Here is a 69,533-nt window from a genome sequence, read left to right as displayed (position 1 = left end):
ATACCGACGTTATTATTACCCCAGTGCTTAGAACGATGCTTGGCACATAATAAGCGCTGAGCGAATATTATTATTCACGATTAGCTCTTGGGAGAATACGGTAGAACTGGAAGACAAGGTGACTGCCCTCAAGCAGTTTGCAATCGAATCAGGTAGGCTCTTTAAGCCCGTCGCGGGCAGGAAACGTGGTCTGCCGACTCCGTTGTACTCTCCCAAGTGCTTAGCACAGTGCTGTGCGTGTCGCGAGTGCTTAGTAAATACCACTGATTGATTGACTGATGGAGAAAGTTACAGGGAGGTAGAGAAGCAGACTACAGAAAATACCTACCTAAGTGCTGTGAGGAACTGTGAGAATTGTAAGCGTTTAGGGGATGTGGAAGTGCTCAAGGGGCAGGGGTTTTTTGATGTGAAGCCGCGTGGCTTAGTGGCAAGAGCCCGGCCTTGGGAGTCAGAGGTCGCGGGTTCTAATCCTGGCTCCGCCACGTGCCTGCTGTGTCACCTTGTCACTCATATAGCAAGTGCTTAACAAATGCCAACGTTCTTATTAAGTGTTGGGTCTGTGCCGGGCACTGTACCAAGCGCTAGAGTAGATACAAGCTAAGTAGGTCGGACGCGGTCCCTGCCCCACACGGGGCTTACAGTCAATCTCCGTTTTCCAGATGGGGTAACTGAGGCCCAGAGAAGTGAAGGGACTCACCCCAGGTCACAGAGCAGGCAAGCGGCGGAGCCGGGATTAGAACGCAGGTCCTTGTGACTCCCAGGCCTGGGCCCCCCCCCAGAGGGAGGGGCTCACACAGCTGCCCTGGGCGGGGACTGGGACTCGCCCTCCCAGAGCCTGCCCAGTCCTGCCTCACCCGCTGTGTGGGGTCCCTGGGCCCGGGTCTCTGACGCCCGGCGGGGAGGGGGGCTCGTCGGGGACCACCGGGGGCTCGATCCGGTTGGCCGTGGGCCTGTGGGGGCTTGCCGAGAGCCTTCGGGGCTATGGGGTCATCTCCCAGTAGGCTTGGGATAACCTCTCCATCCCTCACTTCCCCCCCCGCCCAGTGACCCAGCTCAGACCCTCCAACCCCCGTGACGCTCCCCTCTCCATCCCTCACTTTCCCCCCCAGTGATCCAGCCTGGACCCTCCACCCCCCCGACGTCCCCCACCCCCCTCCATCCTCGATTCTTCCCCCAGTGACCCAGCACCGACCCCCCCCACCCCCCTTAACCCTCTCCTCTCCGACCGCCGTGTGGGACCACCCCTCTCTGTCAGCCGGGCTCCACCCTTCCCACGCTCCGGGGGCGACCCCTTTCGCTCGCCGCGTCCTGGGGGTGGGTGGAAGGCCCGGGTTTGGCTCGGGTTGCGGATCGTGCCCCGCGGGGCCGTGAACGAGTCACCTGGGGAATCGGGCTTTGGGAAACCGATTCAGATGGGTGGCTTCCCTCCCGTTACAGTGCCCGCTGATTCGGTGTCGGTCACGCTTGTGTACGTAATAATGATAATGTCGGTATTTGTGAAGCGCTTACTATGTGCCGAGCACTGTTCAGAGCGCTGGGGGAGACACAAGGGAATCAGGTTGTCCCACGTGGGGCTTACGGTCTTAATCCCCATTTTACAGATGAGGTAACTGAGGCCCAGAGAAGTGAAGTGACTTGCCCACAGTCACACAGCTGCCAAGTGGCAGAGCCGGGATTCAAACCCATGACCTCTGACTCCCAAGCCTGTCGGTATTGCTTAAGTGCTTACTACGTGCCAAGCACTGTTCTGAGCTCTGGGGTAGATAGAGGGTCATCGGGTTGTCCCACCTGGGGCTCACAGTCTTAATCCCCATTTTACAGATGAGATCAGTGAGGCCCAGAGAAGTGAAGTGACTTGCCCACAGTCACCCAGCTGACAAGCGGCAGAGCCGGGATTCGAACCCATGATCTCCGACTCCCAAGCCCGGGCTCTAGCCGCCGAGCCACGCTGCTTCCCTCTAGGCTGGACGGTCGTCGTGGGCGGGGAGCGTGTCTACCACCTCTGTTGTATCGTGCTCTCCCAAGAGCTTAGGACAGTGCTCTGCGCACAGAAGGCGCTCACCACATCCCATCGATTGATCCGGGTTTCCGTCAACCCGACGGTGGGGCCTGGTGGTCCGCGCGGCCTCCATGAGTTGTCCGCGCGGTGTCCGCGTTCTCGCTGCGGTCTCCGCGCGACCTCTCTGTGGTCACCTCGTTCTCGGCGAGGTCCCCGTGTGGTCTCTGCGTCCTCCGTGCCCCCTCCGCGTTCTTGCTGCGGTCCCCGTGCGGGCTCCGTGAGGTCTCTGCGGTCTCCCTGCCGTCTCTGTGCGGTCTCCGTGCGCTTCCCGTGGCTCAGTGGAAAGAGCCCGGGCTTGGGAGTCGGAGGTCGTGGGTTCTAATCCCGGCTCCGCCACTCGTCAGCTGTGTGACTGTGGGCGAGTCACTTCACTTCTCTGGGCCTCAGTTCCCTCATCTGTCAAATGGGGATTAAGACGGTGAGCCTCACGTGATTACCTAACCTGATTCCCCTCTATCTACCCCAGCGCTTAGAACAGTGCTCTGCACATAGTAAGCGCTTAACAGATACCAACATTATTATTATTATTATTCGCAAGTGGTGCTTCCGTGCCACTGCAGAGAATCTGTGGATTAATGGAGCTTCCCCCGCTCCCCACCCCCCGGCCTGTCTCCCCGATTGGTAACTGACCAGCAGCCAGCTCGCTGCTTCCTCGTATGGGCCCAGCTCATAGAGTGAGCGCTTATCAAGTAGTACAGTTGCCAAGAGCCATACTGGACACCCACTGGTGATAAAAATCATAATAGTGATAATTGTGGAATCTGTGAAGTGTTTGCTAGGGACCAAGCACTGTACTAAGCACTGGGGTGGATACAAGTTAATCTGGTCCCGCACATGGAGCAGGGTTTGCCTCTATCTGTTGCCAAATTGTACATTCCAAGCGCTTAGTACAGTGCTCTGCACCTAGTAAGGGCTCAATAAATACTGTTGAATGAATGGGGCTGACGGGTCTAAGTAGGAGGGAGAACGGGTATTGAATCCCCATTTCGTAGATGAGGGAACTGAGTCGTAGAGAAGTGAAGTGACGTGCCCAGGGTTGACCCAGCAGGTAAGTGGCAGAGCTGGGATTAGAACCCAGGTCCTCTGACTCCCAGGCCACCGCTCTTTGCCACTAGGCCTCATTGGCTTTTCATGCTCTTGGTAAGAGTAGGGAAAAAATGCTTTCCACTAGGCCACGTGACCTGGGGGAAGAAGCATGGGATTGGGGTTGTCCACTCCAAGCGCTCAGTACAGTGCTCCGCACATAGCAAACACTCGATAAATACCATTGAACGAATGCATGAATTAGGGGATCCAAGGTCTAGTCCCAGCTCTGCTCCTGGCCAGCTGGGTGACTAAGGAAGAGTTACTTAATAATAATAATGATGATATTTGTTAAGCGCTTACTGTGTGCAAAGCACCGTTCTAAGCGCTGGGGTTGAGGCACGGTAATCGGGTTGTCTCGCCGCCTTCATCCCCGTTTTCCAGATGAGGGAACTGAGGCCCAGAGAAGCGAAGCGACCTGCCCGAAGTCACACCGCTGATGAGTGGCAGGGCCCGGATTAGAACCCATGACCTCCGACTCCCAAACCCGGGCTCTTTCCACTACTTAACCCTTCCGGGCTTCAGTTTGGGGATCATGAGATGGAGACGGGAGCCCCGAGTGGGACGGAGACCGTCTCCGAGCGGATTCTTGATTTCTGCCCCGGAGCCGAGCAAGGAAGAGTGTGACTCTTCTAAGCTTTGTCGTGATTATCGATAAGGGTAAACGGAATGTGCCTATTGATACCTCCGTCCCAGGGATGGCTGCGGGGGTGACGGAGCGAGAAGTCGCACGGCCCGGTGGCCCTGGAAGTCCGAGGACCCGAGTTCTCATCCCGGCTCCGCCACCCGCCCGCCGCGTGACCCCAGTTAAGTCCCTTCGCCTCTCCGGGCCTCAGTTACTTCATCCACAAAATGGGGATGGAGACCCCGAGCCCTCTGTGGGATAGAGACCGTGTCGAACCCGATTAGCTTCTGTCTACCCCGGTGCTCAATTCAGCGCTCTTCCACATCCATTCGTTCGATAGTATTTATTGAGCGCTTACTATGTGCGGAGCACTGTACTAAGCGCTCGGAATGGACAATTGGGCAACATTCAGTAGTATTTCAATAGTATTTATTGAAACAGAGAGACAATCCCTGCCCCCTGACGGGCCGAATGGATGGATGTAGTTCCTCTGTCCTAAGATCCACCTGCCTCGTACGGGCCAGGGTGGAATTTCTCCTCGCCCATCCTGACCCAGCCAGAGGCCTCTTCCTCTGCGCGCTTTCGGGTCGGCTTCCGACTGCCGGACAATTTTGAAATTAATGAAATCCTTTCGCTGCGGGTCGTGTGTCTTTCATCACCGGAGGAGGAGAGATGTGATTCTGTGCAGGTCACTGAACTCTGGGAACGTTTCCTGACGAAATGACGGTTTTGAAACAGTCGAGATGCAGGGTCTCAGAAAACCTGGCGGCGGAGTAGTAATAATAATAATGTTGGTATTTGTTAAGCGCTTACTATGTGCCGAGCACTGTTCTAAGCGCTGGGGGAGATACAGGGTCATCGGGTTGTCCCTCGTGAGGCTCCCAGTTAATCCCCATTTTACAGATGAGGTGACTGAGGCACAGAGAAGTGAAGTGAATATCAATCGGGCATATTTCTTGAGTGCTTACTGTGGGCAGAGTAATAATAATAATAATAATGTTGGTATTTGTTAAGCGCTTACTATGTGCCAAGCACTGTTCTAAGCGCTGGGGTAGACATAGGGGAATCAGGTTGTCCCACGTGGGGCTCACAGTCTTAATCCCCATTTTACAGATGAGGGAACTGAGGCACAGAGAAGTTAAGTGACTCGCCCACAGTCACACAGCCGACAAGTGGCAGAGCTGGGATTCGAACTCATGAGCCCTGACTCCAAAGCCCGTGCTCTTTCCACTGAGCCACGCTGCTTCTCAGTACAGTACTGTACTGCTTCTCAGTACTGTACTAAGCGCTTGGGAGACGACGGTATAGCAGAGTTGTGGACAGGTTCCCTGCCCACAACAAGTTTACAGTCTAGAGGGGAAGACGGACATCAATATAAATAAATTAAGGATATCAATCAATCGTATTTATTGAGACAGACTGAGCCCCCCCCTTTTCCTCTGCTCCCCTTCCGCTCCCCTCCCCTCTAGAGGGGAAGACGGACATTAATATAAATAAATGAAGGATTATCAATCAATCGTATTTATTGAGACTTAGAGCCCCCCCTTTTTCCTCTGCTCCCCTTCCACTCCCCTCAGCACTGTGCTCATTTGTCTATACTATTTATTACCCTATTTATTTTGTTAATAAGGTGTTTATCTCCTTGATTCTATTTATCTTAATGATGTTGTTTTTGTTTTGTTCTGTTTGGCCTTGCTCTTTGTCTCCCCCATTTAGACCGTGAGCCCGTCGCCCTGGGGCAGGGATGGTCTCTCTCTGTGGCCGAACTCTCCATTCCAAGCGCTTAGTCCAGTGCTCCGCACATAGTAAGCGCTCAATAAATACGATTGAATGAATGCATGAATTGAGCACCTACTGTACTAAGCAGCAGAGAAGCAGTGTACTGTTCTAGAGAAGCAGCGTGGCTCAGTGGAAAGAGCTCGGGCTTGCGAGTCCGAGGTCGTGGGTTCTAATCCCGGCTCCGCCACTTGTCAGCTGTGTGACTGTGGGCAAGTCACTTCACTTCTCTGGGCCTCGGTTCCCTCATCTGTAAAATGAGGATTAAAACTGTGAGCCCCACGTGGGACAACCGGATCACCTTGTATCTCCCAGCGCTTAGAACGGTGCTTTGCACATAGTAAGCGCTTAACAAATACCACCAGTTTATTTTTAAGCGCTTGGGAGAGTACAGTAAAACGGAGTTGGCAGACACGTTCCCTGCCCACAACGCGGATTAAAACCGGGAGCCCCCCGTGCAGTGGAAAGAGCCTGGGCTTCGGAGTCAGAGGTCATGAGTTCGACTCCCGGCTCTGCCCCTTGTCAGCTGTGTGACTGTGGGCATGTCACTTAACTTCTCTGTGCCTCAGTTCCCTCATCTGTGAAATGGAGATTCAAAGTGTGCGAGCCCCCCGTGGGACGACCTGATGACCCTGTTTCTCCCCCAGCGCTTAGAACAGTGCTCGGCACCTAGTGAGCGCTTAACAAATACCAACATTATTAACCTGATTCCCCTGTGTCTACCCCAGCGCTTAGAAGAGTGCTGTGCACATAGTAAGCGCTTAACAAATACCAACATTATTATTATTGTTATCGTAACAGCCCGGAGGGTAAGGCAGACGCGAATATGGGTAAATTATGGATAGGTACGTAAGTGCTGTGGGGCTTACGGTGAATAAAGGGAGCAAATCCAAGCGAAAGGGCGACCCAGAAAGGAGTGGGAGAGGAGGAAATGAGGGCTGGGGGAAGATCTCTGGGAGGAGATGCGCCTTCGATACGCTTTTGAAGGCGGAGAGTGTGACGGTCTGGAGCATCCGAAGAGGGAGGGCGTTCCGGGCCGGAGGTGGGATGTGGGCAAGTGGTTGTCCTCGGGATAGATGAGATGGAGGGACGGCGAGTAGGTGGCCGTGAGAAGAGCGGAGCGCGCGGGCTGGGTCGCGGTAGATCCGTGCGGTGAGGAAGGAGGGGCAGGGTGACCGAGTGAGCGCCTTAAAGCCGACGGTGAGGAGCCGCTGGGGGATGCGGAGCCGGAGGGGCAACCGCCGGAGGTTCTTGAGGAGCGGGGAAAGATTGACTGCCCAGTTCCGCCGAAAAATGATCCTGGCAGCGGAGTGAGATATGGCCGGCTCTGGAGAGAGAGGAGGCCCGGAGGCCAAAAAGGAGAGCGATGCAGTAATCGAGGGGGGGAAGGAGAAACGCTTGGAGTGACGTGAGCATATAAAGGCTACCTAGGTAATTACCGTGGGGTCGGGGAGACGGGTGAATGAAGGGTGCCGATCCGGTACGAGGGCGGTGCAGAAGGGAGAGGGAGAAGAGGAAATCGAGGGCTTAATAATAATACTATTATTATTATTATTAATAATAATAATAAGCAGCGTGGCTCAGTGGAAAGAGAACGGGCTTTGGAGTCAGAGGTCATGGGTTGGACTCCCGGCTCCGCCACTTGTCAGCTGTGTGACTGCGGGCAAGTCACTTCACTTCTCGGTGCCCCAGTGACCTCATCTGTAAAATGGGGATGAAGACTGTGAGCCCCACGTGGGACGACCTGATTCCCCTGTGTCTACCCCAGCGCTTAGAACAGTGCCCTGCACATAGTAAGCGCTTAACAAATAATATATAATTATTATTATAATAGCACGTGTTGAGCGCTTACTATGTGCCAAGCACTGTTCTAAGCGCGGGGCTGGGTACAAGGTAATGAGGTTGTCCCCCGTGGGGCTCCCAGACTTCATCCCCATTTTCCAGATGAGGTCACTGAGGCCCAGAGAAGTGAAATGACTGGCCCGAGGTCACCCAGCGGACGAGGGGCGGAGCCGGGATCAGAAGCCGGGACCTTGGACTCCCAAGCCCGGATTTGCTCGTATCCACTCCAGCGTTTAGAGCGGTGCCTGGCACATAGTAGGCGCTCAACAAATGCCATCGTCATCAATTGAGGGCGAGGCCGATTCGCTGGGTGGCATTGTGGAAGAATAATAACGATGGCATTTGTTAAGCGCTTTCTATGAGCAAAGCACTGTCCTAAGCACTGGGGAGGATACAAGGTGATCAGGTTGCCCCCCGTGGGGCTCACGGTCTTCATCCCCATTCGACAGGCCGGATAACTGAGGCCCAGAGAAGTGAAGTGACTTGCCCAAAGTCACAGAGCTGACAAGGGGATGAGCCGGGATTTGAACCCACGACCTCTGACCCCGGGCTCTGACCACTGAGCCACGCCGCTTCTCCGGAAGGGGCTCGGTTGTCGGTTGGCGCTGTGGGCAAGGTCTGTTTGCCAGGCATTAACGCGGGTGAAACGGTTGCACTGGGAAGCGCCCAGTACAGTGCCCAGTCCCGTAACTCGGGCCGATTGCTGGGAGAGGCACCCCCCGAGGAGAGGATGGGACTGAGCCTGGGGCAGCTTTTGTTCTAATAATGTTAATAATAATAATAATAATGGTATTTGTTAAGCTCTTACTATGGGCCAAGGACTGTTCTCAGCGCTGGGGCAGATAGAACGTCATCAGGTTGCCCCTCATGAGGCTCACAGTTTTAAAGCCCATTTTGCAGATGAGGTCACTGAGGCCCAGAGAAGTGACTTAATAATAATAATGTTGGTAGCTGTTAAGCGCTTCCTATGTGCCGAGCACCGTTCTAAGCGCTGGGGGAGATCCAGGGTCATCGGGTGGTGCCACGTGGGGCTCCCAGTCTTCATAATAATAATAATAATGTTGGTATCTGTTAAGCGCTTCCTATGTGCCGAGCACCGTTCTAAGCGCTGGGGGAGACACAGGGGAATCAGGTTGTCCCACGTGGGGCTCACAGTCTTCATGCCCATTTTACAGATGAGGGAACTGCGGCCCAGAGAAGTGAAGTGACTCGCCCACAGTCACCCAGCTGACCAGTGGCAGAGTGGGGATTCGAACTCACGATCTCCGACCCCAAAGCCCGTGCTCTTTCCACTGAGCCACGCTGCTTTTCATCCCCATTTGACACATGAGGTCACCGAGGCCCAGAGGAGTGAGGTGACTTGGCCAGGGTCACACAGCGGAGGAGTGGCGGGATTAGAACCCACGACCATCTGACTGCCAAACCCAGGCTGTCTGCACTGAGCCAGGCTGCCTCCCCGTGTTCTCTGCGGTGGATTAGCCGGGACCAGGGAGGAAATCCATCTGGCTTCATTATTGTTTTTTATTATCACTATTGTTATGATTTATTCCCGGCTCATTTGTGGGGCCGGGGCGTGCTGTGCAAAGCGTTGTGCAGAAGCCCGGTCGCGGCTCGGGACTGGGAGCCCCAAGCGGGCCGCGGGCCTTCGTTGCCGTGGCGACCGGGAGGCGGGGGGCGGGGCCCGGCGCCGGCCAATGGGAGGCCGAGGGGGGCGGGGCCTAGCGTCGACCAATGGGAGCGGGCGGGCCGCAGGGGGCGGGGCCGGGGCGCGCGCCCGCCAGTGGGCGTCGAGGGGGGCGGGGCTGCGGCGCGCGCTTGTCAATGGCCCCTTCTGTCTCCGCGCGGAGGATGCCGGGTAGGGCCCCGGGGGGTGCCGGGGCGGCGATGACGTCATGAAGCGCCTGCTCTGGAAATGGGAGGGGGCCCCTTTGGTAGTCATTCATTCAGTCGTATTTCATTCATTCAGTCGCCCAGCGCAATGATCGGCCCTGGAATGATCCTAATGGCATTTGTTAAACCCTTACTAGGGGCCAAGCACTGTTTTAAGCGCTGGGGAGGATGCAAGGTGATCAGGTGGTCCCACCTGGAGCCCCCAGGCTTCCTCCCCATTTGACAGACGAGGTCATTGAGGCCGGTTTGTAATGATGTTGGTATTTGTTAAGCGCTTACTATGCGCAGAGCGCTGTTCGAAGCGCTGGGGGAGACACAGGGGAATCAGGTCGTCCCCCGTGGGGCTCCCGGTCTTCATCCCCCTTTGACAGATGAGGGAACTGAGGCCCAGAGAAGCGAAGTGACTCGCCCACAGTCCCACAGCTGACAAGTGGCAGAGCCGGGAGTCGAACCCATGACCTCTGACTCCCAAGCCCGTGCTCTTTCCACTGAGCCACACTGCTTCTCTATACATAGTAAGTGCTCAATAAATACTATTTATTGAATGAATGAGGCCCAGAGAAGTCAAGTGACTTGCCCAAAGTCACCCAGCTGACACTGCACCAAGCGCTTGGAATGTACAGTTCATTCAGTAGTATTTATTGAGCGCTTACTATGTGCGGAGCACTGGACTGAGTGCTTCGGCAACAGAATTGGGTTGGAAAGCAGCATGGCCTAGTGAGTAGAGCCCGGGCCTGGGAGGCAGAAGGTCGTGGGTTCTAATTCTCAGTCCATCACTTGCCTGCTTTGTGACCTCGGGCAAGGCACTTTGCATCTCTGGGCCTCAGTTCCCTTATTCATTCAATAGTATTTGTCAGCTGTGTGACTGTGGGCAAGTCATTTCACTTCTCTGGGCCTCAGTGACCTCATCTGTAAAATGGGGATTAGCTGTGAGCCTCACATGGGACAGCCCGATTCCCCTGTGTCTACCCCAGCGCTTAGAACAGTGCTCGGCACATAGTAAGCGCTTAACAAATACCAACATTATTATTTATTGAGCGCTTACTACGTGCAGAGCACCCTACTAAGTGGTTGGAGTGTACAGATCGGTAACAGATAGAGACAGTCCCTGCCCTTTGACGGGCTTACAGGCTAATTTCCTTATTTGGAGAAGCAGCGTGGCTCACTGGAAAGAGCCCGGGCTTGGGAGTCAGAGGTCACGGGTTCGAATTCCGGCTCCGCCACTCGTCAGCCGTGTGACTGTGGGCAAGTCGCTTCACTTCTCTGTGCCTCAGTCACCTCATCTGTAAAATGGGGATTAACTGTGAGCCTCACCTGGGACAACCTGATGACCCTGTATCTCCCCCAGCGCGTAGAACGGTGCTCTGCACATAGTAAGTGCTTAACAAATACCAACATTATTATTATTATTATTATCTGGAAAATGGGGGCTGAGACCGTGAGCCCCGTGTAGGACAAGGACGGTGTCCGAGCTGATTTGCTTGTATCCACCCCGGCGCTTAGTACAGTGCCTGGCACATAGTAAACATTAGACGAATACTTTTTTTTATTTTAGGGGAGAGCATGGGGCAGCCAGGGGGGGAGTTTGTGGGGCATGGTGGCATCGAGGAGGGGACCTGGGCGGCCTTGGAGAGGAGGCTTGGGGGGTCTGGGGGACACCAGCGAAAGGCACCGTGTATCCCTTAGGGTTCTGAGGTCATGGGTTCGACTCCCGGCTCTGCCACTTGTCAGCTGTGTGACCGTGGGCCAGTCACTTAGCTTCTCTGTGCCTCATCTTAAAATGGGAATGAAGACCGTGAGCCTCACGTGGGACAACCCGATGACCCTGTATCTCCCCCCAGCGCTTAGAACAGTGCTCTGCACATAGTAAGCGCTTACCAAATACCAACATTATTATCCCTCCCCGGGCACCATCAGGATGCGGTCAGAGGCAGGGCGTTGGAGTGGGTGTCCGGAGGGGATGCAGGAGACACTCGCTTCTGCAGCCCGGGGTGGGGGTTTTCGGAAAAAAGCGGGGAGGGGGCCGCCTCATCGTCCAAGGGATTGACTCCGGTCGTCGAGAACGAGGGGGACCCGATCTCGGGGGAAGGGAGAGGGTGAGGGCTCGGCTTTCCGGCCTTCCCTCCCCGGATGTAAGGCTGGGGGGGCCGCTTGGTGGTCTGAGGTCAGAGGGAATGGTGGGGAGCCGGTGGGGACGGGGGTGCGAGGGAATCCAGCAGATGGGCTCAAAGACATCACGAAGGGAGACCGAAGGGCTTAATGGGAATTCATTCATTCGATAGTATTTATTGAGCGCTTCCTATGTGCAGAGCACTGTACTAAGCGCTCGGAATGGACAAATCGGTGACAGAGACAGTCCCTGCCCTTCGACGGGCTCGCGGTCTAATGGGGGGAGACGGACAGACGAGAACAATAATAATAAATAGAATGGAGGGGATGAACATCTCATTAAAACAATAGCAAATAAATAGAATCGAGGCGATGTGCATCTCATTAACAAAATAAATAGGGTCATGAAAATATATACAGTTGAGCGGAATTCCCCGGGACCGGGCGTCCGGAGACCCGGCGGCTATCACCGCTCCCCGGGCTGCTGGGTGACCCGGGGCAGGCCGCGCGGCTTCTCCGGGCCTCCGTTTGCCGTCTCTAAAATACGTATAATCACACCACCAGCCTCTCCCTCGCAGCGGGGAGGGTGAGATGAGATCACTGCCTTGCGAGCACTTTGGAGAAATATAAGCGTTGCACCCATTCAGGTATTGTTTTAGAGGCAGGAAGGAAAACGGCAGCAGGCGGCGAGGCTGACGGGCAGTAATAATCGGGGTGTTTGTTAAGCGCTTACTGTGTGCCGGGGACAGTACTGAGCGCTGGGGAGGATACAAGCGAATCGGGTTGGACGCGGTCCCGGTCCCTCGTGGGGTTCCCAGTCTCCATCCCCATTTTACAGATGAGGTAACTGAGGCCCAGAGGAGTGAAGTGAATTGCCCAAGGTCACACAGCAGACAAGCGGCTTTTCAATCCCATCCGCTCACAACGAGAAGCCGAGCCTTAGGAAGGATGAGGGATCGGGAAAAACGACGGCTAAGACCTCCCCTGAATTGCTAATAACGTTGGTATTTGTGAAGCGCTTACTATGTGCAGAGCACTGTCCTAAGCGCTGGGGGAGATGCAGGGTCATCAGGTCGCCCCCCGGGAGGCTCACAGTCTTCACCCCCGTTTTGCAGATGAGGTCACTGAGACCCAGAGAAGTGAAGTGACTTGCCCACAGTCACGCAGCTGACAAGCGGCGGAGCCGGGATTCGAACCCATGACCTCTGACTCCCAAGCCCGGGCTCTTTCTACTGAGCCACGCTAATTATTCGGTCATTCATTCAGCCGTATCTATTGACCGCTTACGGTGTGCAAAGCACCGTACTAAGCCCTTGGGGGAGTCCAGTGGAGTCCAGTAGAACGATATGACATACATTCCCCGCCCACAACGAGCCTATAGAGAAGCAGCGTGGCTCATTGGAAAGAGCACGGGCTGGGGAGTCAGAAGTCATGGGTTCAAATCCCGGCTCCGCCGCTTGTCAGCTGTGTGACTTTGGGCCAGTCACTTCACTTCTCTGGGCCTCAGTTCCCTCAACTGTAAAATGGGGATGAAGACTGTGAGCCCCACGTGGGACGACCCGATGACCTCGTACCCTCCCCGGCGCTTAGAACCGTGCTTTGCACATAGTAAGCGCTTAACAAATGCCATCATTATTATTACAAGTCTAGAGGGGGAGACGGACGTTAACAGATAAGAATCAATGACAGGTACGTCCCAGCTCTGTCACTTGTCAGCTGTGTGACTGTGGGCAAGTCACTTAACTGCTCTGTGCCTCGGTGACCTCCTCTGTAAAATGGGGATTAACTGGGAGCCTCCCGTGGGACGACCTGATGACCCAGTATCTCCCCCAGCGCTTAGAACAGTGCTCTGCACAGAGGGAGCGCTTAACAAATACCAACATCGGTGCCGCGGGATCAGCCTGTCCGCCCAAGGCCGGTGGATCTCCCGTAGCCAAAACCCGGCCCGGGCCCGGATCCGAACGATGCGGATCTGCTGGCAGCCCATCGGGGCTTGCCCGGTGCCAGCCACCTTCTGGGAAACGCTGGTCCCCAAGCCCGCCGCGAAGCCCTGACTCCAGCGTTTCTGCATCTCCCCCCCCACCCCCTTCCCCACTCAGCCTGCCCTTTCCCCCTCCCCTCCCTCCCGCCGCCCTCGGTGCTGGCGTCTCGGCACCGGCCCCGGCTCGTCGTGAGCGCGGGAACGTGTCGGTCCATCGTGGCGTCGTACCCTCCCGAGCGCTCAGTTGCAGTGCTCTGCAACGGTAAGCGTGCAGTAAACGCGATCGAATGAACGAATGAGGTCGGGGCGGACCCCGGGGGACCGAGGGGCCCGGAGCCTCGGGATTCTCCCTCCCCCCAACCTGGCAGCGGCTGTCGAGCGGTCGGAATTCCGGGCCAATCGGGAGGCGGCTCGATGATGTCACCTTTCAGGGGTGAGAAGACCCCCCCTCCTCCCCCCCAACCCCCCCGCACCCACCGTCTGCGTGCCCTCGGCCCTGCCACTCTCCGGGCCCGGAGCTCCGAGCCTCGGCCGAAGCAGCGGCCCGGAGGAGGCCGCTCCCGCCGGGGTCGTTGGGGAACCAGATTTGGGCCGTATTCTTCACGTCAGAGATGGGTTTCCCCGAGCACTGAGTCCGGGGTGAGACCCCGGGGGCGAAGGGGAGAGGAGGGGGAGACTGGTAAACCGGTCCTTCCCCCTCCCACGGGGCGTCTGCCTCGCGGACGGACCGGCGAAACGGCCAGGCGGCCTCCGGCTTGCACGTCCGGTGTCCCCGGGAGAGGGGGGGGCCGGGGCGGGGAGAGTCGGGGGCGGGGATGCGGCTCCCCGGGACCCCCGCCGAGCACCTACCGGGACGGCCGAGAGCGGAGAACCCGGGCCCAACTGTGTCGATCTGGTTTTTATTTCTCAGCGCAGGGTCCGGTCCTCACTTACTGTAGCTATCTGGGCATCTGCCGGGCACGTTATAATCATCCCGAGGGGGAGATAAAAAAAACACCCTCTCCCTCGGGGACCGATTTCTCGTTTTCCTTAATCTCGAGACAACATCCTAATTCTGGGGAGGGGAGGGGAGTGGAGAGCCGGTCTGCGGGAGGCGTTTTTCCGAAAGGCAGAGCGGGCCGGGATCGCCGCCCTCCTTCCTCCGTCTCCCTTCGGCGTTGGGCTCCGTCCGTCGGGCCCGGTTACTCGTCCCGCCGTTTCCGCCGGGGGGATGGAAAGAAAGCCGTCCAGAGTGGCCGTAGCGAGTCTCCTAGCTAGCCCTCGGCGCTGCGCTCTTTCCACCAGGCTCGCTGCCCGTCCGCAGCCTCCCTTCCGCACCGCTCGATCACCTTGCTCCCTCCTCTCTCACCTCCCGCACACTTCGCTCCTCTAACCCTAACCTTCTCCCCGTACCCCAGCGTCGTCTCACCTCTCGTCCACGTCCCGCCTCTGGCCCCGGACGCCCTCCCTCCTCGTGTCCCCCCGACAGTTAACCTCCCCCACTTCCGAGCCTTGTCGAAGGCCCATCTCCTCCGAGAGGCCTTCCCAGACTAAGCCCCGCTTTCCTCTTCTCCCTCTCCCTTCTGCGTCGCCCCGACTCGCTCCCTTCATTCATCCCTCCCTCCCGGCCCCACCGCACTTGTGTACGTCCGTGTCTTTTATTTATATTAACGTCCGTCTCCCCCTCTAGGCTTTCGGTTCATTGTGGGCAGGGAACGTGTCTGCTTAATGTGGTCTTCTGCCCTCCCAAGTGCTTAACACAGCGCTCTGCACACCGTGAGCACCCAATAAATGCGATCGAGTGAATGACTCGGGGGAGCGAGTGGGGGACGACCGTACGGGGTGTCCGCGGGGAAGACGTGTAGACGAAACGTGTTCAGGCTCAGCCCGCCGCCGCCGCTCCTCTGTCCCGCGGCCAAGCAGGTGAGAGCCGCCGAGGTTGGCAGGGGGTGGGCAGGGCTGCACCCTCGACAGCCTTGTGGTCCGACCCGGGGCCGGGCCAAAGAGCGGGGCGGCCCAGTGGATAGAGCCCGGGCCTGGGAGCCAGAAGGACCTCAGATTCATTCATTCATTCATTCACTCAATAGTGTTTATTGAGTGCTTACTATGTGCAGAGCACTGTACTAAGCGCTTGGAATGTCCAATTCGGCCACAGAGAGAGACCATCCCTGCCCACTGATGGGCTCACGGTCTAAAGGGGGGAGACAGACAGCAGAGCGAGACAGAACAAAACAAGTAGTCTGGTGATAAAGATGGTATTTGTTAAGCGCTTACTATGTGCCAAGCACTGTTCTAAGCACTGGGATAGATACAAGGTAATCAGGTTGTCCCACGTGGAGCTCACAGTCTTCATCCCCCTTTTTCAGATGAAGTAACTGAGGCACAGAGGAGTTAAGTGGCTCATCCAAAGTCACACGGCTGGCAAGTGGCGGAGCTGGGATTCGAACCCACGACCTGTGACTCCCCAGCCCGGGCTCTTTCCACTGAGCCACGTCTAATCCCGGCTCCCCCACCTGTCCGCCGTGTGACTTCGGGCAAGTCGCTTCACTTCTTTGTGCCTCGGTTCCCTCACCTGCAAAACGGGGTTGAAGACTGTGAGTCCCATGGGGGACGGGGACTGTGTCCAACCTGATGACCTCGTATCTACCCCAGTGCTTAGAACAGTGCCTGGCACAGATACCATTAAATTGAAAAAAAATAATAATAAATGAGCGCTGGTTGGGACTCCCAGGCTAGGGGGAAAGGATGAAGGACAGACTCCGGGTAAAATTCAGGAAATGAAACGAATTTGGGTATAAAACAGCACCGATACCGACAGTTCACCGTGGCCGGAGAAAATGACTGGCAGCTCCTTGAGGGCAGGGATTTTATCATCTACCGCTCATACTCATCCAAGTGTTTAGTACAGTGCTCTGCACACAGTAGGGGCTCAGTAAATACTACCGATCTGTCGATTGCTTGGGATTTTGAAACGGACACTGTAGGCATCTGCTCTTGGACTGTAAGCGTCTTGGAAGTCTGGATTTCCTTTCTTTTTTTTTTAAGGTATTTGTTAAGCACTTATTATGTGCCAGGCACTGTACTAAGCATCCTGATGATAATCAGGTCGCTACATGGGGCCCACAGTCTTAATCTGCATCAAACAGAAACTCCTTACCGGCGACCTTAAATCGTCTCGCCCCCTCCTACCTCACCTCCCTACTCTCTTACTGCAACCGGCCCGCACGCTTTGCTCCTCTTTCGCCAAGCCGTTCACTCGATCTTATCTGTCTCACCACCTATTTCTCACCCACGTTGTGCCTCTGGCCTGGAACGCCCTTCCTCCTGGTATCCGAAAGACAGTTACTCTTCCCCTCTCGAAAGCCGTACTGAAGGCACAGCTCCTCCAAGGGCCCTCCCCTAATGAAGCCCTCATTTCCTTTTCTCCCACACCCTTGCCCTGACTTGCTCCCTTTATTCGCCACCCCTCCCGTCCCACGGCACTTACGTCCATATCCGTAATTTATTTATTTTTATTTATATTAATGTCCATCTCCCTCTCCGTAAGCTTGTCGGGGGCAGGAATGGTATATCCAAGCGCTTAGTGTGGGGCCCTGAACCCGGGAAGCGTTCAAATATGATTATTTAAATCCCCGTTTTACAGATGAGGTAACCGAGGCACAGGGAAGTGACTTGCCCAAGGTCACACACCAAGCAGTTGGCAGAGCTGGGATTAGAACCCAAGCCCTTCGACTCCCAGACGCGTGCTCTTTCCACTACCGACTTCACTCTGCTCTTAACTTCCTCCTTCCCCTGGGCCTTTCCTAACCCAAGGTGCTGAGCACTGTACTAAGCACTTGGGAGAGTACAATATAGCAATGAACAGACCTAATTCTCTGCCCCCAGTAAGTCTAGAGGGGGAGACAGACATTCATATAAATAAACGACAGGTACGGACGTAAATGCTGTGGGGCCGAGGGGAGGGTGAATTAAGGGAGCAAGTCAGGGCGAGGAAGAAGGGAGTGGCAGAAGAGGAGAGGGGGGCTTAATCAGGGAAGGCCTCTTGGAGGAGGTGGGCCTTCGGTCAGGCTTCGAAGGGAGCGGGGGAGTCATCGTTGGATTTGAGGAGGGAGGTCGTTCCAAGCCAGGGGGAGGACGTGGGCAAGGGCTCGGCGGCAAGATGAAGGGGCAGTGAGAAGTTTAGCATTAAAGGAGCGAAATGTGGGGCCTGGGTGGTAGTAAGAGAGTAGTGAGGCGAAGTGATAATAATGTTGGTATTTGTTAAGCGCTTACTAGGTGCCGAGCCCTGTTCTGAGCGCTGGGGGAGATACAGGGTCATCAGGTCGTCCCACGTGGGGCTCACACACTTTTAATCCCTATTTTACAGATGAGGGAACTGAGGCACAGAGAAGTTAAGTGACTCGCCCACAGTCACACAGCTGACAAGGGGCAGAGCCGGGAGTCAAACTCATGACCTCTGACTCCGAAGCCCAGGCTCTTTCCACTGAGCCGCGCAGCTTCTCCAGCCACGCTGCTTCTCCAGCGGTAGGGGGTGAGGCGACCGACTGCTTTAAAGCCAGTGGTGAGGAGATTTTGTTAGATTTGGAGGTAGATTGGGCAACCGCTGGAGTTTCTTGAGGAGCGGGGAAGCATGTCCTGAACATTTCACCCTGGGCAGCAGGGTGAAGTATGGGCTGAAGCGGGGAGAGACGGGAGGCGGAGAGGTCAGCGAGGGGGCCGATAGAGTCATCAAGGCGGGAGAGGAGAAGTGCGTGGATTAAGGCGGTAACAGTTGGGATGGAGAGGATACCCTCTGTCCCTCTTCACCCCCTCCCGTCACCTCTCCTCCCCCACCCCACGCAGCCGTCGTGTGGAGGAGGGAGCGGGTCGAAGTAGGCGGGAAGGAGGTCTGCCCGCTCCCTTGGATGTTTTCCGGCTCTCTGGTCCGTCCCCCCCTTGAAAACCTCATTCAAGACACACCTCCTCCAAGAGGCCTTCCCTCTTGATCTCGGACTAAACCCTCCTTAACTCTTCTCCCTCTCCCTTCTGAGGATTGCCCTGACTTCCTCCCTTCATTCCTCCCCTCCGTGCAGCCCCACGGCACTTATGTACCTATCTGTCATTTATTTCTAGTACTGTCTGTCTCCCCTTCTAGAATGTAAACTCTCTGTGGGCAGGGAATACGTCTGCTTATTGTTGTATTCTCCCGAGGGCTCAGTACGGTGCTCTGCAGGCAATAAGTGCTCAGTAAGTGTGGTCGAAAGAATGAATGAATGAATTCAACGTCCAGTTTGGACCTGGGGAAGGAGGTAGAGCAGAGGGAGGGAGTCGGGGCGACGGGGAGGAGGAGCGGAGGAAAAGGGGGGCTCAGTCTGGGAAGGCCTCCCGGAGGAGGTGAGCTTTCAGTAGTTCAGTATCATTATTATTATCGAGGGCCTACAGTATGCCGGACGCCGCACTGAGCGCCTGGGAGAGTGCAGGTCAACGCCTCTCACTGGGGCGACCCACCTCTCCGCCACCCTCAGAATCGGCGTTCCGTGCCCGGGCCCACGGGGGCCGATAAAACGGTCCCCTGCGGCGGGGGGACGCAGAAGGCCCGGCGGCAGGCCGCCGGGAGAGAGGAAGTCTCTTCGCGGAGCTCGCAGTTTGCCAAGTTTGATCTTAAACGGCCTTGGGCTGGTGAAATCCCGAGCAGTCCGTGGTTATCCTGGACGGAGCCCAGCAGAGCAGACCGCTCCTGTTTACTGGTTAGTTTGACCTATTAGCACCAATTACATGTGCAAATACCAGCCCTTCGGCCCTTTAAACCCAAGTCTACCGCGGAACGATTTGGGCAGCGCCTTTCCGAGGATCCGGTAGGCCGGGCTGGGCCGAGAGCTCTCGGAGCCGTCCGTCCCCTTGCCCCCTCCTACCTCTCCTCCCTTCTCTCCTTCTCCGGCCCGGCCCGCGCGCTCCGCTCCTCCGCCGCCGCTCACCTCCTCACCGGGCCTCCTTCTCGCCCGTCCCGCCGTCGACCCCTGGCCCGCGTCCTGCCTCTGTCCCGGAACGCCCTCCCTCCTCACGGCCGCCCAACTCACTCTCTTCCCCCCTTCCAAGCCCTACTGAGAGCTCACCTCCTCCGGGAGGCCTTCCCACGCTGAGCCCTCCGTTCCCTCCCCTCTCCCTCCCCTCCCCATCCCCTCGACTCCCTGTCTCTGCTCTACCCCCTTCCCCTCCCCACAGCATTTGGGTATATTTGTCCATATTTATTACTCTATTAATGGCGTGTATATATCTATAATTCTATTTATTTTGATGGTTTTGACGCCTGCCTACTTGTTTTGTTTTGTTGTCCGTCTCCCCCTTCTAGACTGTGAGCCCCTTGTTGGGTAGGGATTGTCTCTATCTGTTGCCGAATTATACTTTCCAATCGCTTAGTACAGGGCTCTGCCCACAGTAAGCGCTCAGTAAATACGATCGAATGAATGAATGAGAGGCCTCGTCCCCCTCCGGGACGGAGCCGGCCTTCGGCTCACCCGGCGACGGCCAGATCGGGGATCCGGAGAGCCAGGCCCACGGCCGATTAATCAGTTGTATTGATTGAGCGCTTGCTATATGCAGAGCACTGAACTAAGCACTTGGGCGAGCGCGGTAATGACAACCGTGTTTTTTGTTAAGCGCTTACTACGTGCCAAACACCGTTCTAAGCACTGGGGTAGATACAAGATTATCAGGTTGGACGCAGTCCCTGTCCCACATGGGGCTCACGGTCTCATTTTGCTGACGAGGGAACTGAGGCCCAGAGAAGTGAAGTGACTTGGCCAAGGTCACACAGCAGACATGTGACCTTGGAAGCAGCACAGCATAGTGGCTAGTGCACGGGCCCGGGAGTCAGAAGGTCATGGGTTCTAATCCCGGCTCTGCTACTTGTCTGCTGTGTGAACTTGGGCAACTCACTTCGCTTCTCTGGGCCTCGGTTGCCTCATCTGTAAAATGGGGATTGAGAACGGGAGTCCCATGGGGGACGGGGACTGTGTCCAACCTGATTTGCTGGTATCCTCCCAGCACTTAACACAGTGCCTGGCACCTAATAAACGCTTAACAAATACCATCATTATTATGATGATGATGTGGCAGAGCCGGGATCAGAACCCAGGTCCTCTGACTCCCAGATCCGCGTTTCCTGCCATGGGGGATGGGGAGGCAAGCTGGCCGGAGTTGCTGAATCCACAACTGATAGATTAATGAGTGTGTTTAACACGGGGCCGGGGGCAGACCCAAAGGGGGGGATCAATCAATTAGTCGTATTTATTGAGTGCCTACTGTGTTCACAGCCCTGTACAGTGCTTGGGAGAGTACAGTATAACAATATAACAGATACATTCCCTGTACACAGTGAGCTTACAGTCTGGAGGGGAAGACAGACATTATTACGGACGTTACCGAGAAGCAACGTGGCTTGTGGAAAGAGCCCGGGCTTGGGAGTCCGAGGTCGTGGGTTCTAATGCCGGCTCCGCCGCTTGACAGCTATGTGACTTTGGGCAAGTCACTTAGCTTCTCTGTGCCTCAGTGACCTCGTCTGTAAAATGGAGATTAAGACTGTGAGCCCCACCTGGGGCGACCTGATTACATTGTGTCTCCCCCAGCGCTTAGAACAGTGCCTGGCACATAGTAAGCGCTTAACAAATACCAGCATTATTATTATTGTACGGACATAAGCGCTGAGGGTGGCGGGAGGGTGGAGGAAGTCAGGGCAACGTAGAAGGGAGTTGAAGAAAAGGAAAAGAGGGCTGAGTCAGGGAAGGCCTCTTGGAGGAGTTGGGCCTTGGATAAGGCTTTGGGGGGGGGGGGGGGAGAGTCCTTGTCCGTGGATGTGAAGAGGAAGGGCCGGCCAGGCCAGAGGCAGGACATGGGTGAGAGATCGGCTGTCTGATAGAGGAGGAGGATGTCCTGGGGCATATTGGGGAAAAGGCAGCTGCCCCCCTCCCCATTCCAGCTCAGTAGTCAGGTCGTGGTACGGGCCAAGTCCGACGGATCCCATGTGACCCTTCCCTCGCCCCTCTCCTGCCGAGCCCCCGCCGTGCCCGTCGAGTCGGGTCGCTGCCGTGCCGGGTCGCTGCCGTGCCGGAGGCCCGAGGCCGCGATGAGGAAAGGCCTCAGCTCCGTTTTCTTCCTAGCCGGGAAGCCGAGGCGCTGGGCAGAGCCTCCGGGCCACGAGGGCCTCCCTCAGGGCGAAGGGCAGGTTCCTACAAGGGGCAGAACCGGGCGGCCCCCTCCAATGCTGGTACCTCTTCCCGGCCCCCTGCCGCTGCAGGAATGGAGGGCGGGAATTTCTTTCTAGAGTTTTCTCCCTTCCAGCAAAGATACTAGTCAGTCAATCGTTACAATAATAATAATGATGATGTTTGTTAAGTGCTTACTATGTGCCAAGCACTGTTCTGAACACTGGAGTAGATTCAAGTTAATCCTGTTGGACAGAGTCCCCGTCCCACGTGGGGCTCACGCTCTTGATCCCCATTTTACAGATGAGGGAGCCGAGGCACAGAGGAGTGAAGTGACTCGCCCAAGCAGACACGTGATTAGAACCCAGGTCCACCGACTCCCAGGCCCATGCTTTATCCACTAAGCCACGCTGTTGAATAGCATTTTTATCAAGCCCTTACTGTGTGCGGAGCACCATACGAAGCAAACAGGAGAGTAGTGTAGCAACGAACGGATACATTCCCTGCCCACAACGGGCTTGCAGTCTAGAGCGCGAGACGGGCATTGATATAAGTGAATCGATTATTGATATGGCTATAAGTGCTGTGGGGCCGGGAGGGGAGGGTGAATAAAGGGAGCAAGTCGAGGCGACGCAGAAGGGAGTTGAAGAAAAGGAAATGAGGGGCTTAGTCGGGGAAGCATCCATCCCAAGCTGGGGAAATGATTCCTCTCTTCCCTGGCCCTGATCAGGACTTGCAAAATCAACCCCAGCCTGGGAGTGTTTGGACGCAGTCAGGCTGATGGATTTAATAATAATAATAATAATAATGTTGGTATTTGTTAAGTGCCTACTATGTGCCCAGCACTGCTCTGAGTTCTAGTGTAGATACAAGGTCATCAGGTTGTCCCACGTGGGGCTCACAGGCTTCATCCCCATTTGACAGATGAGGTAACTTAGACACGGAGAAGTTGAGTGACTTGCCCAAGGTCACACAGCTGGCAAGAGCTGGGATTAGAACCCACGACCTCTGACTCCCAAGCCCGGGCTCTTTCCGCTAAGCCACGCTGCTTCTAGATTTTAATTTGTTATCTCATTTGTGGATGGAGTAAGCGCCTACAGCATGCCAAGCTGTGTGCTCACTGCTAGGGTGGATACTCAGAGGGGACAGGAAGCGTGTCTATTCATTCATTCAGTCGTATTTATTGAGCGCTTCCTGTGTGCAGAGCACTGGACTAAGCACTTCATTCATTCATTTGTATTTATTGAGCGCTTCCTATGTGCAGAGCACTGTACTAAGCGCTTGGAATGGACAATTCGGCAACAGATGGAGACAATCCCTGCCCCACGACGGGCTCACGGTCTGTTGACCGTCTTACTCTTCCAAGTTCTTAGTTCAGTGCTCAGTCCACACCATTGATTGATAAGATGAGACGCAGGCAGGCCCTGTCCCACACGGGGAGTAGAAATGGGGAAGAATGGGGAGCAGGGATCGTCCCCGTTTCACAGAGGAGGAAACAGGCTCAGAGAACTTAAAGTGACTTGCCCAAGGTCACACAACAGGCAAGGGCAGAGCTGAGGCTGGAACCTGGGTCTCCCGGCTCCCAGCTCCGGGGACCGTGAGCCCGTCATTGGGCAGGGACGGTCTCTATCGGTTGCCGAATTGTCCATTCCAAGCGCTCAGGACACTGCTCTGCACATAGTCGGCGCTCCATCAATACTATTGGATGAATGAATGAATTTTCACTAGATCACGCTACCTCTGGGAGGGTTTGCGGGGGGTTGTGAGCGTGAGAGAGACAGAGAGAGATGAGAATGCTTCTCTGACGGCCTCTTATCTTTCCACAGGTGATGTTTCGCCAATCAGCATGTCTCCCATCAGCCAGTCTCAGTTTATCCCGCTCGGGGAAATCCTCTGCTTGGCCATCTCGACCATGAACTCCGCGCGGAAGCCCGTCACCCAGGAAGCCCTCATGGAACACCTGACCACCTGCTTCCCAGGTGACCGAACGCGGCGGGCACCTCGCCGGTCGGCGGACGCCGGGCTGGGCCAGGGCGGGGCGACCCCGGGGGGGCGGGGAGGCCCACGGGAACCGAAGTGAGCCGAACTCCGGTCTTCTAAACTAGGACTCTCCCCAGATAGTAATAATAATAAGAGAAGCAGCGTGGCTCAGTGGAAAGAGCGCGGGTTTGGGAGTCACAGGTCACGGGTTCTGATCCCGGCTCCGTCACTTATCGGCTGTGTGACCTGGGGCGAGTCGCTTCACTGCTCTGGGCCTCGGTGACCTCATCTGTCAAACGGGGATTGACGGCACTCAATAATTGAATAAGGAGGCCGAGGCAGAAGGGCAGCAGGGAGGAGGAGAGGGCTTGGAGCAGGGCAGCGGCAGTGGAAAACGTGGAGGAAAATGCCGTAGATTCAATCCATCAATTTTATTTTCTGAGCGCTTACCGCTTGTAGAGCACCGAATTAATACACCAGAACAGAATCGGTAGACACGTTCCCTGCCCACAACGAGCTTACAGTCTAAAGGGGGAGACAGACATTAATATAGATAAAGAAATTAGAGACGGGAACGTAAGGGCCGTGGGGCTGAAGGAGGGCGGTGAATAAGGGTTCGAATCCACCTGCCAGGGCGATGCAGAAAAGAGAGAGAGGCCTGGAATCGAGGGCTTAGTCGGGGAAGACCTCTTGGAGGAGATGTGATTTTAATAAGATTTTGAAGGTGGGGGAGAGGGGTGGTCTGTCGGATAAGAAGGAGGGCGTTCGAGGCCAGAGGCAGGATGTGGGCGAGAGGTTGGCGGCGAGATAGATGAGATGGAGATACGGGGAGTGGGGCGGCATTGGAGGAGCGAAGTGTACGGGCCGGGATGTAGTAGGAAACCAGTGGGAGGAGGGGGAGAGCTGTTCGAGTGCTCTAAAGTCGATGGCGACGGGTTTCTGTCTGATGCGGAGGTGGATGGGCCACCACCGGAGGTTCTTGAGGGGCGGGGAGGCAAGGACTGAACGTTTTTGTGAGAAAATGATCCGGGCAGCCGAGTGAAGTGTGGACCGGAGTGGGGAGAGACAGGAGGCGGGGAGGTCAGCAAGGAGGCTGTTGCAGTCATCAAGCTGGGGTAGGATAAGTGCTTGGATTAACGTGGGAGTAGTTTGGATGAAGAAGAAAGGGCCCATTTTAGCGACGTTGTGGAGGTCGAACCCACAGCATTTGGTGACGGATTGAATATTCATTCAATCGGATGTATTGAGCGCTTTCTAGAGAAGCAGCGCGGCTCAATGGAAAGAGCCCGGGCTCGGGAGTCAGAGGTCATGGGTTTGAATCCCGGCTCTGTCACTCGGCAGCTGTGTGACTGTGGGCGAAGTCACTTCTCTGTGCCTCAGTGACCTCGTCTGTAAAATGGGGTTTAACCGTGAGCCTCACGTGGGACAACCCGATGACCCTGTATCTCCCCCAGCGCTTAGAACAGTGCTCTGCACATAGTAAGTGCTTAACAAATACCAACATCATTAGTATTATTATTATTACTGTGTGCAGAGCACTATTCTAAACGCTGGGGTAGATACAAGGTCATCAGGTTGTCCCACAGGGGGCTCACAGTCTTGTGATATGAATATGTGAATATGCGATAGATATGACAGATAGGATTCTTCAATCAATCACTGGTATTTAGTAGGGGCTTACTGTGTGGAGCACTAGGTGTGAGCCCGTTGTTGGACAGGGATTATCTCTATCTGTTGCCGAATTGTACATTCCAAGCGCTTACTACAGTGCCCTGCACATAGTAAGCGCTCAATAAATACGATTGAATGAATGAATTACAATAGAGTTGTTGGACACAATCCCTGCCCTCAGGGACTTTACCATCTACTTTTTCTCTCACCTTGATTTCAGTCAGCCCGAGGGCCTGCTCTCCTGTAACAGTCCATTAATTCCCTCAGGGAATTAAGCGCTTAGTACAGTGTTCTACACATAGAAAGTGCTCCATAATCAAGCATATTTTAGTTCAGTGCTCTGCACGTAGTACGGGCTCAATAAATTCTGTTGAATGAAATGATAATTGCGGTATTTGTTAAGCTCTTTCTATATGCCAGTCACCGTACTAAGCATTGGGGTAGATTTAAAGTAATCGGATTGGGCACAGTCCCTATCCCCCAGTCTTAATCCCCATTTTACAGATGAGGGAACTGAGAATAATTATAATAATAATAATGATGATGATATTTCTTAAACGTTTACTATGTGCCAAGCCACTGTTCTAAGCACTGGGGGAGATACAGGGTCATCGGGTCGTCCCACGTGGGGCTCACAGTCTTCATCCCCGTTTCACAGATGAGGTAACTGAGGCACAGAGAAGTTAAGTGATACAAGGTAATCAGGTTGTCCCACATGGGGCTCCCAGTCTTCATCCCCACTTTACAGATGAGATAACTGAGGCACAGAGAAGTTAAGCGACTTGCCCAGAGTCGCACCGCCGACAAGTGGCGGAGCCGGGATTAGAACCCACAACCGCTGGTACTCCCAAGCCCGTGGGAAGCAAAGCGAGTTGCCCAAGGTCACACAGCAGACAGGTGGCAGAGCTGGGATTAGAACCCAGGTCCTCCTGGCTCCCAGACACGTGCCCCGTTGGCTAGACCACACTGCTTCTCGATAAATGCCGTAGGTTGGTTGATCGCCTGTGGGCGGACAGGCACGAGTGAGTCGTTTAGCCAGTACTGGACGCGTTTCGTCATTCATCGGAGAGTCTGGGTCTGGGCCCGGCTCGGTCACCGCTGTCCTGTGTGACCTCTTAACCTCCCTGGGCCCTAGTTTCCTCATAATAATAATGTTGGTATTCGTTAAGCGCTTACTACGTGCAGAGCACTGTTCTAAGCGCTGGGAGAGATACAGGGTCATCAGGTTGTCCCACGTGAGACTCACAGTCAATCCCCATTTTACAGATGAGGGAACTGAGGCACAGAGAAGTGACGTGACTTGCCCACAGTCACACAGCTGCCAAGCGGCAGAGCCGGGATTCGAACCCCTGACCTCTGACTCCCAAGCCCGGGCTCTTTCCACTGAGCCACGCTGCCTCTCCTGACTCCTTGGGTGTCGGTGAGGACATGATGAGATCACCGTTGGGAAAAATCTGCAAATGCTAATATGTATGGAGAGCCCTTGAATCACCTCAAGGAGTTATGAGCTATCATTAGTAATATCCACATTTAAAAAGAAAAAAGTCACAAGATCCTTATTTTCGTCCCGGTTTGCTTTTCTTGGTATTTGCACCTTAAACGCCACCCCTTTCCCGCGGCCCTCCCCACACCTACGAGTTTTCATCTGGCTGCCATCCGATTGCCATCCCTCCTGTCTCGCGAGGCCAAACTGCATTCGCTCGGTGATCCGAAGCTAGGGACTTTCCTGAGCGCTTAGTACAGCGGAGGGCAGCCGAGTGCTCACAGCTGACGCTCGGTACGTTTCGCGACTGCTTAACCCTCTGCTGTGTCGCGGCGTTTGGGTAGATGGGGTGTGAGAAAAATGGAGAACCCCTCCCTCCCCGCCCACGCCCGTGTCCCCTGCCCACCTCCGCCCCGACAGTTTTGCTTTCTGTCTCTCCCGTTTAGGCTGTGAGCACGTTGTCGGGCAGGGATCGTCTCTCTCGGTGACCGAATTATACGTTCCAAGCGCTCAGTACGGTGCTCTGCACACAGTAAGCGCTCAATAAATACGATCGAATGAACGACTGCGGCGTCTGCCTGGGTGGACGGGTGGTCCACTGGTTCCTGACCATCAGCCAGGGGCCGAGGGGGAAGGGCATGAATGAATGAATGAATCCCTTTCTCGTGGCCCCAGATCAAGTCCAGCTTGGATACTTTTTAGCACTAAAAAGTAAGCCGAGAAAAACCAAACACCTTCGTCCTCTTTCTCCCTTTTTTTTTAAATGGTATCTGTTAAGCGCTTACTAGGTGCCAGGCACTGTACTCGGCGCTGCACATAGTAAGCGCTCAATAAATACTATTGAATGAATGAATGAATGAATATAAGGCAGTCAGGTTGGACGCAGTCCATGTTCCACCTGGGACTCACGGTCATCCCCATTTTACAGATGAGGGAACCGAGGCACAGAGAAGTGAAGTGACTTGCCTGAGATCACACAGCAGACAGGGGGTGGAGCCGGGATTAGAACCCAGGTCCCTCTGACTCCCAGGCTCGTGCTCTGTCTACTCGGCCAAACTGCTAGTCGACTTCGATTGTGGACCCCTCTTCCTTGTGGGTTTTGCCTCCCTCTCTAATAATTAACAATTGTCATATCTGTTAGCAGCTTACCGGGTGCCGAGCCGTGTAGTAAGCACTGGGGTAGATACTAGCGCCTTGGCCTAGTGGAAAGAGCCCGGGTTTGCGAGTCCGAGGTCGTGGGTTCTAATCCCGGCTCCGCCCCCTGTCAGCTGTGTGACCTTCGGCAAGTCACTTCACTTCTCTGGGCCTCAGCGACCTCACCTGTAAAATGGGGATGAAGCCGGAGACCCCCACGTGGGACAACCTGATCGCCTTCTATCTACCCTGACGCTTAGAACAGTGCTTGGCACGTAGTAAGTGCTTAACAAATACCGTAATTATTGTTGTTATTATTATTATACAAGATGATCAGGTTCCATGTGGGGCTCAACAGTTAAGCAGACAGGAGAACAGATATCGAATCCCCTTTTTGCAGATGAAGGTACCAAGGCCCAGAGAAGTTAAATGACTTGCCCAAGGTCACACAGCAGGCAAGTGGCAGAGCCGGGATTAGAACCCAGGTCCCCTGCCTCCCGGGCCCTTTCTCTTTTCACTAGGACGCCCCGCTCCTTCTTGTCTCCCTCCCCCCTTTCCAACCCGTAATGATAAAACGAGGCTACTGGTTAAGCGCCTACTATGTGATAAGCACTGAGGAAGATGCAAGACCATCAGGTCAGGCATGGATCCCCGTCGCCTGGGAGGGTCACGGTCAAAGAGGGAGGGAGGGAGAGAAGGGATCTTCCCCCAGTTTTACAGGCGAGGAACCCGAGAGGCCCAGAGAGGTTGAGCGACTTGCCCGAAGTCGCCCGGCGGGCCCGTGGCGGAGCCGGAATCGGAAGCCGGGGCCGCAGACTCCCGACGCCGGGCTCTTCCCCGTGGATCTGTCGAAAGACTAAACCGGGCGGCCCGAGAGAGTCACTGGAAGTGGGAAGAATCCTTCGGATTCCAGGGGGCTTTGAGATCTCCGGCCTCACTCCCCCTCCACCCGCACGGAGGCCCACAGAGGATAAGAGGCTTGCCCAAGGTCCGCCGGTGGAGCTGTTTTCATTCGTCCCCGCTCTCAACCCCGCAGCACTTACGTCCACGTCTGAAATGTATCTATTTCTGTTCATGTCAGTCTCCCCCTCTAGACGGTAAAGTCCCTGCGGGCAGGGAATGTGTCTGTTTATTGCTCTACTGGACCCTCCCAAGCGCTTAGTGCAGTGCTGTGCGCACAGTGAGCGCTCAACAAATACGACCGACCGACAGCGTGGCGTAGTGGATAGAGCCCGGGCCCGGGAGTCGGAAGGGCATGGGTTCTCCTCCCGGCTCCGCCGCTCGCCCGCTGGGTGACCTTGGATAAGTCACCTACCTTCTCTGTGCCTCAGTTCCCTCATCTGTAAATGGGGATTAAGCCCGTGAGCCCCGTGTGGGTATTGACGCCTGCCTACTTGTTTCGTTTCGCTGTCTGTCTCCCCGCTTCTAGACCGTGAGCCCGCCGTCGGGTAGGGTCGGTCTCTATCTGTTGCCGAATCGGACTTTCCGAGCGCTTAGCACGGCGCCGTGCGCACAGTGAGCGCTCAATAAATACGATGGAATGAGTGAACGAATGAATGTCCAACCCAATTAACTCGTCTGTCCCCCCGTGCTTACAGCGGTGCCCCCGCACGTACTAAGGGCTTCGCAGATACTATAATTAATACTCTCATCATCCCCTGGGCCTCAGTTACCTCCTCCGTAAGGCGCTGGATTGAGACCGCGAGCCCCGAGAGGGCCGGGGCCGCGCGGCCACCCCAGCGCTCAGGAGAGGGCCCGGCGCACGGCAAGCGCCGAGGAAATACGGCCGTTACTCTTCTTACCGCCGCCTCCCCAGCGGGCCTCCCCCGCGCTCCCCCCGCCCCGCCGCGGCCGCCCCCGCCCCCGCGGCCGGGCGGGGAGGGGGCCGGGGGGGGCGCCCCGCTCCCCCGGGGCCGCTGACCGGTGCCGCGCTCCGTTGCAGGGGTCCCGACGCCCAGCCCCGACATCCTGCGCCACACGCTGAACATGCTGGTGCGGGAGCGCAAGGTCTACCCGACGCCCGACGGCTACTTCGTGGTCACCCCGCAGACGCACTTCATCACGCCCTCCCTCATCCGCGCCAACAGCAAGTGGTACCACCTGGACGAGCGGCTGCCCGAGCGGGCCGGCCGGGGCCCCTCCCCGCAGCCGGGCCCGGCGGCCCCCGGCGGCCCCCCGGCCGGCCCCCGCGACCGGCCCCTCCCCAAGACCCACTGCGACGCCTGCCACTGCTGCCGCGAGGAGCTGCACGGCCCGCACGCCTCCACCCTGCAGCGCCGGGCCGCCAAGGAGCCCGCCTTCTTCGGGGCCGGCGGGGGGATCGCGGCGCCGCCGCTCGGCCCCGCGCCCGAGAGGCCCAAGGCGGAGGCCCCGGCCAAGCCCAAGGACGGCGGCGGCGGGCCCGCCCCCGAGAAGCCCTCCAAGAAGTTCGGGCTGAAGCTGTTCCGGCTGAGCTTCAAGAAGGACAAGGCCAAGCAGCTGGCCAACTTCTCGGCGCAGTTCCCGCCGCGGGAGTGGCCCCTGCGGGACGAGGACGCGCCCACGGCCATCCCGCGCGAGGTGGAGGTGGAGATCATCCGCCGCATCAACCCCAGCCTGACGGTGGAGAACATCGGGCGGCACACGGCCCTCATGAAGAAGCTGGAGGAGGAGAAGGCCCAGCGCAGCCGGGCCGGCCCGTCGGCGCCCGCCGGGGCCCGCGGCAAGCGGGGCCGCAGCCACCGCAAGGCCCACGGCAAGGCCCGCTCCCACAGCAAGTCGCGGGTGTCGCGCGGGGAGCCCTCGGACGGCTCGCGCCCGGACCACCGCCCGCCGCCGCCGGGGGAGCGGGACTCGGACCCCGGCGACCCCCGCGGCCCCCGCGAGGGCGGCTTCGAGGCGGCCGGCGGCTTCCCGCCCCACGGGCCCTGCGCCCTGGAGGCGCGCTTCCCCGCCACCCCCGAGTGGGACGTGTCCGGGGAGCTGGCCAAGCGGCGGACGGAGGTGCCCTTCCCCGAGCCCTCGCGGGGCAGCTTCCACCACCACCACGCCAAGGTCCACCGGAGCCACAGCCACACGCAGGACCGCCGGTCCCGCCACGAGCGGCCCAGCAAGGCCAAGGAGCGCTCCCGCTCCATGGACAACGCCCAGGGCCCGCTCGGGGCCGCCGACCCGGGCGCCTCCGAGGACGGGGCCGAGGCCGGCCGGCGGGGCGACCCGGCCCCCGGCCCGCCGCCCGCCGCCGCCCTCGACGGCGCGCTGAGGCCGGCCCCCGCCCCGGGCCACGCCCGCGTCCACGGGCCCGCCGCCGGCTACCCGGAGTCGCCCGGGTCCGGCGGCCCCCCGGAAGCCGGCGGGCCCCCGGAGCCCGGCCGCCCAACCCGCGGGCCAAGCCCGGCGCCGGCTCGGCCGCGGCGGCCGTGGCCGACGACTACTTCCAGTGCGGGGCGGCCGGCGAGGCGGGACTCCCGGTCGCCCCGACGCCGGGCCAGGAGCCCGCCGAGGGGCCGGCCGCCGACGGGGCCAAGAAGCCGGGCGCCCCCGACCGGCCCCCCCAGCGCCCGGAGGGCCGGGGCGGGTCCCCCGTGGGCCCCCCGGGGCCCGGCCCAGCCCCCGACGCCTTCGTCAACGGCCGGCCGGAGCCTCCGGCCAGCGGCGAGTCGGGCGGCCTGGACAAGCGGAAAGAAGTCTTCAGCAAGGACACCCTGTTCCGCCCGCCGCCCGGGCCCGCCCTGCCCCTCGGCGGCTACCACAAGCCCGGGCCGGACGGCCCCCTCCCCGCCCGGGGGGAGAAGCCGGAGCCCGCCCCCACGCCCGCCCCGCGGCCCGCCGAGCCGGCCGGGAAGCCGGAGGCCTCCTTCGACTACTACAACGTGTCGGACGACGACGAGGACTCGGAGGAGGGGGGCGGCGGGGGCGCCCGGCCCCCGCCCGAAGAGAAGGGCCGGCGGGGCGCGGGCGGGGGCGGGGGCGGCTGCTGCGGCGGGGGCGGCGTGGGCACGATGCAGTGGCTGCTGGAGCGGGAGAAGGAGCGGGACCTGCAGCGCAAGTTCGAGAAGAACCTCACCCTGCTGGCGCCCAAGGAGGCGGACGGCGTCGGGCAGCAGCGGGCCACGCACTCGGCCCGGCTGGACAGCATGGACAGCAGCAGCATCACCGTGGACAGCGGCTTCAACTCCCCACGGTACCGCCGGGGGCCGGGCGGGCGGGCGGGCGTCCGCGGGCCCTCGGTGGGGGGGGCGGTCTCACGGGGGCGTTTCCCGGGTCGCCCCGTCACGGCGCGTGCGGGTGGACGGTTCTCCCGCCCCCCGGGACGCCGGCTTCGGGCGGGTGGGCGAGTCGGACGGGCTCCCGGACGCCCCCCGGGCCCGGAACCGCGCTGGGCCCTCGGCCTTGAAGTGCGGGTGACATCCTTCCTCGCCCGGGCCAGCCGGGTGACCCCGGGCCGCTCAGTGAGCCACTCCGGGCCTTAGTGCCCTAACCGTAGTGAACCGGTCAGTCAGACGGTCAGTCGTAGCTATTGAGCGCCTACTGTGCGCTGGGCACCGTACCGAGCGCTTGGGAGGGGACACTATAACCGTATAAACAGACGCGTCCCCTGCCCGCAATGAACTTACGGCCTAGAGCGGGAGACGGATGTTGAATGAATCGTCGTTCGTCCGTTCGGTCGTGTTTATTGAGCGCTTACTGTGTGTAGAGCGTGTACTAAGCGCCTGGGAGAGTACGGTGCAGCCATGAACAGTCACGTTCCCTGCCCACAGCGGGCTTACGGTTCTAGGGTCGGGGAGACAGACACCGACGTAAACGAATAAAATGAGAGATAGGTACGTAAGTGCCGTGGGGCTGGGAAAGGGGGATGAATGAAGGGAGCAGATCAGGGCGACACGGAAGGGAGTGGAAGAAAAGGAAAGAGGGTTAGTCGGGGAAGGCCTCTTGGAGGAGTTGGCCTCTCGACAAGGCTTTGAAGGAGGGGAGAGAGTCTTCGTCTGCGGGATTTGAGGAGGGAGGGCGTTCCGGGCCAGAGGCGGGAGGTGGGCGAGAGGTCGGCGACGAGACGGACGAGACGGAGGGACAGCGAGGAGGTCGGCGTTAGAGAAGCGAAGTGTGCCGGCTGGGCTGGAGTCGGGGAGCAGCCAGGTGAGGTAGGAGGGGGCGAGGCGATGGACCGCTTCAGAGCCGACGGTGAGGAGTTTCCGTCCGACGCGGAGGTGGATGGGCGACCGCTGGAGGTTCTCGAGGAGCGGGGAAACGTGGCCTGAACGTTGGTGTGAGAAAATGATCCGGGCAGCCGAGGGAAGCGTGGACCGGAGTGGGGAGAGACAGGAGGCGGGGAGGTCAGCAAGGAGGCCGACAGAGTAAGCGCTTACGGAGTAAGCACTCGGCAGATATCACCATGTAATCTGTAAAGCAGGGGTGAGACTCCTGCCTTCCGGGCCTGCCGGATGGCCTCTGGGCCTCAGTGTCCCCATCTGTAAAATGGAGAGAATAATAATCTCCGTCCCGCCCCGCAGCCCCGACACTTCCTCTCAGGGCTGCTAGGAGGACAACACGGGCTAAATCATGAAAAGCATAATTATCGGCGTTATCGTTCCTCTTAATACTCTTGCCGGCGCATCCCACGGTCTTGATTAAGCGTTTGCGGAGCACCGTACCCAGCGCTTGGGAGAGTACAATCCAGTGGAGCGATAGACACGATTCCCGCCCACAGGGAGCTGACGGTCTAGATGGGAAGACGGACGTTCGGGGGAATTCCGGGTTGGGAAAATGGCAGAGCGTAAGGATTGGCTGAGGGTAGCGTGACTAGAAAGCGCTGAAGGAGCGCTGTGGAAATAGCATGGCAAAGTGGGTCGGGCACGGGTCTAGGAGTCAGAAGGCCCCAGCTCCTCCATTTGTCTGCTGTGTGGCATTGGGCAAGTCACTTCACTTTTCTGGGCCTCAGTTTCCTCATCTGTACTATGGGGATTGAGACTGTGAGCCCCACGTGGGACAGGCCAACCCGATTTGCTTGCATCCACCCCAGTGCGTAAAACGGCGCCCGGCACATAGTAAGCGCTTACCGGATATCATTCTCCTTATTATTATCATTAATTATTTATGATTTATTGAGCATCCACCGTGCGCAGAGCAGCGCGCTGGGCACCCCGGAGAGATCAGAACAAAAAAGCCACCCATTCCCCCCCCCCCCCCCCCCCCCGGGAGCTTCCAGTCTAACGTCAGGCCGGTTTTGGATGCGAGTAGGCCAGGAGAGCGCGGGCGCTTCATAGAGTTCCCTTCGTCCCCCCAGGACCCGGGAGAGCTTGGCGTCCAACACCTCGAGCATCGTGGAGAGCAGCCGTCGCCAGAACCCCACCTCCCTGAGCCCCGTGCATGCGGCCTCCGCTCCGGCCTTCCCCTTCCGAGCCAGCCCCGACGCCCCGGGCCAGAGCGAAGCCGACAAGCTGCAGAAACCCACCAGCTGCCTGCAGGCGTCGGTGACGAGCGTGTGACGCCCACCGCCCCCTGGCCCGGGGTCCCGCCTGCCTGCCTGCCTGCCTGCCTGCCTGCCTGCCTGCCGGGGCCGGCCCGGTGAGCCGCTCCTCCCCCGCCCCCGGCCCCCGCCGCCCCCGGCTTCGGCCGGAGCCCCAGACGAAACCGTCATTTCCGAGTCTTGCTTTTCCACGTTTAGAGCGACAGACTAGCGTTGGGGGGGTGGGGAGGGAGGGGTCGGGGGGTGGGGAGGGAGGGTCTGTACACTTTTGCTTCACTGATCGTCCCCGAGCACATATTCGACAGTCTCGACACTGTAAGCGTCATCCCGTGTCGGCGCCGCCCCCGCCGCCCGCCCCGGCCCCGCCGACCCCTCCGCTTCAGGATGCCGGCGCAGAGGTCGAGGGAGGCGCCCGGCCCGTGCCGCCCAGCGGATCCCGCCCGGAACCCCGGCGGCCCCGGAGGCTAGCCCCGCCGCCCAGAGGCGACCCTCCGCCCTCGGGCCGGGAGGGTCTCGGCCCCCGCAGCGAGTTTCCCGGGCCCGGTTTTGGCTGTGAAAGAGTGAGTCCGAGGGGTGATTGTCGTGCGGGATGGGGAGGGAGGATGGAGAGCCGGCCGAGGGTTGGGTGTTCCGTCTGGGGAAGGGGGAGGAATCAATTCGGGTTTAAAGGGAACGACAGGTCCTTCGTCCCCACTCCCTCTCCATAATCCCAAATAGGAACGTCTGCTGGGTCGGGAGAAGAAGGGGAGGAGTCTCCCGGGGTGGGGTGGGGATTGATGGGGCAGGAGGGTAGAGCCGTGGCAAGCAGGGAGGAAGAGGTTGACAGCCCGGAGTGGGGTGTGATGACGGGCGGAAGACGAGAGGTCTTCCAAGGCCCGGGTCCTTCTTCCTAACCCTGGTTTGGGGTTCTCCTCCCGAGAGTCCCGACCGGGCTGCCAGAAGCGGGGGGGGTTTTCGGGTCATCCGGAGGACGGGTTGTGGGGAAACGGACTTGGGCCGCTGCTTCCGGGGCCCGAGGCGACCGCGGGGCGGGGGCGGGGCCCGTGGTCCCGCCGATCCCTCCCGTGCGTCCTCTGGGCGGCCGCCTGGCGTGGCCCGGCGTTGCTCCCGGAGGGCCGTGCCGCCCGTGGTCTGGTTGACGACCGACGGGCCGTCCCGGCGTCCGCCGCCGGACGCCTCCACCGGTGCGGTCCCCTTGCTCCTCGGGAGGCTCACCGCGAGGACGCCCCGTGCGGAAAGGGCTTGGAGTCCTGAATTTTCTCTCCCGCCGTCCCTCCTCGTGGGCGTCGGAGCTGCCGGGGGGCCCCCGGAGCCCCCGTCCTTCCTCTGGGGGCACCGCGACCCCCTAGCCCGCTGTCGGCTCCCCAAACGGCAGAAACCCCGAGGCTGGGCCGGGGCTTACCTCACGGCGGCCCCCTCGAGAGCAGCCAGCCTCGGGAAGGAAGAAACGGCTCTTGGGAGAAAGCTTTTGGTCCCTCCGAGTTCCCTGGGGAGCAGGGGGTGCGGGCGGGGGGGGCCGAGAGATCGCGGGAAAGGAAGGTGGCCCTCGCCTGCCCGGCGACCGGGGTGGCCCCGGCCCAGGCGAGCGGCGCCGGGGCTGGGGGGAGACGAAGAAAGCGAGGCGAAAACCCACATCCGCGCGTCCATCCCTTCGTCGGTTGGTTCCCCGCCCTCGGCGCTGACCCTCCAGCGGCGCCTCCGCCCCACAGCCGTTCCCTCCCCGCCCGCCCCACCCCGGTCTGGATCCGACTCGGTCCCGTTCCCTCAGGGACTTGTGTCGGTCTCCTCTCCGGGCCCCCCCGATCCCTCCCGCCTCCTCCGGTGGGATCCGCGCCTGGATCGCGGGCCCCTCGGCCCTGTTCGCCTGCAGCGTCGACGCCGAGGTGGACGGGGCTGGGGTGGGGGCGGTGGGGAGGGGAGCCGCGGGGCGGCGTCGACACCGAGTCTGTCCGGCGGCATTTCGCACCCTTATTATGTATTCTTATCATTCTTCTTCTGCCACGACCCGTTCTTTTTATGGTGTTTTTGGTTTGGTTTTTTTTTTTTTACATTTTTACATAACTACCTCCACGGATTCGCCGGGGCCGCAGCCTACCCAGGAGGCACAGGGGAAGGCCGGCCGGGCCCACCGGTCCCCTCCGGCGTCCCAAGTGACCGGGCCCGAGTCGGCGCCCGGCCCTTTCCCTGCGCCGGACCCGGCCGGGGCCGCGCCGCGGGCGGCGTCCGGAAAGGGTCCTTGATTTCGTTCTGGACTTCCCCCGCCGGGCCCCGAAGCCGGCCCCCAGTGACACGCTTCGGCCGTGACTCTGCGTCCGGCGCCCTCGCAGCGACGCCCGGTCCCGGGAACGCTGGGCTGAGGGGGGAGAGGCCGCCGACCCGCACCCCAGAAAAATGAGCGGAAAGGGGCCACCCCTCCACCGGTCCCTTGACCCAGCTCGGGGTGGCCGGGGTAGCGATCAAAATCGATCGGTCGGTGGCGTCGGCCGCGGGCCTGCTCCGTGTGCGGAACTGATGGGTGTGCGGCGCTGCATCGGGCATCTTCTGTGTGCGCCGCACTGTACTAAGGCGTTGGTTGTGTGTGCGCGCGGCCCCGGACCGGGCCCCTACTGTATGCACGGCACCGTGCCGGGTTTCGGGGAGAGTCAGTTAGCACAATCCCAGCCCTCAAGGAACTTCTGAGCCAGCCGGGGAGTCAGACACTGAAATCAGTCGGGCCCATCTCGGCGATCCGGAGGGCTTGTGTGCTCCCCGAGGCTCAGGGGCGTGAGGGGCGGTCTGAGCCCGAGTGGGGTAGACCCAGCCACCAGCTCCCCCACGGGCACCTGCTTAGCAGCCCTGACGGCGGAGGTGTCGCGGAGCACGGTGCGAGAACCCAAGCCGGGCAACCTGCCGTACTCCAGGCCCAGCAGGCTGGACGGGGAGGTCTCCGGGGGTATCAGAGGGTGTACGTCCCCGCCGGGGAGCGGGCCGATGGGCGGCGGCCGCCACTCCCGGGCTGACCGGTCGGGGGCCCCCGGAGAATCCCTTGGCACCAGCCCTCCGCCCACGGTTCTGGGTTTCCCTGCCAAGGGATCTCTCCGGCGCTTGAGAACGGAGTCGGGGAAACCCTTCTGGGCCCCTCCGTCCCATTTCGTTAGAGGGTTTCAAAGCATCTGACGGGGGTCCGGTCTGGGAGCCCTGCCGAGGGTCGGTCCCCCAGGTGGCCCGGGTCGGCGGCCCCTTCCCGAGGATGGCCCGCCCTTGTGCGGCCTTCCCGAGGGTGGTCTGGCCTGGTGACCCCTGCTCGAGGATGGTCCGGCTCGGTGCCCCCCGCTCAAGGTTCATCTGGCCCGGGAGCCCCTCCCCGTGGTGGTCCTGCCCGGCGCCCCCCGCCCGAGGGTGGTCCTGCCCGGCGCCCCCCGCCCGAGGGTGGTCCGGCCCGGCGCCCCCCGCCCGAGGGTGGTCCTGCCCGGCGCCCCCCGCCTGAGGGTGGTCCGGCCCGGCGCCCCTTACTCGAGGGTGGTCCGGCCCGGTGCCCCCACCCGAGGGTGGTCCTGCCCGGTGCCCCCTGCTCAGGGTTTGTCTGGCCTGGGAGCCCCTGCCCGAGGGTAGTCCGGCCCGGTGCCCCCTCCTCGAGGGCGGTCCGGCCTGGTGCTCCCGGCCCGAGGGCGGTCCGGCCTGGTGCCCCCTTCCCGAGGGTGGTCCGGCCCGGCGCCCCCGTCCGAGGGTGGTCGGGCCCGGTGGCCCCTCCTGGGAGTGGCCTGGCCTCCCTCGGGTTTCTCTTTCCTGTGCCAAAAAAAATTTTTGAACCAGGTCTAACTCAAAACTTGAAAGAGTTTGTCCTGCTCAGCCTGGGACAGATTCGGTTGGTTGGTGTAGCATGAGGTTCCTGGGACCGCCCCCCCCCCCCCCACCACACCCCCGCCCCGCCGCCGTCCGCAGGTGGGGGTCCCGGCGGGGTGTGGGCACGGAGGCCGCCCTACAAGGATGCAGCTTCCGAGGCCCAGGATCCCCGGGGTCTGGGATGTGACGTCCCTCGGGCCTTCCAGAGGCAGCCCGTTGTCTGGGGGCAGAGCTCGCATCTGGGACAGGGTGGGCCCCGGCCCCCCTCGCCCCCTCGGTATCGCCCAGTTCCTCAGCCCATCGGAGCCCGCCGTGCCCGGCGGGGTCGGGGCCGCGGCCCGAGGCTACCTCAGCACCGGCCTTCGGGCGCAGGGGCTGCGCGTGGGTCTGAGGAGAGTTGGGTGTCGGGGCTGCGTAGGGGTGTTTTCAGTCCGTCCAGCCCCCACCCGCCTTCGAAGGAGCACTGGGCAGCCCCGAGGTGGCACCCCCTGCCCCCTCCGGTCGTTTCCCGAGTTTAACCCGCAAAAGCCATTGCCCAATTCCACCAGATGGAATCCCCGTGGCCCCGGAACCCAAAGGTCCGTCCTCGTTGACCCGGGACCCCGTCCGAAACCCTAGCCCGCGTCTCTGTGGGCCGCTGGGGCCACCTCAGCAGCTGGCGGGGGGAGGGGGGGCTCGAGGGAAGAGCTTAAGGGTCAGCGTCGTCTCAGCGTCGTCTCGAAGGTCATATGCCCGAGGAGGCCGGCAGTCTTAGGCGTTGGGGTCAGAGGTTGCGGGTGTCTGTCTGGCCCATGGCCTGATTTCCGCCCCCCCCCCCCCCCCGCCACCGGACCTTCCCTCCTGCCCCCCGCCCCCCACCCGCCGAAAGCAGAGTAGCAAAGAGGCACTGTGGGCCTCAGCTCGTACCGGGTGGGGAGGGAGCAAAGCCGGGGTCCGAACCTGCCCGGTCAGGGCCGAAGCGCACACCCCCCCGGCGAGTCCAGGGGAGGTGAGATTCAGGAGGGTGGAGCTTCGGGGGGAAACCTTTCATTCAGGCCGGCGGGGGCCGGGCGGGGGTAGGATGGGGGGAGGGCCAGGTCGGGCCGGCTCGGGGCACGGGGCAGCCGGGACTACCTTGAAGAGAAATGTGTTTGCACTGAAAAAAAATATAAGACAAAAAAAAAAAATCGTCCTCGGTCTCTCCGGTTGCTGTACAGGTCATCCGCAGTGGATGTTCTGTTTATATTGTATAGTAGAATTTCATATGGAACGATTCCAGGCCATGAAACGTCCTCCTTAGCCTCACCGGTTTAACGGCACATGTGTAACATGGTTTTAATCGTGGCGGCGTGTACCAGGCTGTGAGACTGTCCCGTGTCAAGCTTCGTGTGCAGAGGAAGGCGGGCCACAGGACGGGGGTTTCCGTACGTCTCTATCGAAAGTCCCTCTGTGTGCTGATATTGTGTTCATGTCGTTTCTGTAGCGTTCTGTGAATATCCATTTTGGATCGTGTTACTTTTTAAGAGATATTAAATGACATTTGGTTATACATCTACGTGGATTTTTCGTTTTTTCCGGCGGACGGGGGAGCCCCGGTTCAGAGTTTTCGTGTTCGGTTTCCGGTTGCGGACACGTTCGTGCGGCAGGGTTTTCTGTCCCAAAACTCGGGATGTAAGGACTCGAGATGGGCTTCCCCCCGACCCGCAACCGTCTGTGACATCGATTCAGCACTTCCTCTGTGCCAAAGCGCTGATGGTAGATACAGCGTGGTCACGTCAGACCCGGTCCCTGACCCGCAAGGGGCTCAGTCGGCGGGACATGGGGAGCGCGGGGAATCTCGCCCCCCATTTTACAGAGGTTGAGTGACTCGTCCAAGGTAATACAGCAAGGCAGGGACAGAGTCGCGGCTGGCACCCGGGTCTCTGGGATCGCGGAGGGGAAACGGTCCAGAGGTCGGAGGGGATTGGCAATGACCTTTTCAGCCACCGAGCCCCAAAGAGAGAGCTCGCTGCCCGAGGCCTCATCTCTGACCCGAGAGATGGCCGAGAGGGAGGCCGGGGGGGGCGGGGGGGGGGGCGGGGTGGGATGGCCCATTTTGGTCGCTGCAGGGGAGTCAGGGATGGAGGGGGGGGAGAGTCAGGGGTGTTGGATGGGCCGTACTGGGTCACTGGGGGAGACTCAGAGATGGAGACGGGAGAGTCGGTATGTCGGATGGTCCGTCTCTAATCCCGAGGGTGGGCGTCCAGGTTGGCAACCAGCATCTGCTTCCTCCAGACATCCTGGTGCCCCCGTCGAGGTCATCCCCTCGGTATCGACTGAACGGTCACCACGTGCACGGCCCCGTCCTGGGCGCTTTGCTCCCGGTGGGCGTACGGTCCTGCACTCGGCACCCAATGGGTAGCCGGTCCAGTGTTCTGCACCCAGAGCTTGCCCAGTCAGGTGTTCCGCCCACAGTGGACACTGAGTACGGCACCCTGCAGTACAGAGCAGGCGCCCAGTAAATACCCCTGCTGCCGCACCGGAGGACGGACCCGCCCACGATTCAAACCGTCGACACCGTCCACGTCGAAGACACCCCGGCGAGCAGTCCCCGCTAAGGAGGGGCCGATGTCAGGACGGTCCGGGACTGAGCCTGGCGGGGCCGAGCTCAGAAGGTAAGCAAAGAAAGCGACCAGCTCGGGGGGCCGTGCAGCGGCGGGGGGGCCCGGCCCCCGGCCAGGCCGGCGGCCACCGGCCACCCGGGAACTGACCGGAATCTGAGCCGGATAGGGAGCGTCAACCGAGAACGCACGCTGTCCGCGCCGCCCCGGACCTCGGACGGGAGAGGGAGCCTCCCCGATCCCGGGGTCCGGGGGCTGGGGTCGAGGGGATTACAGGTAAGAGATCGGAGGCTTAGGTTGTTCCCCGGCCGGGGCGGGGCCCGTCAGTGATGTCCCGACCCTACCCCAGAGAGGGGGAGGGCCGCGGGCCGACTCCGGAGGCCCTGGGTGCCGGGGGCCGTCACGCCGCCGCCCAGGCGAGCAGGAGAAGCAGCGTCCAGCCGGGCGCCCGGAGGGCGGGGCCGGCGCTCCGGAACATGCAGGCCACTCGGGACCAGGAGCCGTTGTTGGGCAAGGGCGGGATCTCCGCCACGCTGCACATGACGTTGTACACGTCCACCGCCTGGACCGGGCCCGCCCGGAATCCCGGCTTGAAGTCTGGAACGGGGGAGGAGAAGGCAGAGGGTCAGAGAGGGGATACAGAGCGGGGAGGGGAGGGTGAACGCCGGCCACGGGGGCGGGATTTGGGGGGAAATCGTGGCCAGCCACAGGGAGAGGCGCTGGCAAAGAACGTTATCTTCTTTGGAGGTGGTGGAGGGGAATTCGTGCAGAAGGACGGTGGTGACCGTTGTGGCGTGGACCCCGTGGGGTCAGGACTTCTTGTGAATGGAAGGGTGGAGGAGGATGACTTCCTGGGGAGGAGGGAGGCGGGGAGGAAGAAGGAGGGGGTGACTGCCTATTAAGTGGGAGTCGCCACCCAATAGGTAGCCAGTCCAGTGCCCTGCACCCAGTCAGATGTTCTGCCCGTAGTGGGCACCGAGTACAGCGCCCTGCGGTACGGAGTACGCGACCGGTAAATACTCTTGCTGCCGCACCCGAGGCTCCTGAGGACGGACCCGCCCACGATGCAAACCGTCCACGCCGCCTACGTTAAAGACACCCCGGTGAGTAGTCCCCGCCAAGGAGGGGCCGATGTCGGGACGGTCTGGGACTGGGCTGGGCGGGACCTTCCTCTGGAAGGGGATGAGGATCGTGGTGGGAGGGGAGGGACACTTCCTAGGGAGGGCAGAGCGCGGAGGGTTTTTCTCTGGGAGGAGGTTGGTGGTGGGGTGACCTCCCGTGGAGGAAGGGATGGGGGGAGCGGGGCTTCCTCGGGAGGGAGGGGATGACGCATCCCGTGGAGCGGGGAAGAGGGGTCGGGGGCGCCGGGAGGCTTACCGGGTCCGAAGGCCAGGAAGATCCCCCACATGTCCCTGAGCTCGCTGTCGTAGCCGTGCCAGCCGCGCTGCCAGCCTTCCCTGCGCCCGGTGACGTTTTCCCAGAACGGGAGCTTGTCCTTGCTCTGGGGACAGGCAGAGAGCGGGCCGGGCCGTGAGTCCCCGCGTCTGGGCCGGCTAACGGGGGTGGGGACCGCTTCCACCCTCCCTTTCACGTCCCGTGTCTCACTCCCCTCTCTAAACTTCCCTGTGTGGTATCATCCCATTCTGCAGAGGGGGAGCCTGGGGCCCGGAGAAGTGAAGTGACTTATCCAAGGTTACACGGGCGAGTGGGGCTCGAACCTGGGTCTTCCGACTCTCAGACCCGTGTTCTCTCCCCCCTAGGCCACGTCACTTCCCCAGTAATCAGAGAAACCGTCCCACGGAACCTACGTTCCTATCGTTCTACTTTACGATGTCCCCTATCCGTCGTCTGTTCTAATGTTTATCTCCCCTTGTAGACTGTAAGTAAGTTCCTTGTTGGCAGGGATTGTGTCTATCAACTCTACAATAATAATAATAATTGTGGTATTCGTTAAGCGCTTACCGTGTGCCATGCACTGTACTAAGCCCTGGGGCGGCTTAGCAAATCGGATTGGACACGGTCCCCCCGTCCCACATGGGACTCACATTCTTAATCCCCATTTTACAGATGAGGTGACTGAGGCCCAGAGAAATGAAATGACTTGCCCAAGCTCACATAGCAGACAAGTGGCGGAGCCGGGATTAGAACCCAGATCCTTCTGACTCCCGGGCCCGGGCTCTATCCACTCGTCCAATATATCGTACTCTCCCAAGTGCTCGGTATAGTGTTCTGCACTCAGTAATTACTCGATAAATAGCGTGGATTGATTGATTGATTACTGATGAAGCAGGTACTGAGTGCAGATAGTCCCGTACTGTCCCAGCCCTAGTCCACGCAGGTCCTGAGTCTGGGCTAAGGCCGAGGCCGGGGTTCGAGCCAGGACTACGGTCAGAGCCAGGGCTGACCCAGCTCGCCGCTCTAGGACACGGAGAGCTTTTATCGGAATTGCCGTGGAACTCAGCCCGGTGTAGTGGATAGAGCAGGGGCCTGGGAGTCAGAAGGTCATGGGTTCTAATCCCAGCTCCGCCACCTGTCGGCTATGTGGCCTTGAGCAAGTCACTTCACTTCTCTGGGCCTCAGTTACCTCATCTGGAAAATGGGGATGGAGACTGTGAGCCCCGAGTGGGACAGGGACTGTGTCCAACCCGATTTGCTTGTATCCACTCCAGTGCTTAGTACAGTGCCCGGCACAAAGTAAGTGCTTAATAAATAACATTATTATTATTATAATTATTATAATGATTTTATTCCAGGATGGAAAGGTGAACCTAAAAACTGAACAGCCTTTATACCAACCCCAGCCCAAGAAGGAAAAGCAGGGCCTGGTACTTACCTGCCCGAGTCAACTTAGTTTGAAGCGGGGCTCTATGCGTTTGACCTTGAGGTCATCCTTTTTTTATTATTATTATTATTATTATTATGGTATTTGTTAGGCATTTATTATGTCCCAGGCCCTGTATTGAGCGCTGGGGTAGATACAAGATAATCAGATTGGACACACACATGGGGCTCACAGTCTCAATCCCCGTTTGCAGATGAGGTAGCTAAGGCATAGAGAAGTTAAGTGATTTGCCAAAAGCCACACAGCAGATAAGTAGTACAGCTGGGATTAGAACCCCATTACCTTTCATTCAATAGTATTTATTGAGCGCTTACTATGTGCAGAGCACTGTACTAAGCGCTTGGAATGTACAAATCGGTAACAGAGACAGTCCCTGCCCTCTGACGGGCTTACGGTCTAATCGGGAGACGGACAGACATGAACAATAGCAATAAACTCCCAGGCCTGTGCTCTATCCAACAATAACAATTACGATATTTGTTAAGCGCTTACTATGTGCCGAGGACTGTTCTAAGCGCTAGGGTAGATACGAGGTAATAAGGTTGTCCCACGTGGAGCTCACAGTCTTAATCCCCATTTTAGAGATGAGGTCACTGAGGCACAGAGAAGTTAAGTGGCTTGCCCAAGGTCACCCAGCAGACGTGGAGGAGTCAGGATTAGAACCCACGTCCTCTGACTCCCAAGCCCGGGTTCTTTCCACTAAGCCATGCTGCTTCTCTACTGACCAGTGAACATGCAGCAAGCTGCCCGCCGGGCAGACCACGAGGATGACCACCACCCCCCGGGCCCCCGAAACCCTTCCCGGTCAGGAGGGGAGGGCACTGGGCCGGCCGTTTCCATCCCCACCTTCCATCTCTGAGACCTGTCCGGTGCTCGGTGGGGAGCAGGAGTGACCAATCACAACTGAAACCTTGCTTAGCCTCTATCTTTTGCGGGGAGCAGCCTGGGCTAGTGGAGGAGAGTGAGGGACCGAGAGTTGGGAGAACTGGCCCTGCCGTGACCTTGGTCAAGTCACTGAACCTCAGTTTTCTCCTCTGTAAAACAGGGAGAAGATCCTTGCTTTCCCTGCCTCTCAGCCTCAGAGCCCTGTGGGGGTAATAATAATAATAATAATGTTGGTATTTGTTAAGCGCTTACTATGTGCAGAGCACTGTTCTAAGCGCTGGGGGAGATCCGGGGTCATCAGGTCGTCCCACGTGGGGCTCACAGTCTTCATCCCCATTTTACAGATGAGGCAACTGAGGCACAGAGAAGTGAAGTGACTCGCCCACGGTCACCCAGCTGATAAGGGGCGGAGTCGGGATTCGAACCCATGAACTCTGACTCCCAAGCCCGGGCTCTTTCCACTGAGCCACGCTGCTTCTCGGACTGTCTCTGATCTGATTATATTAGTAATAATAATGATGATAATACTATATGGTACTTGTTAAGCACTTACTATGTGCCAAGCACCATTCTAAGAGCTGGGATAGCTGCAAGTTAATCAGGTAGGACACAATCCCTGTCCCACTTGGGGCTCACAGTCTTGATCCCCATTTTACAGGTGAGGTCACTGAGGCCTAGAGAAGTGAAGTGTCTTGCCCAAGGTCACACAGCAGACAGGTGGTGGGGTCAGGATCAGAACCCAGGTCCTTCTGACTCCCGGGCCTGTGGCTTTATCCACTAAGCCACGCTGCCTCTCCCGATTATCCTCTATCCACACCAGTATTTATCCCAGTCCTTGGCCCATGGAGAGCCCCGATCAATACCATAATGAAATGCTTGACTACAAATCTAAAACCTGCCAGGCCTCTCTGATTTCTTTCTGTCTTCCCACAGCAGCATGGCCTAGTGGGTAGAGCAGGGGCCTGGGAGTCGGAGGCCAAGGGTTCTAATCCTGGCTCCTCCGTTTGTCTGCTGTGTGACCTTGGGCAAGTCACTTCACTTCTCTGGGCCTCAGATATCTCATCTGTCAAATGGGGGTTGAGACCGTGAGCCCCACGTGGGACAGGGATTGTGCCCAACACAATTTGCCTGTACCCACCGCAGTGTTGAGAACAGTGCCTGGCACATAGTAAACGTTTAACAAATACCGTCATTACTAGACAAGCAGTGTGGCCTAATGGATAGAGCTTGGGCCCGGGAGTCAGAAGGACCTGGGTTCTAATCCACCACTATTCTGTTACGTGAACTTGGTCAAGTCACTTAACCTCTCTGTACCTCAGTTCCCTCATCTGTAAAATGGGGATGAAGGCTGTGAGCCCTGTGTGGGACAGGGACTAGGTCCAACTCGATTACCTTATATCTAGCCCACTGCTTAGTACAGAGCTCGGCGCATAGGAAGTGCTTAACAGATCCCACAATTATCATTATTATCATTCCCCTTAGTCTCATTCCATAGTCTCTGACGGTCTCACCCCCACACCCGCTCTCCCTCCCCGGTGCGAGTGGGTGAAACCTGGGGCGGTCTGAGAGGGATCGGCTCCGGGGGTGGAAATGTGGGGAAGGCGAGAGTCTTTCCCTGCAGAAAACCAGACTCCATGGTCATCAGACCTCTCTGGACCGAGGCGGGAAATCAAGGCATCCCTTCCGGCCTAAGACAGCCCTGGGGCGGGCGGGGATCCTGACTCTCAGGAAGGGTCGTTTTCACATCAACACCGTTAAGGCCCGAAGAGGAAGGTGGGCTGGGAGGGAATCGCAGAAGGGAGGGGCAGGGACGGAGAGGGGAGAGTCAGAGATGTGGGATGGTCCGTGCTGGGTCACCGGGAGAGAGTCGGGATGGAGAGGGGAGAGTCAGGGGTGTCACCGGGTCCCCGCTGGGTCGCTGGGGGAGAGGTGGTGACGGAGGGTCTGTCCCGGGTCACCGGGGGAGAGTCGGGAATCCCCGAGAGCCCATCTGGCGAAAGCCGCCCCCGTTACCTCAGTTATGAACCATCCCTTGTCGGCTACCAGGGTGAGGGGCGACACGAACTTCCCTTCCTTGTAATGGAAGTGGTCGGGGATGGCCTCTCTCCGGTACACGGTCATGTGCTCCACCTCTCTCAGCCGTCCGTACACCTGCCGGACAGATGACGTCAGCCCCCCTCCGTCCTCGCCTCTGCCCGGCCACCGCTCACTCGGCTCCGGCCACCGGGCACCGGGAAGCGGTCACCCGCCTCCGGCCACCAGGCCCAGGGCAGCGCTCATTCAGCTCTGGCCACCAGGCCCGGACCAGCGGTCACTCAGCTCCGGCCACTAGGCACAGAGCAGCAGTCACACAGCCCTGGCCAGCGGGCACAGGGAAGTGGTCGTTCGGCTCCGGCCACCAGGTCACTCGGCTCCTTAGGAGGGACTGGCGTCTGGCACCTGCCACCCTCTCCCAGGAGCTCGGCAGAGTGCTCTGCACAGTGCTCTACTTTTGGCTGGGGGCAGGGGTGGCGGGGCGGCAGGGGGAGGACCCCCTTTCCCGGCACACTGGAGAAGCAGCGTGGCTTAGCGGGAAGAGCCCGGGCTTGGGAGTCAGAGGATGTGGGTTCCAATCCAGGCACCACCCCTTGTCCGCTGTGTGACCGTGGACAAGCCACTTCACTTCTCTGGGCCTCAGTTACCTCATCTGTAAAATGAGGATAAAGACTGTGAGCCCCATGAGGGACAACCTGATGACCCTGTATCTACCCCAGCGCTTGGAACAGTGCTTGGCACATAGTAAGCGCTTAACAAATACCATCATCGTCATCACGCAAACCTCCACTTACTTCAGCCGGCCAGCCTGAGCGTCCCGCCTCTCCGCCAGGCTGGACGCTGACCCCTGACCCCCAGGCTCGCCCGTGTGTCCAGTCCCCTCCATGCCACTGACCACCAGCCACGCCATCCCTCATCCTCGTCCCTCTTATCCCTCCCCACCTTGCCTAGTGGATAGAGCTCAGGCCTGGGAGTCGGGAGGACCTGGGTTCTAATCCCGGCTCCGCCACTTGTCTTCTGTGCGACCCTGGGCAACTCACTTCTCTGGGCCTCAGTTCCATCATCTGGAAAATGGGGAAGTCCTTTCGACTTCCAGGCCCATGCTCTACCCACTGGGCCGTGCTGCTTCTCTGGCCAGACCAAGTCTACAAATGAGACAATACAAATGCCCCAGAAACTTAGAATGGTTTGTGCTTTGGGGTGCCATGCCAATTTGGGGAGGCTTTGCCGTGACCGATTTGGGAAGGCTTCCTGGAGGAAGCAGATATTCTGGGGACCCATGGTGGATTTGGCAGTAGCGGCCAGGAGAAGTCATGGTTAATTAATTCATTACGGTATTTGTTAAATGCTTACTGTTTGTCGAGCACCTTTCTAAGCGTGGCTCAGGGGAAAGAGCACGGGTTTGGAAGTCAGAGGTCATGGGTTCGAATCCCGGCTCTGCCACTTGTCAGCTGTGTGACTATGGGCAAGTCACTTCACTTCTCTGTGCCTCAGTGACCTCATCTGTACAATGGGGATTAAGACTGTGAGCCTCACGTGGGACAAGCTGATTACCCTGTGTCCACCCCAGCGCTTAGAACAGTGCTCTGCACATAGTAAGAGCTTAACAAATACCAGTATTATTATTATGATTATCACTGGGGCAGATAGAAACTAATGAGGTTGGACACAGTCCCTATCCCACTTCAGGCTCACAAACTCCCCATTTTACAGAGAAGTGAAGTGACTTGCCCAAGATCACAGGGCAGGTAAGTGGAGGAGTCAGAATTACAACCCAGGTCCTTCTGACTCCCAGAGCTGAGCTTGATCCACCAATAATAATAACAGTAATGATGGCATTAAGCGCATACTATGTGCCAAGCACTGTTCTAAGCACTCAGGGAGACACAAGATAATCAGGTTGTCCCAGGTGGGGTTCACAGTCTTCATCCCCATTTTCCAGATGAGGTAACTGAGGCAGAGAGAAGTGAAGTGACTTGCCCAAAGTCACACAGCTGACAAGTGGCGGAGTTGGGATTAGAACCCACGACCTCCGACTCCCAAACCCGGGCTCTTTCCACTAAGCCCTGCTGCTTCTCCTTCTTCACTAGGCCATGCTGCTTCCCATTTATGGTGCCCTTACTGTGTGCTGAGCACTGTGCTAAGCGCTTGGGAAAGGATAATACAACTGAGTTGGTAGACACGTTCTCTGCCCACCATGAGCTGATAGTCTAGAGTGGGAGACAGACATTAAGACAAATAACTTTCTCGAGACTTTTTTCCCGCAGTAATAGGGGACTTAGGGTGAGCAGCCAATGCAGTCAAATTTAGATCGAAAACACCGAAGGGATGCAAATGTCTGCAGGAAGTTTTGTGCAGCACAGAATCATGAGAAAAATCATAAAATTGGCCGTTAAAGTGCTTACTCTGTGCCAACCTCTCGACTAAATAGAGGATAATGAGATCGGACATGAGTCCCATGTTCTACGTGGGGCTCGCACACAGTCTAAGGGACGGGGAGCGCAGCAATTTTATCCCCATTTTATAGATGAGGAAACTGAGGTGCAGGAAAGTTAATTGTTTTGCCCAAGAACACACAGTGGGCCGGTGGAGGAGGTTCAAGAATCAGCACGGCCTACAGCACGGGCCTGAAAGGCAGAAGGACGTGGATTCTAATCCCGGCTCCGCCGCCTGTCCGCTGTGTGGCACTGGGCAAGTCACTTCACTTCTCTGAGCCCAAGTTATCTCATCTGTAAAATGGGGATGAAGACTGTGAGCCCCTCCCAGGACTTGAACTACATCCAACCTGATTACCCTGATCTTACCCTGGCGCTTAATATGGCGCCTGGCACATAGTAAGCGCTTAAAATACCATTTAAAAAAAACAAAAAAAATGAGGCCAAATGAGGCCTTCCCTCTGGGACACGACTGTGCTTTGAGGATGGAAATTACCAGTTACGGACAGGAAGCCATGTGGGTGACCGGCAGTGCCCGATGCAGAGGAGGAGGAGGAGGAGGACGGTGCGGTTTCCTGACCCGGGGGCAAATTTTGCCCCCCAAATTCCCCCGGGGGGTCTGCGTCGCAGCTGAGCTCTGACGGCCAGTGGCACCGAGAGAGACGGTAGCCCCTCCACCGTCCCCCCCGCCCCCACGCCGCCCTCACCTCAGCCTCCTTCCCGGGCGCTGGCCACAGGCTGACCACGGGGCCCTGGTCCTTGGTCTGCGTGATGTCCTTCGGGTCGACGAACTGCTGCAGGTCGATCACCTTCTCCATCCAGAAGATGTCCGTCATGCCGTGGTCTGAGAACAGGATGACGTTCAACTGGTCCTGCAGCCCCTCTTCCTGCCGGAGGGGAGGGGAAGGGGACGGGGAGCGGGGGGAGAGGGCCCAAGGTTACCGGGCTGACCGGGACAACCCCAGGCCCTTTCCAACGATGACTCCTCAAGGAGGCCTTTCCCAGGGAGAGGGGACAGCTTCCCCCTCCATCACTCGTTGAAGCCAAGGCGGGTGCCCAAGCGACTGAGCTTTCACGTTGTTTCCTCTGGGAAAGTTTCTCCTCTGCAAACAACTGAGATCGATACTTGAGTCCCCTGTAGGTAAAGGATACCGTATGGGGCGTCCACTGCGTGCAGGACATTGTGCTGGTGGCCCCCGGGTGCAGGACGCTGTGCTGGGTGCCCTCTGGGTGCAGGGTGCCATGCTGGGTGGTCATTGTGTTCTAGGTGTTGTCTGGGCGCCAATGCGCGCAGGGCAGAGGTGAGGGCTGGGCTGGGGGTGGAGCCAGAACGGGTTTACGGCTTGTGGGGGGCTCGAGCATGTAGGAAGGGGAGTCCCCGGCGGCCCCTACGCGGTGTCTGACTGGGATTTGGGAGAGTCTGTTTGGACCAGATCCTTCGCTGGACCATCGAGGCCGGGCCACTGGTGAGAATGAGGAATCCTGGGTGACGAAGGCAGGAAAGGGACTCCTGGGGCCCCCTCCCCGCCGTGGCAGCTGGCGCCACCAGAAGGGGGATGAAATGAAATGGCGGGTGTGAAAAAGGGGGACCCCCCCCCCGCCTTTCTCTTCGGCTGCTAAGGGCACCGAGAGGAGGAGTGTTAGCGTGAATATTGAGTTGAGGTTCTGTCCCCGTGCAGACACCTGTGTGCCCCGTGTGCTGTCGGTCAGACATGCGGGTGACCGGTCTAGCGTGCACGTAGTCAACTACACGCGTGGTCAGTCAGATGTGTGTTGTCACCTCCTCGGTGTCGGCACAGGGAGGGCCGGAGCTTGGGCCCAGCCAGACGGGGCAGGCTGACCGGAGTTTGAGCAGCGGGGCCCGGCTTCTCTGTTGTCGAGGGAGGGATTGACGGGCGGCTGGGCTACCTGGGGAGGGTCCCCCGTTGTCAGGAGGATGGGGAGGACAGGACGTCCAGGGCCCGGGGGCAGCGAGGGGTCCCGGAGGAAGCGCATCCCTCCCGACCCCCAGCCGGCGCGGCCGGGCACCTGTATGCGCCGCATCATGTCCCCGAGGACCCGGTCCACGGCTCTGAGGGCCGCCTTCCGCTGCGCCGAGTCGGGGCCGTAGTGGTGGCCTTCCACGTCGATACGCTCGTGGTACACTGCCGCCAGGTCCGTGCTGTGGCTCCTGGGAAAAGCGGACACAGGCAGGGACGGGCTGGGTCGGCCCCAATTCCCCTCCCCGTCTGTGGTGTTCGTTAAGCGCTTCCTATGGGCCAGGCACTGTCCTAAGCGTTGGGGTGGATATGAGCAAATCGGGTGGGTCACAGTCCCTGTCCCACAGACTCGATCCTCATTTGACAGATGAGGGAACTGAGCCCAGAGACGTGAAGTGACATGCCCGAGGTCACACAACAGACAAGTGGCGGAGCCGGGATGAGGACCGGTGATCTTCTGATTCCCAGGCCCCTGTTCTACCCACTACGCCTTGCTGTTTTGCAAGGATTTGGATTTGTTTCCTCCCTCAGAGGTGTTCTGGGAAGTTAACTGAGGTTTGGGGGGGTCCAGAAGAGTCCCAAGCAAGGCAAGGGAGGTCCTTCCACCAGGGAAAAAACCCACAATCCTTTTCATTTTAAATGGTATTTATTTATTCACTTCTATTTATTGAACGCTTCCTGTGTGCAGAGGACTGTATTAAGTGCTTAGGAAAGAATACAACAATAAACAGTGACAATCCCTGCCCACAGATGGTATAAACTCAGTGCTTACTCAGTGCTGCTTAGAGAAGCAGAATGGTCCAGTGGATAGACCTTGGGCCTGGGTGTCAGAAGATCAGGGTTCTAATCCCTGTTCCGCCACTTGTCTGCTGTGTGACCTTGGGCAAGTCACTTCATTTCTCTGGGCCTCAGTTCCCTCATCTGTAAAACGGGGATTAAGACTGTGAGCCCCAAGTGGGACAGGAACTGTGTCCAAACCGATTATCTTGTATCTACCCCAGCGCTGAGAACAGTGCTCTGCACATAGTGAGCGATTAACAAATACCAACATTAATTAATTAATTCTCCGGGCCTCAGATCCCTCATCTGTAAAATGGGGGTTAAGACTGCGAGCCTCATGTGGGGCAGGGACTGTGTCCAACCTGATTTGCTCTTCCTCTAGACTGTATGCTCGTTATGGGCAGGGAATATGCCAATTCTGTTGTACTGTACTCTCCCTAGTGCTTAGTACAGTGCTCTGCACGTAGTAAGTGCTCAATAAATATGACATTAATTGATTGAGGGAGAACAAGAGTGAGGAGGGATCATCTCTCCATTTGACAGGATGGAGAGACTGAGGCCCAGGAAGGATGTGACTTGCCCAAGGTCACACAGAAGGCCAGGGGCAGAGATATAACTAGAACCCAGATCTTTGAAGATCCAAGGCAGCGGGTGTGGGGCTCCCTAAGGATCTCAAAGCACATTATGCCTACTCATCCACAAATCCTGCCTGAAATCCTGGAACTGAGTGACTGTTTTGCCTGCTTCAGGGAATCATTCAATCAGTAGTAATTAATGAGCTCTCAGCGTGTAGCACTCAGTGTATGCCCCCTCCTACCTCGCCTCCCTTCTTTCACGAGTTTAGAAGGAGGGTGTGACTGGGTGTGGGTGGGGCCACAGACCTAGGAGACTGTAAGCACGTAGTGGCCAGAGAATGGGTCTATTTATTGTTCATTCATTCATTCCATCATAACTTTTGAGCGTTTACTGTGTGCAGAGCACTATAATAAGCCCTTGGAAAGTACAATTCGGCAACAGAGACAATCCCTACCCAACAACAGGCTCACGGTCTAGAAGGGGGGAGACAGGCAACAAAACAAGTAGACAGGCACCAATAGCATCAACATAAATAAATAGAATTATAGATATATACACATCATTAATAAAATAAATAGAATAATAAATATGTACATACTTGTTAGTACAGTCACTCATCCTATCCCGACTGGATGACCGCGTCAGCATCCTTTCTGATCTCCCATCCTCCTGTCTCTCCGCACTTCACTCTATACTTTGCTCTGCTACCCGGGTTATCTTTCTACAGAAATGCTCTGGGCCTGTCACCCCCCTCCTCAAAAACCTCCAGTGGTCGCCTATCAACCTTCGCACGAAACAAAAACTCCTCACTCTTGGCTTCCGAGCTGTCCATCCCCTGGCCCCCTCCCACCTCACCTCCCTTCTCTCCTCCTCCAGCCCGGCCCGCACACTCCGCTCCTCTGCCGCGGCTCACCTCCTCACCGGGCCTCCTTCTCGCCCGTCCCGCCGTCGACCCCTGGCCCACGTCCTACCTCTGACCGGGAACGCCCTCCCTCCTCACAACTAACTCTCTTCCCCTCTCAATAATGTTAATGTTGGTATTTGTTAAGCGCTTACTATGTGCAGAGCACTGTTCTAAGCGCTGAGCTCATCTCCTCCAGGAGGCCTTCCCAGACTGAGCCCCCTTTCCCTCTGTTCCTCCTCCCCTCCCCATCGCCCCCGACTCCCTCCCTTGTTATACTGTAGTCTCCCAAGCGCTTAGTACAGTGCTCCGCACACAGTAAGCGCTCGATAAATACGACTGAATGAATGAACGTGGCTTGTGCGGGCAGAGCAGTCAATCTGGGGGACTTACTTGAGTGCGTCCAGAGCGTTGTTGACGGCGTTGGCGAAATCTCTGTCCGTCGGGACGGTCTTGTACTCGAGGCAGCGGTACGGCCGGACTCCGAGGATCTCAACCTCGCAGCCTGAGGGCCAGAGTTCATCGAGATCAGGGAATGTACCTATTTATCGTTATATTATACTCTCCCAAGCGCTTAGTACGGCGCTTCGCACACTCAGGGCTCAGTCAATAGGATTGAAAGAATGAATGAGGAAGGTTCGCGATTATGTTCGCCGGTGCGATTCCAGGTGATCCCGGGATTCAGGGCCGCTGGCCAAACCCTGAGCGGTTTGCAGAGCCCAAGGGGAAATACGTGACCAGGAGGGAAGGGCCAAGGGGGTCAGGAACTGAGATAAAGTTGGGGGGCTCGGCCCTTGCTCCGTAAAGTTCGGCCTCCCGGTGTCTTTAGCGTGTGCTTCTGCCCCCGCCATTCACAACTTCCCACATCCCAGACTCCGGGGTCCTGGCTCTCCGTGGACGCCCCCCAGGAAGGGGCTGACAGGCCCAACCTGCCTTTGGGGGCACCTGGGACCTGATCTAAGGCAGGGTGGCCTAGCGGGTAGAGTACGGGCCCGGGAGTCTGAAGGACCTGGGTTCTAATCCCGGCTCCGCCACTTGTCTGCCGTGTGAACTTGGGCAAATCAACTCACTTCTCTGTGCCTCAGTTACCTCAACTGTAAAACGGGGATTAAGACTGCGAGGCCCAGATGGGACATAGACTGATTACTTTGTATCTACCCCAGTCTTTAGTACAGTACACACAGTAAGTGCTTAACAAATATTAAAAAATAAAAAAAAATGTTCCCGGGGCTGGTAACAGACCGTTCCGATCTTGGGGTGGCCACAATTACTTCTGTTTTTTATAATGATGCTTGTTAAGCGTTTATTATGTGTCAAACACTGTTCTAAGCAGTGGAGTAGATACAAGTTCATCAGGTGGGACACATTCATTCATTCAGATCGAGACAATCCCTGCCCAAAGACAGGCTACAGTCTATCTAACCCACGGCCCCTATCCTTGCAATCTAAGTAGGAGAAGAGAACATGAATTTTACCCCCATTTTATAAAGGCCCAGGGGAGTGAAGTGACTCGCGTCAGGTCACCCAGCAGGAAAGGGGCCAGCACCGGGATTAGAACGCGGATCCTCTGACTCCTAGGCCCGTGCTCTTTCCACTAGGCAACACAGCCGCACCATGACTACTCAGAGGCCTGCTGGGGGTAGGAGGAGGCAGTTGGAGAGAGATACACACACATAAACACACCTGGCCAGTAATACATGGAGACCTTCCTCTTGGCCTTGGTCATGGTGACCCACAGAGGCTCCGAGCCATTCCACCAGAGGGGCAGCAAGCTGTCCTGGTTGACCCCGATGTCAAACGACTTGTTCGTCTTGGGGTCCCACATGTAGTTTCCGGTCATCTGATGGACGTTACAGTGCCGGCCTGGGGGAAGACACAATTGGGTTACTTCCTCATCCCCTGCCCCATCTGGAAAATAATAATAATATTGACGGTATCTGTTAAAACGCTATGTGCCGAGCACTGCTCTAAACCCTGGGGTAGATGCAAGGTAATCAGGTTGTCCCCCGTGGGGCTCACAGTCTTCATCCCCATTTGACAGATGAGGTCCCTGAGGCACAGAGAAGTGAAGCGACTTGCCCAAGATCACACAGCAGACAAGGGGCGGAGCTGGGATAGAACGCAACTCCTTCTGACTCTCTGGCCCGGGCTCTATCCACTAGGCTACGGCTGCCTCTCTATCCACTCTCTCCCCGATCTGTGTCTCTGAATATACCCCCAAGGAACTTCAGGAGTTCCCAGCCAGTGGGGGCCTTCTGTCTGGGGATATCGCCCAGTCCAAAGGGCCCGTAACTACCAGAAAGAGTTCAAGGTCCAACATGGCCCTCCACACTCCCCCTCACCTCACACGCCTTAAAGTGAAGCAGCTTGGCTTAGTGGAAGCAGCACGGGTTTGAGAGTCGGGGGAACGTGGGTTCTAATCCCAGACCCACCGCCCGTCTGCTATGTGACCTTGGGCAAGCCGCTTCACTCCTCTGGGCCTCAGTTCCCTCATCTGGAAAATGGGATGAAGACTGTGAGCCCCACGCGGGACAACCTGATTACCTCGTAACTACTCCAGCGCTTAACAGTGCTTGGCACATAGTAAGCACTTAACGCTTACCATTATTATTAAGTGTGGGCACTAAACACTGTGGTAACAGGGCAATTGGCGGGGGGAGTGAAGAGGGCATTTCCTGATCCCATCTTTACTCGGTCTCCCCAACTCCTCCCCATGCTTACCACCCGGCCCCTTCAAATCACTCAATCTCCAAGGGCTCCTTCCCCTCTGCCTTCAAACATGCCCACATCTCCCCCATCCTAAAAAAACCCGCTCTTGACCCCACTTCCCCCTCCAGTTATCGTCCTATCTCCCTACTACCCTTCCTTTCCAAAATCTTAGAACGAGTCGTCTACGATCGATGCCTAGAATTCCTTAACTCCCATTCTCTCCTAGACCCCCTCCGATCTGGCTTCCGTCCCCTCCGCTCTACCGAGACTGCTCTCTCTAAGGTCACCCGTGACCTCCTTCTTGCCAAATCCGATGGCTCCTACTCCATTCTGATCCTCCTTGACCTCTCTGCTGCCTTTGACACCGTCGACCATCCCCTCCTCCTCCATACCTTATCTCACCTTGGCTTCACGGACTCTGTCCTCTCCCGGTTCTCCTCTTACCTCTCTGGCCGGTCATTCTCGGTCTCCTACGCTGGAGCCTCCTCCCCCTCCCATCCTTTAACTGTTGGAGTTCCTCAAGGGTCAGTTCTCGGCCCTCTTCCGTTCTCCATTTACACTCACTCCCTCGGTGAACTCATCCGCTCTCACGGCTTTGACTACCATCTCTACGCAGATGACACGCAGATCTACATCTCCGCCCCTGTCCTCTCCCCCTCCCTTCGGGCTCGCATCTCCTCCCGCCTCCGGGACGTCTCCGCCTGGATGTCGGCCCGCCACCTAAAACTCAACATGAGTGAGACTGAGCTCCTCATCTTCCCTCCCGAACCCGGTCCGCTCCCAGACTTCTCCGTCACCGTGGATGGCACGACCATCCTTCCCGTCCCGCAGGCCCGCGATCTCGGTGTCATCCTTGACTCGTCCCTCTCGTTCACCCCACACATCCTATCCGTTACCGAGACCTGCCGGTTTCACCTCTACGATATCGCCAAGATCCGCCCTTTCCTCTCCACCCAGACGGCTACCTTACTATTACGGGCTCTCGTTATATCCCGGCTAGACTACCGTGTCGGCCTTCTCTCTGACCTCCCTTCCTCCTCTCTCGCCCCGCTCCGGTCTATTCTTCACTCCGCTGCCCGGCTCATCTTCCTGCAGAAACGATCTGGGCATGTCACTCCCCTTCTTAAACGACTCCGGTGGTTGCCTATCGACCTCCGCTCCAAACAAAAACTCCTCACTCTAGGCTTCGAGGCTCTCCATCACCTTGCCCCTTCCTACCTCTCCTCCCTTCTCTCTTTCTACCGCCCACCCCGCACGCTCCGCTCCTCCGCCGCCCACCTCCTCGCCGTCCCTCGGTCTCGCCTATCCCGCCGTCGACCCCCGGGTCACGTCCTCCCGCGGTCCCGGAACCCCCTCCCTCCTCACCTCCGCCAAACCGATTCTCTTTCCCTCTTCAAAACCTTACTTAAAAATCACCTCCTCCAAGAGGCGTTCCCAGACTGAGCTCCTCTTCCCCCTCTACTCGCTCTGCCATCCCCCCTTTACCTCTCCGCAGCTAAAGCCTCATTTTCCCCTTTTCCCTCTGCTCCTCCCCCTCTCCCTTCCCATCCCCATAGCACCGTACTCGTCCGCTCAACTGTATATATTTTCGTTACCCTATTTATTTTGTTAACGGATTGTACATCGCCTTGATTCTATTTAGTTGCCATCGGTCTTTACGAGATGTTCTTCCTCTTGACGCTGTTTAGTGCCATTGTTCTCGTCCGTCCGTCTCCCCCGATTAGACCGTAAGCCCATCAAACGGCAGGGACTGTCTCTATCTGTTGCCGACTTGTTCATCCCAAGTGCTTAGTACAGTGCTCTGCACATAGTAAGCGCTCAATAAATACTATTGAATGAATGAATGAATGAAATCAGACCGGTCAGCTCCTTAAACCTCCCCCCGGCCTGATTCTGTCAGATCCACACCCATGGTATTGGAAAGAGGGGGTTTCAATATGGCCGAGAAAAGAGGCAGCAAGATGGAGGGTGCGGGTGGGGGCAGTGGGTTGGGGGATGGTGACTGTGGGGTCCCAGAGTCCAGAACAGAGCCCTCTATTTATTCACATTAATGTCTGTCTCCCACTCTTGACTGTCGGCTAGGGAACGTGTCTGTTAACTCTGTCGAATTGTACTTTCCCGAGTACTTAGTACCGTGCTGTGCACATAGTAAGCGCTCAGTAAATACCACTGACGGATTGGAAGCAGCATGACGTAGTGGACAGCAGGGGCCTGGGAAGCAGAAGGTCATAGGTTCTAACTCCGGCTCCGCCACTTGACTGCTACGTGACGCTGGGCAAGTCACTTCACTTCCCGGGGCCTCAGTTCCTCCTCTGTAAAATGGGGATTGAGACGGTGAGCCCCAGGTGGGACAGTGACCGTGTCCAACCCGATTTGCTCATATCCACCCCAGCACTTAGTACGTGCCTGGCACGTAGTAAGCGCTGAACAAATACCATTATTTAATATAATTACTATTACTAGTATTACCTAACCCAGACTTCCAGAAGGACCAGTTCACTAAAGAGCAATTGTAAATGGCATAGTGAAAGGGGGCTCTGGGATCGACGAAGCAGTCCTCTAGGCTGTAAGCTCGTCGTGGACAGGGAGCGGGTCTGTTTACTGTTGTACTGGACTCTCCCTAGCACTTAGTTTAGAGCTCTGCACACAATCGGTGCTCAGTAAATACGATTGACTGCCTGACAGGCTGTGTTAGTTTCCTGTCTGAGGCTGATTTGGTGGTGTGGTTCCCTCATAACTGGCTCAAAGGGAAAGCTGCCCTGCTTCTCTGCAGATGAGGAGAGGGAAAGGGAAAGGAGGGGAAGACAGGGTGTCGGGCTTGGATTCCTCGATTGGCTGTAGCTGCAGAGCTCTGATCTCATCCTCCCTCTGGATCCGATCGGGAGGGAGAGGAGGCAGGGACTCAGCCACGTTTGAAAGCCACGTCGACAGTGAGCCCGTCGGGGACGGGGCCTGCGTCCCAACTGAGTCAAGAAGCAGCGTGGCCTAATGGCCAGAGCACGGGCCCGGGAGTCAGGAGGACCAGGATTCAAAGCCCGGATCCGCCGCTTGTCCGCTGTGTGATCTTGGGCAAGTCACTTCGGTTCCCTGTTCCTCAATTCCCTCATCTGTAAAATGCAGATTAAAATTGCGATATGGACTGGGACGTGGACTCTCTCCTATCTCAGCGCTCAGTACAGTGCTTGGCACATAATAAGTGCTTAACAAACGTCATTAAAAAACGAAAATAAAACCAAAAAACAAAAAACCTACTTCTCTAGACGGTGCAGCTGCTGTAGGAAACTAGCAAGATTTGCTGGGGGAAACTTACAGTTTCCTGCATCCCCTCACCCCGACCCCAGCGACCCTTACCATCTTGTTGGATCTCTGCCTTCTCGGAGCCTAGAAGCAGCAAGATCTGGCACAAAGAGCAAGGACCTGGCAATCAGAAGACTCAGTTCTGCCTGCTCGGTGTGACCTTGGGCAAGTCACTTAACTGCTCGGTGCCTCAGTTTCCTCATCTGTAAAATAGGGATTCATTACACGTTCTCCCTCCCCATTTGACTGCTAGCCCCAGGCAGGGACTGGACCGTTGTCGATCTGATTATCTGGAATCCACTCCAGTGCTTAGTACAGTGCTTGGCACATAGTAAGCGCTTAACGAATACCATCATCAACTACACTCTACAGGTGAAAGGAATTTGGCCTTTGAGTTCAAAGGTGACGCTGGGGGAGGGGAATGGTGCTTCCAGGGCTACTGGCTCTTTTCTGAGGCTACTTGGTCTCCACCCATCAGCGCGGTGCCCAAAGCCCTGAATTCAATCAATCGATCGATCAATCAACGCTATTTATCGAGCGCTTACTGGAGGAGATGGTTTGGAAGGTGGGGTGGAATGTGACTTGGTGGATTTGTGTGAAGAGAGGTCCAGAAAGAGGGAAAGCAATCAAATTGGAGATCGGTTTAATATACTCACCCAAGCTCTAAGTACAGTGATGTGCACACGGTACGAGCTCAATAAATATGATTGATTGGCATGGGAGGAGCCAGGAGTGTGAGCTGGGGAATGGTGGGAGAAGAGAGCAGAGAAATGAAGAAACAGGTTGGGGAGAACTTTAAAGCTCAGGAGCTTTCTAAACACTCCCTGATTTTCGCACTTTCTTTTTTCCTCCGCTCCTTACGCCCTTCTCTGTCATGTTTGCGATTGGTCGTGGTTCCGACTTCTTCCAAAGGTGGTCAGTGGTTCGGTTCGATGCCACAGCCCCCAACTGGTCTGCCCACAGTCCAGTATAGATGTGGCACCAGGGGCCTTCGTGTCCAACGTCTTCATTCCCAGGGCCCAGCCTCCCTCTGCCATAAATTCACTGTGGGCAGGGAACGTGTCCATCTATTGTTATATTTGTTATACTGTGCTCTTGCAATGCTCAGTATAATACTTTGCACACATTAAGCACTCAAGAAATACTATCGAATGAATTATTCCTACAGTCGAGTCCCACGGCTTGGAAGCAGCACTGTGTGGATGGGGTCCCTGTCCTGGATTTGGTGGGGAGGAGGGGGTCATCTTGAAACCCCAGCCGTTCCTGGGACAAAAAGCCCTGGAGCTTAGAGGACGCCCAGTAGAAAATATTCTCATTCTCTGCGCACACGCTCCACGTCCAGAACCAGAAAGTCCGAGAGTTTTTAGAACCTGCCCTCTAATTCCACCAATAGAATTTCTAGAGTTTAGGGAGTCTCCCAGATACTTAAACTAGATCTTGGACGGTCATAACCGCTGCCCTATGACCCCGCTGCAGTTCAGAAGTTCCCAGGGAAGAGGGACGGTTTGGTTGCAGCCCGGCCAAGTCCGACCCTCCACGGGTAAAGTCCAGATCGGTGTTGGTGAGCTGGAGGGGGACAGGGAGGGCGAAGGGCAGAGGGCAGTGGGGCTTTGGCCAAAGCAAGAACCTGAGGGTTGGGGGCCGGGGAGACTGGCGGTTGGGGTGGAGGAGGGGAAATGAGAGGCAGTGCTGGAGGCCAAGAGGCTCTGAGATCACTGCAGGGGAGTCCAGAGGGGAGACGCCCAGCGAGAGGATTGGGGAGGGAATAGGGAGGCCCGGACATAGGGCTCTTGGAGGCTGAGGAGGAGGAAGGACGGGCGGGCTCCCCTTAGAGCCGGGCCCGGTTGAAGGAATGAATGTTCTGAAGGAATGAAAGTTCCACCGAGCTTTGTTTGCACTGATGATTCCGGGCCCCTGACCCAGAGGGGACAGGGCTTGGGGAAGCTGGGCATTGACCCCTTAGAGGGGTGGGTGAGCCGGCTGGGGGAAGAGAGGAAGCCGTGAGAAGCAGCGTGGCCTTGTGAAAAGAATCTCAGTTTCCTCATCTGTAAGCCCGACCTCTTTAGACTGGAAGCCTCGTGTGGGACAGGGATGGTGTCCGACCTGGTCTTCGGGACCTCCCCCGGGGCTCAGCACAGAGCTTGGCCCACAGTGGGGGATGACTGGATCCCGTCGCCGAGGGAGGTTGTGGGCAGAGTTGAAACACAGTGGCCGGCTGGCCCGACGGATAAAGGCCTGGGTGGACGGATGGGGACAGTGACCTGGCTAATTCTCAAGCCTGGCTTTAAAAAAAAAAAAAAAGTATCTGTTAAGTGCTTACTACATGCCAGGCACCGTACTATGCACTGGGGTAAATACAAGCCAATCAGGTTGGGCGTCTTCCCCGTCCCACATGGGCCTCACTGTCTCAATCTCCGTTTTACAGATGACGTAACTGAGGCCCAGAGAAGTGAAGTGACTTTGCCCAAGGTCACACAGCAGACGAGTGACAGAGCCAGGATTAGAAACTGGATCTTTCTGTCTTCCAGACCACTAGACCACACTGCTTCTCATTGGAATCTATCCCCCAGGGGAACCACCAAAGGCCAGCCCAGGGAATTGTGGCCCTGAACGGGCCCAGAGTGGGGTCACTGGGCCAAGCCCCTGCTTCCACTCAGGCGACCCTCTTTCCTCCCTGAAGAGACCTCAGGCTCTTCTAGAAGTTTGATTCTGGCACCTCATCCCAGCAGAGTTCTGGCTCCTAGCTCGCTGCATCTGTCCCACTCCCTCCTTTTCTGTTTTTCCTGCACTCCCGGCCCCTTTTCCTGTCCAGCCCCCTTTCCAATCCCGGCGGTGGGCTCAGATTCTGACCCCACAGGGAAGAGAATAGTGGCCCCGGGCAAGCCAGACCCACAGGGCTACCAGCTGGTATCCCAACCCCTGGGGGTCCAGTGACCTGTACCTCTCTGCTTCTCCTCTGCTAGGGGCAGAAGAGGCTTCTGCGGGCCTCCCACCCAGCCCCCCGCCCACCAGCCTGCTTGCCCAGTTTCCCCTTGGGCCAGCTGGGCAGACATGGACTGTCCGGTCCCTGGCCCTCCCCGGCGGGCAGATTGCCCAGAGACACAGGACGGGCTTTGTCAGGGCCGACAATAAACAATGCCCCAGACTGTGGGGGTCTTGGAGATGGGTTTTCAGCGGCTCTGGGCAGCTGGGTGTCCGTCCTCACCACCCCTGAGAGCGGGTGTCAGACGTGATGCTCCTAGGTCAGTCTCCGGGCCGGGCGGCCCTCCAGTCTCCCCTCCCAGGCTCGGCTTGCCGCTCCCCGACCCGAGCCCGGTCCCGGCGGGAGGGAGGAGCCGGACCAGGTCGAGGGTCCGGTCCGTGGCCTGAAGTGGGGGCGGGCAGCAGCGGGGACGGCAGGGGCAGGGCCCGGTGGTGCCGTGCACGAGAAAGAGGCCGTTGTTTAGGTTGGCAGGGGGAATGAATCAGGGGCCTGTGGAGGGGCTTCAATCGATCGATCAATCAATCCGGGATTGTCTCGCTGTGCAATGGGAGAGTCTCCCCTTTGTGGCTCTCCGTCCCGAGTCCCTTCCCCCGGGGACTTTTATTCCGTGATGGGCCGGGCATTTATTTACTTATTTGTGGAAGGCCGGGATGCGGGGATGGCCACGAGACGCCTCTCGCCGGTCCGATCTGTGTGGAGAGGGTGTAGTGAGGGGCCAGAATTCCTCCTTTCCCATCTCCGCAGCCCCGACGGGACAGTGGAGGCGTCCTTCTGTGCAAGATGGCGCTGCCGAGTGAGTGCGCGCGCACGCGCTGTCTTGAAAAGGTGCACTCTGTGTCCGAGAAAATAGCCGGGCACCTTTTCCGGACCCTGTCTCTAGACTGGAAGCTCGCCGTGGGCAGGGAACGTGTCCGTTTATTGTTACAGTGTACTCTCCCCAGTGCTCCGCACACTATACCGAATATTTGAACGAGCGCTACTCAGACACCGCGGTGAAGAGGGGAAAGGCACGCGCGCCCGCCAGCAAGGCCTGCTGGAGTTTCATCTGTGGCAGTGGGGTCGGTTTGCACCGAGTCATCCCCACTCTCTCCCTCCAGATCTCTCCAGTCCAGCGGCACAGCCGCGAGCTAGAATGCACTGAAAGTGCCCCGTGACCTCCCCTAGCCGTCGGGACTGAGGAAAGAAATTCTTCCCCGCTTTCTCACGATCAAACACCGACTTCTGCCCGCGGGGGCTCGTCTCGGGGCCGTGGCCTCGGCTAGTTCCCACAGAGTGGGTCAGGGCCTTTCCGGTAGCCCCCTCCCCCTTCGGCCCCAAGACCTGCCCCATTCCCACCCAATGCATTAAAGACGCCTCTCCGTCCTGCAACTAGGCTGGATCTCTCTTCTCCTTCCCCGCCTTCACCGGGCCCGGGTCCCTCTCTCTCCTTGTGCGCCAGGCCCTGTCTGTCACCTCCGGCGCCAGGGTCGCCTCTCTTCCCCGCACAGCCTCCCCCGCTCCCGTACCGGGGCCACAGAGAGGCCAGAGGTCGAGGCGGGCGGAGGAAGAGTCCGCCACGGACTTCGGAAGGTCAGCCCGCACACCGCCAGCCCCGACGGGCTCCGGCGGAGAGTCCGGCCAGAGGGAAAGGTAGGGTCCGGGCCGGTCTGGTCCCGCCCGGGCCCGGGGCTTCGGGGGTCTCCGATTCGCCTCCCTCCCCGCCCCCGGCACTCACCGGTCATCAGCGTGTAGTAGTTGGGGTAGGACAGGCTGGGGAAGTCCGGCGTCAGGTGGTCCGCCTTCACGCCTCCGTCCACGACGGCCTTGAAGCCGGGCAGCGCCTCCAGCTCGCCGGGGCCGATGTAGTCGTGGCGGAAGCCGTCCAGCAGAAAGACCAGCAGCGGGCGGGCCGCCGAGGCCGGGGCCCCGGGCGCCGCCGCCACCAGCCCCGCCACCGCCACCGCCACCGCCAGCGGACTCGCGGCCATCCCGCCGCGGGACCGGCTTCCCTCCTCCGCCCGGGGTCACGACGGAGGGTCGCGGGCGGCTACTTCCCTTCCGGCGCTGGACCGCTGGGCAGCTACCACCCTGTGCCCTCTCCCCTCCTGGCCTCAAGAAGGACAGAAGGGCCCAGTCCAGCCCAGCCCACACTCTTCTCCCCTCCCCTGCCGGACCTTAAGAGGGTAGCCACCTCCTCCCTTCCTGGACCTTAAAAGGGTAGCCCCCTCACCCCCAACACACACACACACACACACACACACACACCCCTCCAGGACCTTAAAGGGTTAGCCCCCTCCAAAACCGGCCGCCCGGACCTGAAATGGGGGGCCCACCACTCTCCTCCCCTGCCGGACCTTAAAAGGATAGCCCCCCTCCCGTCCTGGCCCTTAAAATGGTAGTCTCCCCCCCACCCCTAATCCCCCTCCCTAACTTTAAAAGCGGAGCCCCCCACCCCAAAACACACACACACACGATTCCCCTCCCCTCCCTAATCTTAAAAGGGGAGCCCCCCACCCCAAAACACACACTCACACACACGCGATTCCCCTCCCCTCCCTAATCTTAAAAGGGGAGCCCCCACCCAAAACACACACTCACACACACACGATTCCCCTCCCCTCCCTAACCTTAAAAAGGGAGCCCCCCACCCCAAAACACACACTCACACACACGCGATTCCCCTCCCCTCCGGGACCTTAAAGGCTCAGCTCCACCCCGACTGGCCTCCCGGCCCTTAAAAGGGTTAGCCCACACTCCAAACCTCTCTCTTTCCCTCCTGCCCTCCCGGACCCTAAAGATGCGACCCCCCGACCCCCTCCCCCGTCCCCCTCAACTCCTCCGGCCCCTCCTCACGGACCTTAAACGACCAGGCCCCCCGCCCTTCTCCCGGCCTTTAAATGGACAGTCCCCCCCTCCTCCCCTCCCGGCCTTTAAAGAGCCAGTCCTGGCCCCCATCCCGCCGTCCTGTCCCGGGATTTAAAGGGCCAGCCTCCTCCTCCTCCTCCTCCCCCTTGCTGTTGGCAGGAAACAATGATGTATTTGTTAAGCGCTTACTATGTGCCAAGCACTGTTCTATGCGCTGGGGGAGATGCAACGTTGTCCCACGTGGGGCTCCCAGTCTTCAGCCCCGTTTTCCAGGTGAGGGAACCGAGGCAAGGAGAAGTGAAGCGACTTGCCCGAGGTCACGCGGCCGACAGGTGGAATGACGCCGTTGAGTGTCGTACTGCACTTCCCCAAGCGTTTAGCACAGTGCTCTTCACATAGCAAACGCTCAGTGGATAGGGTCGATCGACTGAGGCAAGCCACTTAGCTACCTTGCCAAAATCAACTCATCTATAAAAGCGGGATTAAGACCGAGTCCCACGTGGGATAGAACCGTCCAGCGGATTAACTTGTATCTACCCCGGCGCTTAGTACATAGGAAGCGCTTCACGAATAAAAAAAACAGACGCAGCATGGCCTAGTGGAAAGGTAAATAATAAGCAGCAGAGGAGCAGCGTGGCTCAGTGGAAAGAGCCCGGGCTTGGGAGTCAGAGGTCATGGGTTCTAATCCGCACTCTGCAGTCTGTCAGCTGTGTGACCTCGGGCAAGTCATTTAACTTCGCTGTGCCTCAGTTCCCTCATCTGTCTAATGGGGATGAAGACTGTGAGCCCTACTTGGGAGAACCCGATCACGTTGTATCTCCCCCAGCGCTTAGCACAGTGCTTAGCACATAGTAAGTGCTTAACAAATACCAACATTATTAATAATAATAATAATAATGCTGGTTCTTGTTTAGCGCTTACAATGTGCTGGGGTAGATACAAGGTAATCAGGTTGGTCACAGTCTCCGCCTACATAGGACTCACGGTCTTCATCCCCATTTGACAGATGAGGGAACTGAGGCCCAGAGAAGTGAGGTAGTTTGCCCAAGGTCGCACAGCAGGCAGGTGGGCAGAGCAGGATTAGAACCCGTGACCTTCTGACTCTCAGGGCCGTGCTCTAGCCACTAAGCCACAGTGCAAGAATACAGGGTTGGGAGTCACGGGGTAGTTGGCTCTAATCCCAGTCTCTGCCACTTGTCTGCGGTGTGATTTGGGACAAGTCACTTCACTAAGCAACGCGGCTCAGTGGAAAGAGGCCGGGTTTGTCGCGGGTTCTAATCCCGACTCCACCTCTTATCAGCTGTGTGACTTTGGGCAAGTCACTTAACTTCTTGGTACCTCGTTTGTAAAATGGGGATGAAGACTGTGAGCCCCACGTGAGGCCAGCCAAGAGAAGCAGCGTGGCTCAGTGGAAAGAGCCTGGGCTTTGGAGTCCGAGGTCATGAGTTCGAATCCCCGATTTGCCACTTGTCAGCTGTGTGACTGATGGGCGAGTCGCTTCACTTCTCTTTGCCTCAGTTGCCTCATCTGTAAAATGGGGATGAAGACTGAGAGCCCAACGTGGGACCACCTGATTCCCCTGTGTCTCCCCCAGCGCTTAGAACAGTGCTGGGCACGTAGTAAGCGCTTAACAATACCAACATTATCATTACCTTGTATCTACTCCAGAGCTGAGAACCGTGCTTGGTACATAGTAAGCGCTTAAACATATACCACCATTACTATTATAATTCTCTGGTCCTCAGTTCCCTCATCTGTAAAATGGGGATAGAGACTGTGAGCCCCACGTGGGAGAAGGAACTGTGTCCCACCTGATTACTGTGTATCGACCCCAACGCTTAGAACGGTGCTTGGCACATGATAAGCGGTTAACAAACACTGTAATCATAATATAATATATTATTAAATAAGTATCTTTATAAATGTTTATATATTATTATATATTCTCTGTAGAGAAGCAGCGTGGCTCAGTGGAAAGAGCCCAGGCTGGGGAGTCAGAGGTCATGGGTTCGAATCCCGACCCCGCCACTTGTCAGCTCTGTGACTTTGGGCAAGAAACTTCACTTCTCTGGGCCTCAGTTACCCCATCTGTAAAATGGGGATGAAGACTGTGAGCCCCACGTGGGGACAACCTGATCACCTTGTATCTTCCCCAGGGCTCAGAACAGTGTTCTGCACATAGTAAACGCTTAACAAATGCCATTATTATTATTTCTGTATTTATTATATATTTATATAAATATAGGTGTGTATTTATAGTGTATTTATATATTTATAGATATGCATGATATATGATATATAATATTAATGTGCATAATATATACTATAATAATATAATCATAGGCTCAGTGGAAAGAGCCTGGGCATGGGAGTCAGAGGTCATGGGTTCGTATCCCTGCTCTGCCACTCAGCTGTGTGACTGTGGGCAAGTCACTTCACTTCTCTGGGCCTCAGTTACCTGATCTGTAAAATGGGGATGGAGACTGTGAGCCTCACGTGGGACCACCTGCTGACCCTCTATCTCCCCAGCGCTTAGAACAGCGCTCTGCACATAGTAAGCGCTTAACAAATATTATTATATCTGTTTCCTATATATTTATATAAATATATTTGTGTGTATATTTATATATGATATCGATGATTATAGTATAACGATAGTATGAGATGTACATCACCTTGATTCTATTTATTGCTATTGTTCTTGTCTGTCCGTCTCCCCCAGTTAGACTGTGAGCCCGTCACTGGGCAGGGACTGTCTCTATCCGTTGCCGATTTGTCCATTCCAAACGCTTAGTCCAGTGCTCTGCACATAGTAAGCGCTCAGCGTGGCACAGTGGAGAGATCCTGGGCTTGGGAGTCAGAGGTCATGGGTTCGACTCCCGGCTCTGTCACTTCTCAGTTGTGTGACTGTGGGCAAGTCACTTCACTTCTCTGGGCCTCAGTTACCTCATCTGTCAGATGGGGAGTAAGACTGTGAGCCTCACGAGGGACAACCCGATGCCCCTGTACCTCCCCCAGCGCTTAGAACAGTGATCTGCACATAGTAAGTGATTAACAAATACCAACATTAATTAATTAATTCTCCGGGCCTCAGTTCCCTCATCTGTCAAATGGGGATTAACTGTGATGGCCTAGGCAGGAGGAGACAGACATTAATATAAGTGAATAAATACAGATACGATGCGAGGGCTCAGTGGAAAGAGCTTGGGCTTCGGAGTCAGAGGTCATGGGTTCGACTCCCGGCTCTGCCACTTGTCAGCTGTGGGACTGTGGGCGAGTCACTTTGCTTCTCTGGGCCTCAGTGACCTCATCTGTAAAATGGGGATTAACAACTGTGAGCCTCACGGGGGACAACCCGATGGCCCTGTATCTCCCCCAGCGCTTAGAACAGCGCTCGGCACGTAGTAAGCGCTTAACAAATACCAACATTATTATGAGATACTATTGAATGACTAATCTGATTTAGAAAAGTCCCCGCGCGCCCTGCAGGGTCCGGCCGAGCTTGTGGCCTGGCGCCCTCTGGTGGCGGAGGGGGGAATCTCCGGGCCCCCGCCGACGGGGCGGTGTCATACCAGAGAGCGCCACTAGGTGTCGCGCCGGCTCCGACCCGAGGGCGGCCCCTCGCCTTCCCCCTTCAAGGTCACAGAGGGCGACCCCGAGCCTCGGCCTTCTTGTGGCTTTTTGGGATGGCGTCCATTCATTCCATCCTGTTTATTGAGCGCTGACTCTGTGCAGAGCACTGGACTAAGCGCTTGGAATGGACAATTCGGCCCCCGAGACCATCCCGGCCCAATAACGGGCTCACAGTCTAAACCCATTCGCTAAATTAAAAGAAAAAGTTGGTATTTGTTAAGAGCTTACTAGGTGCAAAGCACCGTTCTAAACGCTGGGGGATACAAGGTGATCACGTTGTCCCACATGGGGCTCACAGTTTTTAATCCCCATTTTACAGATGAGGTCACTGAGGCACAGAGAAGTGAAGTGACTTGCCCAAAGTCACGCAGCTGGCAAGCGGCGGATCCGGGATTCGAACCCATGGCCTCTGACTCCCAAGCCCAGTCTCTTTCCACTGAGCCAAATTAGCGGCTAGAGCAGGGGGCCTGGGAGGCGGATGAACCTGGGTTCTAATCCCGGCTCTCCCACTTGCTGGGTGACCTCGGGCGAGTCACTTCACATCTCTGCGCTTCAGTTCCCTCTCCTGGAAAAAAAGGATTTAAGACCGTGAGCCCCATGTGGGGCAGGGGCTGTGTCCAACACTTAGAAATTATAAAATAGTATTGGTGTTGGTTAAGTGCTTACTATGTGCAGAGCACTGTTCTAAGCGCTGGGGTAGATACAGGGTCATCAGGTTGTCCCACATGAGGCTCACAGTCTTCATCCCCATTTTACAGAGGAGGTCACTGAGGCCCAGAGAAGTGAAGTGACTTGCCCACAGTCACACAGCTGACCAGTGGCGGAGCGGGGCTTCGAACCCATGATTTCCGACTCCCAAGCCCGGGCTCTTTCCACTGAGCTCTGCCGCTTCACCTGATTGGCTTAGAACAGTGCTTGACACAGAGTAGGCACTTTACAAATACTATTAAAATAAAAAAAAGGGAGGCTTCACAAGCAGGAAACCTTCTTCTGACCA

At 57.6% G+C, this 69,533-nt stretch overlaps 2 protein-coding genes across 2 annotated transcripts; one reads left to right on the top strand and one right to left on the bottom strand.

Annotated features, from left to right (window-relative positions):
• The first annotated feature begins 23,219 nt into the window (after positions 1-23,219).
• On the top strand, positions 23,220-34,451 carry STOX2 (storkhead box 2). Its single transcript, XM_029077066.2, has 4 exons — positions 23,220-23,503; positions 29,735-31,119; positions 31,164-31,954; positions 34,055-34,451. Exons 1-4 carry the CDS (start codon positions 23,371-23,373, stop codon positions 34,254-34,256), a joined length of 2,511 nt encoding a protein of 836 aa, XP_028932899.2. The 5' UTR covers positions 23,220-23,370; the 3' UTR covers positions 34,257-34,451.
• A 5,661-nt stretch (positions 34,452-40,112) lies between these two features.
• On the bottom strand, positions 40,113-64,189 carry ENPP6 (ectonucleotide pyrophosphatase/phosphodiesterase 6). The gene is made up of 8 exons (XM_029076414.1): positions 63,774-64,189; positions 54,754-54,933; positions 53,464-53,575; positions 50,863-51,004; positions 49,542-49,721; positions 46,379-46,516; positions 42,016-42,139; positions 40,113-41,235 (listed from the first exon to the last, which is right to left on the bottom strand). The coding sequence occupies exons 1-8, from the start codon at positions 64,024-64,026 to the stop codon at positions 41,039-41,041; spliced, it is 1,326 nt and encodes a 441-aa protein (XP_028932247.1). The 5' UTR covers positions 64,027-64,189; the 3' UTR covers positions 40,113-41,038.
• Positions 64,190-69,533: the final 5,344 nt, after the last annotated feature.

The sequence above is a fragment of the Ornithorhynchus anatinus genome, chromosome 12, assembly GCF_004115215.2.
Source record: "Ornithorhynchus anatinus isolate Pmale09 chromosome 12, mOrnAna1.pri.v4, whole genome shotgun sequence".
NCBI lineage: Eukaryota > Metazoa > Chordata > Mammalia > Monotremata > Ornithorhynchidae > Ornithorhynchus > Ornithorhynchus anatinus.
The sequence above is the reverse complement of the archived record's forward strand: the minus strand, read 5'-3'. Positions and strand labels throughout refer to the sequence as shown.

Coding starts and splice junctions, on each gene's coding strand:
- ENPP6 (XM_029076414.1), bottom strand. CDS start 64,026: ATGGCCGCGAGTCCGCTGGCGGTGGCGGTGGCGGTGGCGGGGCTGGTG. Junction 51,005..53,463: donor AACGCTCTGGACGCACTCAA/GTAAGTCCCCCA, acceptor CGCTTTTCCCAG/GAGCCACAGCACGGACCTGG. Junction 42,140..46,378: donor AGGGATGGTTCATAACTGAG/GTAACGGGGGCG, acceptor GCCTGTCCCCAG/AGCAAGGACAAGCTCCCGTT.
- STOX2 (XM_029077066.2), top strand. CDS start 23,371: ATGTCTCCCATCAGCCAGTCTCAGTTTATCCCGCTCGGGGAAATCCTC. Junction 23,504..29,734: donor CCTGACCACCTGCTTCCCAG/GTGACCGAACGC, acceptor GCTCCGTTGCAG/GGGTCCCGACGCCCAGCCCC. Junction 31,955..34,054: donor AGCGGCTTCAACTCCCCACG/GTACCGCCGGGG, acceptor TCGTCCCCCCAG/GACCCGGGAGAGCTTGGCGT.